This window comes from Perissodus microlepis, chromosome 23 (assembly GCF_051167445.1).
Source record: "Perissodus microlepis isolate ML-2025 ecotype Zambia chromosome 23, ASM5116744v1, whole genome shotgun sequence".
In the NCBI taxonomy this organism is placed as follows: domain Eukaryota; kingdom Metazoa; phylum Chordata; class Actinopteri; order Cichliformes; family Cichlidae; genus Perissodus; species Perissodus microlepis.
In genome coordinates, this window is record NC_140482.1 from 13,296,149 (window position 1) to 13,358,398 (window position 62,250).

A 62,250-nucleotide genomic window follows, 5' to 3' on the forward strand; every position below is an offset into this window, starting at 1 on the left:
TCTTCTTCTTCGGGGTTTAACGGCAGCTGGCATCCTTGTACATGCAGTGCTGCCATCTTCTGTTTCAGTCCGTTATTACACTCTTAAATCCTACTACTCATTCCTGCGTCTTTTGGGATCTTACAAAGCTTCAAACGATGCGTCGACTTTTAAATCAGTCATCGACGATTTTAATAGTCGACGTAATCGTGACTAGTCGACTAATCGTGGCAGCCCTACTGTGTATGTGACTGTTCTGTATGTTTATGTGGTAAATTGCAACACTGAACGCAGACCATACATGATGCTGTGTGCAGAAGGAGATGAGAAAAGATGTGAAAGGTGAAAATGGGATTACCATTCCATTTTATACTAATGCATTCTATTTGATACTGTACCAGTTCATACAGCACTATGACATTCCATTCTACATTATATCATTCCATATTATGGCATACCATTTTATAGTATGACATTCCACACTATGTTATACCATTCCATTCTACATCTCATTCTTTATAATTACATTTCAGTTTATACTATACAATTCTATTGTAAACTGTTACATTCCATTTGATACGATACAATTTTATATATGTTTATAGGTACTGACACCCACAGTGCCCTAGGCAATTTTTCTGCAAAGTTTAAAATAGCTTAAAAAAGGTATTGGGAAACTCATTGAGAAAAAGATTGCAAACATATAAATATATATACAAATTATACAATCACCATAGTTTTGATGTTCACAGCCCGATACAAAAATGACTCAATGAATGATTATTATAATTATAAAAAAAAATAAAGAAATTATTGTTTATTTTCCTATCAACATAATTTCACTTCATGTCATCCTCTGTTTGACCATACCCTTTGTTTAAGCCATTGTTACTTTGTAAATCAAAGTTACATAGTTTAAGACTAATATGTTACCAGCAAAACATTGAGAGTTTTATTGACAATTAAATATAAGGGAACATTTAAGTTGTGACAAACATACCCTGCTGTACTATCATACATCCATATTTCATTTCACACTATAGACAGTGCAGAGCGAGACCAAGGAAGCATTTCGCTTCAGTTTGAACTATTCTGTTCTGTCCTTAAACCATCATACCAATGACAAATGTAACTGATATCAATAAATGTAATAGGTGTATCATTGCTGGGCAGGAAAAAAATTACAGAGCAACAACCACCACAGTTTAAACAGACAGCACTAGGGCTCAGTGCCTATTTGTACTGCTGTTCTGTTGTCATCATCAGTGACATTCGCACATATAAAAGAGTCATAATTTGATTAGCTGTCCTGATTAAATAACAAATATTTATCCTAAAAATTACACTGGGTTATCAAAACTTTGACCAGAACTTTGAAATACTTGTTAGCATTTCTTAACATTTCCTTAACTTCTTCAGCATAGGTTTTATTCTGCTGTTATAACACTTGAGCCCACAGCAGCCTGTCATTGTCACATGGCAATGAGGTAGAAAGAGTGTGCATGTGCATGAGAGAGAGAGAGAGAGAGAGACCCAGGGTTACTATTATTAATATCAACCCTACAGTCTAATATTTCTTTCAAAGGAGGAACTGTGCTTGTTCTTTCTGCCACTTGATGGTGCTCTAATGCTGCTAAACAGGGATGTCAATCACAGCCCAGGGGGCTATAACCAACTTTTCAATGTATCTAATTCTGCCCACTGGGTTGTTTTGAAAATTGTAACTTCTGAAAAAACAGGGCGTACATTTAAGACTTTTAACTGTATTTTAATTAATTTTACACTCATTTTAATGACAAAGATATCAACCATGTCCAATCATATTACTATAAAGTAAGTCACTAAAAATAACCTATTGCATGACAGAAAAGATGTTTCTCATTGTTTGCATTACATTAAGTAATAGAATTCTTAAAAGTTACAGTTTTTAAACTGTTTTCTGCTTATTTGCAGCATTTCAACAGATTTTTTCCCCCTGCCAGTACTTTCTGTAATTTTCTGACTTTATTTCTTAAACTCTAAGTCCAAAGAGCTGTGCCAATGGGTTTCTTTGATGTTCTACACCCTTATTTGTTCATGTTGTTGAAAAACTGAGGCATACTGTTGAAACCACACATCATCATCCCTTCTATCTGTGTTCCTCATCTTGCCTTTTCAGATCCTTCCAATTAAAGACTTCCTTCTCCTGGAGATCCTCATGCAACCTCTCTTCATACCGTGTGGAGTGATGACTTGTGTGTCAGTCCCAGCCCCCATACCCTATAAAACTACAGAATGTGGATCGGAGAATGGTGTGTCTTTGAGTGATGCTTGGTCAGAGGCTGAGCAGGAGAAGCAGAAACTAAATTCTGCAGAACTGCCAGCACTGGTGCACCTGTCCTAGACCGACACTCCCACTTTTTGAGAGACAGAACTTGTACTTGTCCCAATCCAGACCTTTAAGTCAGAGGGAAAATGGGCAACATGGCAACAGAGATCACTGCTTTTTTCCTGACCATCTCTGGGTGGATCTTGGTGTCATCTACTCTGCCGACAGACTACTGGAAGGTATCTTCTGTGGACGGTACGGTCATTACCACAGCTACCTTCTGGTCCAACTTGTGGAAAACATGTGTGACAGATTCCACTGGTGTGTCAAATTGCAAGGACTTTCCTTCAATGCTGGCTTTGGATGGTGAGTTCATAATATAATGTTGTGTTGCAGTCACAGGGGACGACATTTCTTACATCAGTAAACAGACACAGTTAAATAAATAACCACAAATCTGTGAGCACACATCTGACAGATGTACTTCTTAGATAAATGACCTCATTTGTGAAAAAAGAATGTATTTGAAACTTGATATTTCCTTTTCTACCTCAGCCTTGAGGCCACAAATGGCCACTACATTTAAAGCTACTAGAGAAGCTGAGCTAAACTTATTAAGCCCTCCTTATATGTCCAATCAACACAATCTGAGAAAGCCATACAGTCACAGAGAGGTCACTTGATACTTTATATCAGTTTTTCAAAGTTAAGAAAGCAATACTTCTGGCCGTCTTAGTGTCCTTTAGACTGTTGTTTTAAAGCAGCAATTCTTTCCTAGGGGTTGGAGAGATCTTTTACCATCTATACATTTAAAAAGCCCAAAGTAACTAAAACACTTTACAACTTAAATGTACAAAAAGATGTTTTTTTTTCTACAAGAACAAGATGTTAACACAACACTAAATGATAACATTTAAAGTGCAGTCAACTTGTAAGTGAGAAGTCGATATTTACACATCAATCAAACATCATGATTGCATTTTTCTCTACCTGATGAAACATTAAGCTAGCAATAATTAGTTTTACTTACATTTTATTTTTGATCATTTTCTTAGTTTTTGCCACAATCTGAGACACTTTTCACATACGAGTCATTTGCAACACTCATGCATTTATGCCCATTATTAGCATTATTATTTCTGCATGTGCTCCAACCTTGATACAAGTCTTAAGTATAGACGTAACCTTTAAACTAATCTATAAGCACAAACAATATTTGTTAACAAACTAACCATTCACTCACAGACCACTCTGCAAAAAGTAAGCAAATGAACCAAGCTGGAAAGCATTTAAAAGCATTCCTTCCTTTTTATCTGTTAAAAACAGGACAAACTGTCTTCAAATAGAGGACATTCAAGACTCTTATTAATAGTGGACAACTTGCAAACCATGTGTAACCCTGGAAGAGATCTTTTTTTAAAAAGGCAAAACAGTTGTAATTAAGATTTTTTTTTTTTACATTGTATAAGATGACAAAAGAAAAGATTACACAGGCATTCATAATTTTGGTTCTCGCATTGCAAAGTTATGACATCACATTAATGTGATTGGTCAGTTGCAGTGTTAATCGTAGATCAACTTTATTATGAAAATCAGTGCAGAAATCCAATTTATTCCAAGTGATTTATTTGCAACTTCATCTCAAATTTCCCTCACACAAGAATACATCAAACTGTTCAATATGAACAAAACAATTCTTTTTTTTTTCACATTTGTAAGTCTGTTTATTGTTACGATTCATGGGCAACAAAAAAGTAGGGAACCAACTAATGTATAACTCTCTTCTCTGTTTCATTTTTTAAGCGTACATCCAGGTGTGTCGGGGTTTGATGATCGCTGCTGTGTGTCTGGGTTTCTTTGGTGCCATTCTTGCCTTGGTAGGAATGAAGTGCACAAAAATAGGAGGCTCAAAGACCACCAAAGCTCGGTTGACTGTCCTGTCAGGCTTCCACTTTATTCTTAGTGGTAAAAACCATCCCATTCTATGTATGTCTGGATTTAATGGAGAATAATGTGTGGATTGAATTCTTCTTGAGCTAAGAACATTACCTTAGTTCCTTTTAATTTGAAGTAGTAATCTGCTTATTTCTTTCCACAGGCCTCTGCTGCATGACGGCATGCTCCATATATGCTCGCAGGATCACAGCTGACTTCTTTGACCCCCTATTTGTTGCCCAGAAGTAAAAGGATTCCTTTCACATGGATCAAAGACACAATCAGATGAAAGGAAGTCCAGTCAGAAATATCTTGGTTTTTTCATTTTCTTTTCTTTTTTCCCTGCAGGTTTGAGCTGGGAGCCGCTCTCTTCATTGGCTGGGCTGGATCTGTGTTGTGCATCTTAGGAGGACTTATCTTCTGCCTCAGCCTGTCTGAAGGCTTCAATATCAGGCAAGTGGCTTGGTTTTGCAGATATACAGAATGCGAACAATGTGATTCCACATGAACAGCAAGGTCATAGTGGATCTGATGTGGATGCACTCTAAACTGCATGATTGATTTACTAACTCAATTGGGCAATTTAAGTAATTACTTTAACTGCAATAGACAGGCAAATCCAGTCAAAAACATCCAGTAATCTCTCAGCAACTTGCCGCATAATTGCTGAACCTACAACGTAAGTTGTATGATTGTACGTTATGTTGATTAGCTACTCCAGCTGAATGTTTCCTTTGTTACAGTTGCATAAGAAGGACCTTTTAGAAGTTAAAGTCACCTTGACTGAGGGGAGCTATTGAGAAGTGTTGCATGAGATGGGCAAAGAAAAACAGACTTTTTTTCTTTCGTTCCTTTTTCTTTTAAACATCCTAGTTCTTCCCCCCCACCCCACCCCCCCTTTTTGGTAACAATCAGGCTGATTAGAATGTTCTCACTGTATGAATACGGTGAATAGCAGCAATGGCACCTAGTATTGATTGGCAGTCAGTTTATAATCGTAGTGATTATAAACCAAAAAAATGTGCTACTGGTACCACGTGAAACTTTGTCTGTGCATGTTTTAATCAGACAACCTAGAGGCCTCTAAGAATGGCAAGTTTGGTTTCAAAGATCGGTTTAAAATTTTCCAAATTTCCATTAAATTCATGGTTCCCAGTGGAGGAATCCTAATGACTTCTCTGATCAACCAATTTTTAAAATAATTTATTCCATAATGGAGCTGAATTTGTAGCTTTGAGAAAAAATATCTTAACCACTTTGATGAAATCCTATAGATTTTCCCCTGGGCTACACAATTCAATTCAATTCAGTTTTATTTGTACGGCACCAAATCACAACAACATTCACCTCAAGGCGTTTTATATTGTAAGGTAGACCTTACAATAATACATACAGAGAAAAAAAACATAAATCATATGACCCCCTATGAGCAAGCACTTTGGCAACAGTGGGAAGGAAAAACTCCTTTTTAACAGGAAGAAACATCCAGCAGAACCAGGCTCAGGGAGGGGCGGGGCCATCTGCTGCGACCGGTTGGGGTGAGAGAAGGAAGACATCTGTTACAAGTCTAAAGATGTGATGTTCGTGTGGTTTGTAGTTAAAAGTGCTTTGATGTGAATTTTGTAAGATTAAGTCCCTTTGGTTATCCTTGAACTCTTTTGAAATGCATGAAAAACTCAATATGGTTGTAGAACTTCTTAAATGTAACAAGAAAGTTGAAAGGTGTAAGAAAAAAAATGTTTTGCTTGAAACAGAGCTTTGTAGCCTTTACTATGTAAATTTCCTGTTTTGACTTTTGCAGAGCTGAATACTCCTACAGTGGAGCTGCATCTTTTCCAACAACATGCAACAAGACCAGTAAGCCAGCCCAGAGGCCAAACAAGGAAACACAGGAGCCATTGAGGCAGTTTGGAAGAAATGCATATGTGTGAAACTGGACTCTTGTTACACGAGTTGATTTGAGAATTTGACAACATTTCATCATTTAAAACCAAGGACAGCATCCTCCAAAATGAACTAATCTGCATCTGTAGGAAGATAAAAAGTGAGCTAATCTGGGATATAGTTTACATATTTGATTTAGTGTTCAGATTTAAATATGGCTGCCTCATTTCTGTCATAAACTCATTTATGAAACATAAGCATTGAGAGTAGGACATTTAATTTGACATAACATGACATTCAAAGTCTTTAATCACCTTTAACAAACTGGCTTTTTCACCATCTTATGGATTGTTAAAACATGTCAAAAATTGATAGTGAAACCTTTTGTTTTCTTACATTTTCTTAAATGTTTTAAAACTAACCATTGGCATACTATGACTGATCCATAAATTAAGTAAATGAATTAACTGCTCCAGCTCACAACGATACAAATGTCTTCTTGTTAAAAATGAGCATTTTGGTACTTTTTCCTAAAAGCCTGCATAACTTATAGTAGTTTTATTTTTGTATGATTTACCATCTCTACACCCAAATAATAGGTGGAAGAAGTGCCTTTCTAATTTTCCTAGTCTAGACTAGTTTGACCTCCAAGGCTAACTAGGTCACATCTGACCCCGGAGATGCTTATGTAGATGTGGACGCCCAACCGGAGGTTTCCCCTCTTATCAGCCATCCATCTCCACCTAGGAATATAGGAACCCTGGGCTATGTTACGCAAAACCTCTTGGCCCAGAGGGTAGATACTTGAACCAGCTGACAGAGCGTAGATGTCATGTGCTTTCCACTGCTTTGCATCTGCGAAAAAAGAGTCAGGTGTCCAGGGCTCAGCAGAAGGGTGGCTTTGTGTGGTTGTATGTCTCCTGTGTTAAAATGATAAATACATTTTAGCTTGAACTCTCTTGAAATTCTTAAAAAAAAAAAGTTGACAAATATCAACAGCTTGCAATGGCTTTTGTCTAAACTAAAATCATTACAACTACACATTTCAAAAGAAACTGTCTGTGACTGAGAATCATTCAGTCGTCTAAGTTATGGTAGTCTTCAGAACTTGAAAAGAAGTAACTGAATAGCTCATTTAAAAATAAATTTCATCCAATGACAAACTTAATGAATTCTAACATCAACTTTCTTTCAAACATTTCTAGACTAATCTTCTAATGTTGCTCCATTTTCATCCTTCATATAAATTAAATACATATTTAATTTTACATATTTAAACCAACACAAAACCAAAAAGAGTTTGTGAGCATGCCAGTAGCTTTTTGACACTAAGCTGAGGAACAGTGCTACCTTTCAAAGATTTAGACTTTTCACCCACTTTATAAGGTACACAATATGCTTGTTAAGTCAACCAATCATATGGGAGCAACCTAATGCTCAAACATCAGAATGGGGAAAAATTGTGTTTTAGGTGGCTTTGAACATGGCATTGTTGTTTGGCATGTCTAGCACCAACAGCAGTCTGAGTATTTCAAGAATTTCTCGTGTACTGGGATTTACCAACAAAACCATTTCTAGGATTTACAGTGAATGGTCTGAAAAAGAGAAAAGATACAGTGAGGAGCAGTTCTCTGGGGAAAAAAAGGCCTTGTTAATGCCAGATATCAGAAAAAAACTGATAGGAAGGAATCTAGTATTTGGAAGGTCAGCACATGGATATAGATTTATATTGGGAGGTTCTACTTGAATTGTTAGTTTTGCACCATTTCAATAAACAGCAGCAAACAGTATAGGGTAGCTGTGATCTCAGTGTTAATGTTAATGTCTGCTTTAGTATACTAGCTTTTGTCAGAAACATCTAAAACACACAATGCTAATTTTATGTGGATTATAAACCAGTGGACTGGCAGAATTAATATAGTTTGGTATGTTTTTCTTTTTTTAAGTTATTTTTTTCATTTTTTCTGTACAGTCTAAATATCCTGCAGGTTTTAAGAAACAAAGTAACATATATTTCTGTATATGTCTGAAAGCCCATATAAAGAAAAGAGGACATTTGAGAGAGTTTGGCTAGTGAATTGTAAAAGTTGAAGGCTCAGGCGTTAGGCCTATTAAGTACCTACAAGGGGAGGGGCCTCTTTAGGGTTGATGGCTGTGAATCTAATTTAAAGCTAATTTAAACCATCTTTCATAAAGATATTAAGACTGCCCAGCCTCCAAAATATCAGTATATTTCTCTAACACACTAACAATAACTTTAATATAAGCTGGGTGAACTTTGGAACAAAAAAAAAAGAGCTCTTTCATCTGAACTAAAAGAACATTCATCACTCCCAGGAACTCTCATTACCTCAGATTTAAGTCTAATTAGAGCAGCACAAAGACGCTATGCTGTAATTATGCAGCCCGCCGCACAGTGAGGTCCTGGCAAAATTACTAATAACTAGCAGCTTAAATGCCGGAGGCAAAATTGAGAAGAATGCTTCAAGCAGCTTTATTACATATTTCAAGAAGACTTGTGAAGGTCACTCTTTTAGTTTAAATATCAAGCAATGTGATCTCATACGTTGCTTGTTATAATTTTTATACATAAAGTCTGATTTTATTATTTCAAAAATCAGCAGGCCAGAATAGCATCAGTTTAAGGGACAGTTTATCAATTTTTTGACTTATTGGTAGGGACTATCTGAGATAGACTGGAGATCTGCGCCTCTCCCTATAACAGCTGGCACAGGCTCCAGCAGCCAACCAACCCAGAATTAGGTAAGTGGAAGAAAACAGACGGATGGAAGTGTTGTGGTAGTGGCTTGTGTGACTCAGTGTGTTTTTGAGGTTGATTCGAAGTGATTCTTGTTTTTTTTTTTTTTTAGTGTTTATATTGTTGTTATATATTTTTCTCCTTTAGTATATTCAGTCCCTAGTTTCTTTAGTGTTTCATTCCTGTTCCATCAACTCTCCTTTATTAATACCATTTATGTGGGACCCCATATGGAAAAGAAATAGAAAAAACTTATAAAAGACTTGCATCAGATGTGGCCTACTTCATATAGTGAATCATATAAGGCTTATATGATTTACTCATGAAAGTGGTCACTTTCATATATTGTTTTAGTAAGTATCCAAAGCATACAAGTGTCATTTATATAATTTTTATATATATCTGTTTTCACTCTTGTATGTTTTTCATACAAGTTTCACACAAGACTTTATAAGATTTATATATATCTTTTCCATATGGGACAGGCCATGTGTCTGTGGTTTCCCCACATATATGAGGAAGAATTTCATGAATCTGAATTTAAGGCAAATTGGCAAAAATAACTCCCTGTCTGTTGCATAAATTTAATTCAGTTTCATTTCAATGTTATTTATATAGTTGCATATCACATTAACAGTTGTCTCAAGACACGTCATCCCATAAACTCTCATGTCCTTTATAGAAATGAGGCTGAATCCAATCTCAATGAGAAATATTTTTCTTTTAAATGTCTGCAACCGAGAAGCTTCGTAAAAGCACATCAATATTGTATATTTACATTACCCCTACACATCCACAACTTGGTAAAGAAGCACATCATCATTCTAGAGTTCCCATTATGAGGTAATTGCATGAAGTTAAGAATTGGAAAATCTGGAAATTAAGAGGTCCGGAACTCAGCTTGTGCTGTAACTCATAGCATCTCAGTCTAACACACTATAGTTGGAAAGCGGAATTATATGTGCAAAACATCGAAATGGTAACTAGTTAAGCACTTATAATAAAATATAGATGCCAGACATTGGTATGTACTAAATGCACAGAGAGTAAAGGCACACTGTCTCATTATGGCTGGCAATGGAGAAATATTAAAACATGACATGTCAAAAAACAAAGAGAAAAATTCTGCTAGACATAAATCCATTTGTACTTGGTTTTTAGCCAGAGTCAAACAAAATTGGGAACCTTTGTTACCATTTTGTGAATCTAAATGGGGATCAGTTTAAAATAGTTGTTTGCTAAGATTTAATTTTGCAGCATTTCTGCCTGTATCACATAGCACAGTATAGAGTGTGGAAAGAGTGAGGGTGGATGAGTGCAGCTTTTGGTATATTGGTCACCGACTGTGGTACCGAATTATGACATATTATTGAAAAAAATATCAAGCTAGACCTTTACATCCTTAGTCTGGCAACCCTTCCTTAAATTGTACCTTTTGACCCCAGCAGTTGTGGAAGATGCAGAAGAAGTAAAGAAATATTCTAAAATCTCTCTTTTAATTAGGTAATCATTCCTGTTCATTATTTTAAGGTTTTGTGATGTTTTTAAATTCCATGCTTTTTAGCTATATTATGGAGGGAACTTAAAAGGCCTGATATAAAAACAAATCTCAGTATTAATTATGAATTAGAAAAGAAAACGCCTCATGCTATAAATAGATCCTTCTTCTTTTAAGCTGTCTGAAAACAGTGGATATGATGTCTCCGGTAATTTGAGATACATGCTAAGGTAAGCAGTCTCAGGTCCATGAGCACCTGCATTACTGCTTTATCCCACACAGACATGCAAAAAGAAATATCTGGGAAAACAACACCACACACACTCTTTTTTTTAAACATGATATTCACTTCTCTCTGAGAAGAGCATTTGTTTGAGTTTGGAGACCGAGGACTGCTTGAATCACCAACTACCATCTTAAAAATTAAAAAAGAAACTCAACAAACTGGTGGTTTGCAGTTGGGTGAAAAAGGATTCAAGCTTAAATAAACAAAAGCTTCTGGGTCAGAAATCTAGAAAGGAAACAACAACAATCCATACAATGAAAATTCGAGTGGTTCAGATCTGGGGGTTCCTGATGACGGTACTGGGTTGGATCTTTGTGGCCTGCACTATGGCAATGGAGGGCTGGAAGATTGCCTCCGTTGGGGGCATGGGAGGTTCGGCTGTCATCAAGGTAGCCTGGCACTGGACTAGTCTGTGGAGATCTTGTTTTACAGACTCAACTGCTGTCACCAACTGTAAGGATTTCCCTGTACTCTGGTCTGTGGAAGGTATGTCAACATATTCAGTATTCAAGCTGTATTTATTCTCATTTGCAAATCAAGAATGTTTATATAAACCTTTGTCTGTCCTTTATTGTCACTCTAGACTATGTCCAAATAGTGAGAGCCCTGTTGATGTCGGCTCTTTCTGTAGGCATGCTGGGGTTTGTACTTAGTCTGCTGGGTATGGAGTGCACCTACATTGGAGGAAAAGTGCAATCAAAATACAAGAAGATCTACATTGGTGGATGTTGCCACATCATCAGTGGTAAATGTCTAACTTTAATTACTATAAAATCATTGGGTGTGAATACCATATTATCACTCTTTTAGAACGGATGGCTTGTATTTCATTTCGTTGTGTACTTAAGTTCTATTCATTGTCTGCTCATGGATTTTGCTGGTTAATCTGTGTCAAGACTGGATAAAGGCAACTTACTGTTGACATTCAGCACAGTAACTTAATATCCTTTTTGAAGCGTTTACCACTGAACCATAAAATAATTGCCAGAATATTCAAGTTTTTACCTCTGCCAGGCAGTTATGATTTTGGTAGGATGCATGAGATTCCTTCTGTCTGTAAATATGATAACTTGAACAATTCTGAATGAATTCTGATGAAACGTTGTAGGGATGTAGAGTGGGGTCATCATCAAACAATCCATTAAAACATGGCCCAAATCGACCAAGGTCTTAAAGGTCAATTAATGAGTTATTGGTTGAAAACTAACAAATGGTCTTATAATTTTGCAGCTATGACTCTTAGATTACATTTCACATCTGCCTTTCTTTCAAGCTGACCCCAAAATGTATTATATATCTTATGCATACAAACACATGTTGCATATGCAATATGCATAGCAGCCAACGTAACTTTTGACTCTTTTTTTTTTTTTTTTTTTTACTTGATTTGCATTCAGGAGTGCTGTCCACATCTGGGTATGGTGTCTATGCACAGTATGTCTATGCAATACATATTGACCCTGGTCCCACTGGACTCCAGTAAGTAACCATGGTTACACAGAATAAATGTTACCCTACATTGAATAAAACTGAAATTTTTAAATTATGATCTCAGCATCTCTCTGGTTTGCAACCAACAGGTTTAACCTTGGCACCCCAATATTTCTTGGCTGGGTGGGTTCAGCCTTTCACATCACTGGTGGTGCCTTCTATCTATGGTCAGTGTGCACACCGCTCTGTGGTGGAGAGAAAAAGTAAGTGCTTGGACAGTATAGAAGATAAATGTAGCTTCCAGGTGGGGAAAAATGAGGCCAATGCTTTCTATCTGAAGGCCACTAAATGGCTGCAAAAATGGTGGTTGCAAAAAGAAGTCCTGTATAAGTCTATGGGAAAACGGCTTTCCATGCTAACCTCTGTTAACATTACCTGCTATTTTGCAACTTTGTCAAAATTGAGGATCATTTGTGTTATGAATCCACACACTTAATGGCAAACAACTTGTTACACAGTCAGACCCGTCTAGGGATGGGAATTGATAAGATTTTCACGATTCCGATTCCATATTCGATTCTGTTTAACGGTTCGATTCTTTATCGATTCTCTTATCTATTCTTTTTAAAAAAGGAGAACACTAAGGTCGATTAGCTTAGAACTGTGTTATATATCTTCTCTTTGAACAAGATAGAAATTTAGGAGTAACATGGCCTTACAAACCCAACAGTGAGATCTTTAGAGATCCACAGCCTACGGCTCTTCGATGGGGTGTCACAGGATCCCCAGGAAAAAAAATTGTAAATGTAAAATAATAAAATAAATATTCTTCTGTAGCAATAACAAAGTATAACATGAATTATTCTGTAGCAATTACACAAGAATATCCAGTAATGTCCCTGCCTACAATTAAACACATTCACTTTCCGAAAATCGGGGGCATCTGCTGTGGCAAATGGGTGCAAGCCGTTGACCACAAACTTAGTCACTGCTCGGTGACATTCGTCTATCCTGGCCTGAAAGGAGAAGCTACCGGTAGACTGCAGCGAGAACTGCCAGCATCTGAGCCAGCCAGACTCTGTCTGTCTCTCTCATCATGGTCACCTAAATGCAGCGCACAGTAATGGCAGGTTTTGTAATAATCAACTAACAGTTATCTAACATAACTGTTAGTTGATTATTTACCTGCCGCATTAACGGGAGAGGACGTGCAAACGTTACCGCTGCTGCTGGGTTGAGATTCACGAGTCTGGAGCGGAATTAAAAACATGACATTCATTTAAGGTCATCGCTTGTTTTGTGAGCAAATGCTTTTGCATCTTCGTAGTGTTTCCTCCCTTAAATGAAATATCTACTTTGCAAGTATTGCAAGTTGCCCTGTTGTCATCCATTCTCGTAAAGTATAACCAAACTTTTGAGTGTTTGAGCCGCTTAGGCGCCGTGTTTCCTGCCAAGTCATGCGGGGTGACTGAAATCGATAAGGGAATCGTTTGCAAAAATGCCAAACAATTACAAGGAATTGAATCAGTGGGAACCGGTTCTCAACAAGACCCGGGTTTCGATACCCATCCCTAGACCCGCCCCTCTTTGTAAAATCTGGTATTTGGTAAGGGTAGTTCAATAAGGAGAGATCATTTGAAAGATTGAACACGACAAATGACAAATTTGGCGGTTTGTCTCCAATGGCCCGTCTTGGCGGAACAGAAAGGGAGAATGAAAATGAGATTTAAACTACACAGCATGAGTGCTGATTGGCCTGGAGAAAGCCAGGAGAGTGTTACTGGACTAGGCCAGTGATGACAAACACCTTGACAACATGGTAAAGTTGGAGTGATAAAGCTTTAATTTAGCCAGCAGAACCTGGGAGCAGACAGATGAGAGACCATAGATTGTCCTTAAAGAACTTATGCAGAAGCTTATTTCAATAAAGAGAGATTATTTGACAGAATGAACGTAATTTATTGATGAACAGAAATTAGATAGGGGTATTACATGATTAGACTACAATGGTCCGTCTTGGCAGAACAGAACCCCAGCTGTGAAAGGGGATAGAGCAGGATCCCAAAAGAAAAAAAGATCTTACTGCAGCAGAGTTCTGGCCCGTGGGAAAGGAAACCTATGCATGTAAGGAGTAATGCATGACATGGCAAGGCATAGGAAGCATAAGCACAGAGAAGAAGAACAACAACAGACCACCCAAAATACCAGCATGAGTTCTGGGCCTAGCAGTGGCCCTCCAATGGCAGGCCATGTTTGCCATTTGATTGGAAGGGAAAACTGAGGGATATCAAAGGCCAGAGGGAGGTTGAGCTTGGGTTAAGGCCCTGGGCTGCAGATAGCCGACAGAACAGAGAACCTGCAAAGACTGACAATGCAAGCGGTAAGAACAGCGTTGGCACAGGGCTTCTGATAGTTGACAGAATAGAAAGGCTACAAAGGCTGAAAGTTGCAGCACAGGAGAGAAGAGCCTACAATAATGCTCGGGGCCGCTGATGGCCCACAGAGAGAAAAAAGGCTACAAAAGGCTGAGAGTTGCAAGGAACAGTGGAGAGAAGACGCTGCATTAAGGCTTGTGCTGCTGTAGGCCAGTAAAGAGCACACAGAACATAATGAGGCTCAGAGTTAGGAGTGGGAGTAAGAGTAAGACTTTTATACCACCACCAGCTATATGCCGACTTGACATGAATTTAGACTTGGTGACTTAGAAAAGTAAGGCAGAAGATGTGCAAACGATTTGGAGATGAGTGGAAGGAAAGCTGTTTCGAATGATAAGGACTTACCTTACAACATTAAGCCTCCTAGGCAACTTTGATGTGTTTGGCGCTACACGACTGAGGGTGGAAAGAAAGGCTTGTAAGGCTGATAGAGCAGCACCTACCAACCTATTTAGTGAAGATCTTTGAAATGAAACATTAGAGATAGAGCTATTACCAATTCTAAATGCAGGACTTTTCCAAGATGTTAATGGAAAGAGTTACTGTATAGAGGCCAAGGAGATGCTGCTAAAATGGCAGATAATACAGTATTGCCAATTTGACCTTATAAGAACCATGCTTGAATCATTCCTGTGGAGGACAGGAAACATCAGAAACTCAGAAGGACTACTCCCACTAATTATTACCAATGCTGGTACCCCCAAAACCTGAATAGTTGTGCTAAATGTTTAGAGCACTGAAAATAGAAGAATAATGAAGACAGAAAAAGGACATGCCATTGAAAATAATGAGCAGGTATGCCAAAACCTCTGAGGCCGAAGCCTAAATGACCAAAAGTAGTAGAACTGCCATGAAGAGCCAGGATGAATAATCGAAAGTAAATGTGCATGACTTGAAAGAAGGGAAAAACAACTTGACAAAAGAGATTGTGATGGCCAGCAGGGGAGGCAGCTGATATCTAATGGATGAGGAGCACGGAAATTTGAGGAGCATTTGATTGTTTAGGACTTAAGCTTCTGGCTAATGACGTCTGCCACAAACTTAATGATTCTTATTTGAGTATTTGTTGAGATATTTTAGATCAGAACAAAATGGTGGAATGAAAAATCAATCAACAAACCAACAGCATATGGCAGGAAATTTGGAGGAGCAGTTATGTTTGGAAAATGGGAAAAACATCAACAGTTTGGCTAACCTATCAACTAATACTACAGCACTGTGTGATTTTTTTTTTTTTTACTACGTTTTGCTTAGTGGAACATGTAACTGTCATGTTTGACAATAATGTGCATCTCCTTCCTTAGGGTGATTGTCAAGGGATTGCCAGACCCATTGCAAAACAAGTCCACCACATCTCTGTCCACAGTGTCGGAGATCACATCCAAGACCAAACTGTCCTCTATTTCTGAGCTATTATCAAGGTCTGAGGGCTCAGATTTATCTAGCATTGTCTCAAGATCCAGACGCACGACCAAGTCAGGGCGTTCCACCCAGTCAGAAAGGTCTGAAAGGTTTGAGCTGAAGACAGATTTAGGATCAAGATCAGGATCTGGGTCACAGTCTGGCCTCTCTTCAAGGTCTAGCCTATCAAGTCTGTCAGAAGTGAGGAGTGGCAGGAACAGCCATAGAAGCAGGGCACAAACCTCCATGTCAGGCACTTTAGGGAGTGAGATTGCACCATATGTCAAAAACTCTTATATTTGAACAAATATGAATTATTAGGTATAAAAAAACTTCAGAGCATGTGATGACCAAGCAGTCAGATGCTTCAAGATTTTAATATGTGGTATAAATTGCATTCAGTTTTCTGTTTTGTATTAATTAAAGTGTCTGACAAATGTTTTATTGGATTTTTTTCTCTCAGATTTGTAAGGTTGTTGTTTCCACACATCAATTTCTAAAAAAGATGGAAGACTTTAGGCAACATTTGAGACAGCAAATAAAACCCCACCAGTCTAATCAGGTCTAGCTGACTGTAAACAAAAAGACTCGAAGAAGACTTGAGCTAAAGCAAAAGACTTGTGTCTTTTAATATCTTATCATTGCTGGTGTATTGCATATATTTACCAAATGAAAGGGATGTGGAGGAGACCGGGTCAGATCCTGGGGCTGCTGCTTAGCATACTAGGCTGGATTTTGGTGGGTTGCACACTTGCTATGGCCCACTGGAGGTAGGCTGCTTCACATTAGAGGAAATGAAATCACATTAATTGTTCTATTTATCTATAGCTAGAGACTTCTGATGGACAGAAAATAAAAAGTGCAGACTGTTAGTTAATAAATAGTGGATATGTGGTGGGATTAAATAAGCTTATGCTTCTTCCTTCTCCTTTTTGAACATGTAAGTTAGAATTATTATTGCTTTGTTTTCCTTTTGTTTTGCTTTGTTTGTCTTTTTCCCTCTTTTGTTGTTGTCATACTATTTTAACATGTTCAAAATAAAGATTCAGTACAATACAATACTTCTATCTCTGTCAATTGAGCATTGCACCTTGTGGAAAATCTTGAAAACAAAGTGTTTAGTGTTAGAATATCCAGACACTACAACTGCTATATAGAAACCCAAGCAAAAATCACAGGCATTCGAGCATAAAAAAGGCTGCAAACTCAAGAAATGAAACAGTGCTGTGTCTACACACAAGGGACAACTTTGCAAAAAGCCCATTTTAAATGGTATCTTTAGGCACTTTGTTATTAGGCAGTCTATGGCAAAAACACTTAATTTGTTTCCATGTATTTAGCTGAAAACCTGTGAAAGAAAAAACTTCTGATATTTCTGTGTCTGTTGCTTTAAATGTCATAGCCTTTTGTTTAATCTAATACTTATGAGTACCCTGAGTAAACACAATATGCTGGAATGGCCCTTTAAGAAAGAAGAAAATGAGGCGACCAAAGGAGAAAGAACGAAAAGTAAGCCCGCACTCTGACCCTGGTGTGCTATTTTGGGATAATATGTTATAATGAGGTCTTTAAGATATGGTGGCCTGACCATTCTGGACTTTGTCTCAGCACACCGTCAGGGAGCTTCTGCTGAGCAGTTTCTTCATTGGTTTGGCTGGCATAGTGATTGCATTTTTTGGATTGGAGTGCAGACACATTGGGGGAAACCAGAGAAGTATAAATGGGATCTGATAAACAGCATCTACTTTCCATGTGGTCAGCTGTGAGTATCATTTATTTGCATGTAGAAAGCCTGAGCTGCTATTCAATTCAATTCAATTCAATTCAATTTATACAGCGCCAAATCACAACAACAGTCATCTCAAGGTGCTTCATATTGTAAGGTAGACCCATAGGATGACCCCCTATGAGCAAGCACTTTGGCAACAGTGGGAAGGAAAAACTCCCTTTTAACAAGAAGAAAGCTCCAGCAGAACCAGGCTCAGGGAGGTCCGCCGTGACCGTTTGGGGTGAGAGAAGGAAGACAGGATAAAAGACGCAATTTCAGAAGCTTCTCGGAACACCCACTTACTGGTTTGTTGTGTGTGTTTTTCCCCGTGTGTCATCAACTCTCCCTCATGCAGGTGTGTCAGGCATGGCTGCTTACTGTTTATACATAAACAATGTGGTCGAGTTGTTTTTACATAGACAAGCAGATCCATCGAAACTGAGGTAATGTGGTTTTTAAATCCCTCTCGTGAATTCTCACTCTAACTGGCTGTATAATTCACTGTGTAACTCCACACATAGTTAACTATCCAAAAAGGTTGGTTTACTTAAATGTAAACCATATAAACTACTGTGCTTTGTTACCACTACTAGAATCAATGGGGGGAAAAAAACATTTAAAGTGTGAGGAAAATTCTTGATCCTCTCCCTCCATCAGACTGAAAGAGGAAGATAGAGAGATGTTTTGAGGAACTCATAACATTATGAGCAAGGAAAAGCTTAGATTCAGAAGCATCATGCAAAAGCATCTCAACATTACTGAAGCAATGTAGGATGATCTTGTCAGTGAATGAAACAAAAGGCAGCCAACATTCAAAGAGCGTTGGAATGTCCTTGACGAAGCTTGGAGATCTATTCCAAAAGACTATTTACAGAAATGACAAGACAGCTTGGATAAGACAGTTATGGCCGAATGCAGAATGCAATGACGGCAAATCGCATAAATGCATCTTTTATTTACAACAGCACAACATGAAACACTCAGACATAAAGTTAGGCAATGGTTCACCAAAATGCAGAAAACTATCTCTATAAATTTTGGAGGATTTGTTTTTATTATTTTCCCCAATTTGAAGTTGCAAAAGACTGCATCATCTACATGACAAAATATCTTCAAAACATTGTGAGAATCTGCAGAACTCTGCATAAGGGACAAGGCCAAACATCGATATAGCATGCCTGTGAACTTTGGGCCCTCAAACTGCATCAAAAACATGCCTGAATCTGTTTGGGAATTCTTTTATGTACTCAGAAACAACTTCATCCACAAACACAGGTTAAAGGTCTACCATTGCAAATAAGCCCCATATGAACATGATCCAGAAACCATGCTGTCTTCTGTTATTACACAATAACAGATATGAAACAATGAAAAACAAATACGTTTAACAATTCTGAAATCTGGGATCACCATGACACTTGAAAATTATGAAATACCCCCCCCCCCCCCAAAAAAAAAAAAAAAATCAAAAAAAAAAATCACACAAACATTTAATGTTTAGTCATGAAAAACATGACTTTTACACATTTGACATCTGAGCTGGGAACCTAAACAAAGTAGAGGCACACCCTGATGAAAAGGTTAAAACCAATGGCAGGCGTAATGCTGTTCCTGGTGGCAACATCGAAGGTGCTTACTGGACAAAACTATCTAAAAGATAAGATGAGCTCAAAGCATCCACACTGCTAGCCTGACACTTACACATCAGCAATGACACAAAGGGGGAGGCCCATTCACATTTCCTGCAGTGAGACCTTACTTTTTCAACTGTTACGAATTTTGGACCAGAATTCACCATGAAGTACAGGACGGTGGTGATGTACGTGGAGATTGGCTGCTTCGTGTCCTGCTTATGTGGCTGGATTCTGGTCTCTTCAACTCTTCCCACAGAGTACTGGACTTTCTCAGAGGTGGGCACCGTAGTGCTGACCACCTCCAACTACTACTCCAACCTGTGGATGGACTGCATCTCAGACACCACAGGGGTGTCTGACTGCAAATACTACCCCTCCATGCTGGCCCTGCCTGGTAGGATACGCTGAGATATTCAAAACTTTACAGTCTCTCTTTTTAATTTCTACTCAGCTGTTCCTTTAGCTCATTGCTATGTTTTTCTATGTTGAAGATACAATTTGAAGCAGAGAAATCATACAAATTTCTTTAGGTTATCTTAATAAAATGCACAACTGTTATGTTAACATAAACTGTATTTGTTTTCTTTCAGTGTTCTTGCACGCCTGCAGAGCACTGGCGGTCTGTGCTGTCATCACAGGCTTCTTCGGTGGCGTCCTCACACTCATAGGGATGAAATGTACTAAAATAGGCGGGACAGAGATTGTCAATTCAAGGGTGACATTTTCTGGTGCTATCACCTACCTGGCTTCAGGTAAACAATCCTTCAGTACATATATGTTGGTTGATCAGTTTTCAAAATAGCCAAAAAGAGGTTTTAAAATACAGCCTCTTTTCTGGTAGGGGGCTGCGGCATGATCACCTACTCGTGGTGGGCTAACAGAGTCATAACTGAATTTAAGAATCCAAATTTCAGGTCACAGAAGTGAGTAATTTTCAAGTGGTATTCATATTATAGTAGCTGATTTTTAAAAATAGATGTTAACTTTAAAAATGCATGCAATGAAACACATCTGCATTCACTTCAGGTTTGAACTTGGAGCGGCAATTTTTGTTGGCTGGGGAGGATCCCTTCTTCTTATTTGTGCAGGGGCAGTGCTGGCCTATTTGTCTGGGAAAGAAATCCTACCATCATGGTGAGTAAAATAAATAAGTCCCTAAAGGTTGTAAAGTGATAACCTTTCTCTATTCGTGGCTGCCTGTATAGCAAGCCAGAACTAGCAACCAATAACAGCTTGGATTACCTCACCTTGTGTCTCCTGTTTTTCTAGCATCAGTTCCACCCAAAGGCCACAGAGACCAGTTTCCTACACCACTGCCCGTACCAGACGTACATACATGATGCCGCCCCCATCCTCCAGAGTGACATTAGTGCCCCCACTGTATAACAAAGGCATGGATGGCCGAACAACCAGAGCAACAAATAAGACAGATCAAACCTTGGGCAGAGACAGCTTCGTCTGAGCAAGAGGGAACCAAGAGTGAAGAGAACAGAAAACGTATGATTACCCATACAATATGAAGCTGTAGCATAAAGGAGACATTGCTCTTACTGGTTGGTGTTGTAAATTACATTTGAGTCCACAAGATGGAAGAGGTGTATTTTGTATAAAAATTGGCCAACCTCCTCAAAATTCCATGTCTCCAATCATCTTTGTACAAGTTCAGTTGCTAATATAAGTTATAAAATGTTTAACAATTGGCCTTTAATGTATTACTGGTGCATTTCCTTACTTATAATATTCTGCACCAATTTTTCTGTTTGCAAGTTTTTTAATGCTTAAAATCTCTGCAATAAAGTTGTGTCCCTGAATTGCCTGTGCCACCAGTGACTCTTATGTAAATCCCTCTGAATGGGTCCCCTCATTGGGGACTTAATGAGGGGACCAATTCATCTTCATCTTTTTCTTGATATTTCAGAATGGCTAACTGATGTGTTAAAGCATAACATGTCCAACCTGTTACTCTTATTTACCATACAAACTGAACATTTTTGTAATTTTGATCAAGTGGTTGATAAGCATTTTAAAACTTCTTTTTGAGTTCTTCATGTTCATGCCTGGTTTGTGTTGTGGAAAAATAATTTGAGCCCCTCCCTGAGCCTGGTTTTGCCAGAGGGTTGTGAGAATCTGCCGGAGGTTTCTACCTCCAGCAGAAAGGGAGTTTTTTCTTTCCACTGTTGCCAAAGTGCTTGGTCATAGGGGATGTTGGGATTTCTGTATACTATTGTAGGGTCTTTACCTTACAATATAAGGTAAGGTATATTATAAGAAAGCCCTCTGTAAAGCTAGAACATCTTACTATTCATCACTGATTGAAGAAAATAAGAGCAACCCTAGGTTTCTCTTCAGCACTGTAGCCAGGCTGACAAAAAGTCAGAGTACTGTTGAGCCAACCATCCCTTTAACATTAACTAGTAATGATTTCATGAACTTCTTCACAAATAAAATTTTAATCATTAGAGAAATTATTACTTAATTAATTACTTCCTCCAAATAATCAACGTGTCTTTTAGACCCCATTCCTACAAAACTGCTCAAAGAAGTCCTGCCATTCATTAATGCTTCATTCATAAATATGATCAACCTATCTCTAATAATTGGCTATGTACCACAGGCCTTCAAGCTGGCAGTAGTTAAACCTTTACTCAAAAAGCCATCTCTAGACCCAGCTGTCTTAGCTAATTATAGGCCAATCTCCAACCGTCCTTTCATATCAGAAATCCTTGAAAGAGTAGTTGTCAAACAGTTAACAGATCATCTGCAGAGGAATGGCTTATCTGAAGAGTTTCAGTCAGGTTTCAGAGTTCATCACAGCACAGAAACAGCTTTAGTGAAGGTTACAAATGATCTTCTTATGGCCTCTGACAGTGGACTCATCTCTGTGCTTGTCCTGCTAGACCTCAGTGCAGCATTCGATACTGTTGACCATAATATCCTATTAGAGCGATTAGAACATGCTGTAGGTATTACAGGTACTGTGCTGCAGTGGTTTGTATCATATCTATCTAATAGACTCCAATTTTTGCATGAGTCAAAAATGCAAGGTCAAAGGTCAACTATGGCGTTCCACAGGGTTCAGTGCTAGGACCAATTCTGTTTACATTATACATGTTTCCCTTAGGCAGTATCATTAGAAGACATAGCATACATTTTCACTGCTATGCAGATGACACCCAGCTCTATCTATCTATGAAGCCAGATAACACACACCAATTAATTAAACTGCAGGAATGTCTTAAAGACATAAAGACCTGGATGGCCGCTAACTTTCTGCTCCTTAATTCAGATAAAACTGAGGTTATGTTACTCGGCCCTGAAAATCTTAGAAATATGGTATCTAACCAGATTCTTACTCTGGATGGCATTACCTTGGCCTCCAGTAATACTGTGAGGAACCTTGGAGTCATTTTTGACCAAGACAACAACTTGTGCAAATTCTCTAAAATTAGAAATATCCTGTCTCAGAGTGACACTGAAAAACTAGTTCATGCATTTATTACCTCCAGGCTGGACTACTGTAATTCATTATTATCAGAAATTCCTAAAAACTCCCTGAAAAGCCTTCAGCTAATCCAAAATGCTGCAGCAAGACTACTGGCAGGGACCAGAAAGAGAGAGCATATTTCTCCTGTTTTGGCTTCCCTTCATTGGCTCCCTGTTGAATTCAAAATCCTGCTCCTCACATACAAGGTCTTAAATAATCAGGCCCCATCTTATCTTAATGACCTTGTAGTACCATATCACCCCATTAGAGCACTTCACTCTCACACTGCAGGCCTACTTGTTGTTTCTAGAGTATTTAAAAGTAGAATGGGAGGCAGAGCCTTCAGTTTTCAGGCCCCTCTTATGTGGAACTTTCTTAAAACTTTCCTTTTTGGTAAAGAATATAGTTAGGGCTGGACCAGGTGACCCTGGATCCTCCCTTAGTTATGCTGCAATAGACGTAGGCTGCCGGGGGATTCCCATGATGCATTGAGTATTTCCTTTCCAGTCACCTTTCTCACTCACTATGTGTTAATAGACTTCTCTGCATTGAATTGTACCTGCTATTAATCTCTGTCGCTCTTCCACAGCATGTCTTTATCCTGTCTTCCTTCTCTCACTCCAACCGGTCGCAGCAGATGGCCCTGCCCCTCCCTGAACCTCTGCTGGAGGTTTCTTCCTGTTAAAAGGGAGTTTTTCCTTCCCACTGTCGCCAAAGTCACACACACACACACACACACACACACACACATATATATGTATGTATATATATATATATATATATATATATATATATATATATATGCACACATCTGTTGTTTGTGAAGCTTGCACACAAGACTTTGACGCACATGTGCTGTACCAGTGCCATCCACTACCATTCAGATAGTCTTCTCCTCTAGCATCTTGACAGTCATAGTATCCTGTTTTGAACACATAGGTTGAACACCTAAGAATAGCCCTTTCATTCTGTCACAGGAGAGCATTCATCTGCCAGGGTTTGCCCACATTACTGAGAAGTTTAGCACAGGGAGTCAGCGTGCTCATTAATAGACACTGAGGAGTGGAGGCCTGATGTAGGAGAACTTTGGCCGGACCCTGCAGAGTCAAACCGAGTCGTGTCATGAGTGCAGCTGGCCCTCCTTGCCGACCCAGATGTACAGACTCTACTAGAGTCAGGAGATGGGTTCAGAGCCATTCAGCAACAATGGTTGACGGGGAATACCTTGCAGGTCACAATAGGTCTTCAGTGCATCAACTGGATGTGAGTGTTTGGAGAGTTCAGTGGCAGTGAATTCTCTCTGGAATCACTGACCCAGAACTGTTTCCCAGGGTCTGTGGTGGAGGCTATTGAGAAGAAAAACTGACCATCCCAACACCATTCTAATGTCTCTGATTTCTTAGCAGGAGAGCCATAGCCCAATAACATGGTGGTAGTTGCTGTTGCTGCTCTCTGCTTGGTATCAGCTTTGCATCCTTCCCTTGATGGACACATTGTTGAGGATGATGGAAATACACATCATGATCTTGAATACAGACTTTGTACTCGAGCCACTCTGCAAAATCTGGTAAGGTCGGCATTGGTGACTGAAGAGGATTGATGAACCACTTAAACTGCGCTCGAAGAATGGCAGTTTGGACAGCAGTCTGGTGACATGCAACCCACACTCCAGTTCTAGTCTCCCCTCTTTCCCAAGCTGTTCCAACATTCCGACTAAAGCTTTTAATTTTAGAGGAAAAAGCTGGAAACCCTCAGCTGTCGCCACTCCAGACAGGAGGCTCAGACAGCACATCAGTGATCTGCTGCAGGGCTAGTTTGTGAATTTGACCATACGGCTCTACAGGTTCTGGCTGTTGCTGTATGAATCTGCAATCAGGAGAGCATCTTCCAGCTTGAGCTGATCATGATAAAGGTGGGATCAATTTTGCTACTAACTCTCCACAAGACAGTTAATAGCTAACTTTAGTAGCTTTAGTAGTTTTTTAAATGTTTATTTTATCCCCAGTTTTTGCTTAAATGAGAAAGCTTCTACTTTTTTCTGACACTTTCATTCATGACATTACTTTTTGACTGTATGTGTTGTTAAAGCAGGCATATAATGCATGCTTATGAAAAAAAGAGAGAAAGAGCATCACTATATCCACAACACAATTATTTTGTCACCTCTACACGTCTTCAGATATCTTGCCTTTCAATATGTTACTTGTTTTTCTTTTGCATTGATTGATCACCCGATACACATGAAACATACACAAAAATCTTACTTTAATAAAGAGATTTTAAAAAATTATTTCCAGTCTGTTGAAAACAATGTAGGTACAAAGTATTCTGTACCTACGTCGCACATTGTACATTACATTGTACCATTTGCACTCACCCTCCTGGTCGCTCAGGTAAGCCAATCATCTGCTCTTAGATGTGCCAGGACACAGCGTAAGCTCAGAGAGACAGAGCTTTTGCTGTGACAGCGCCTAAGTTGTGGAATTTGCTGCCATTGTCTATTTTTAAGTCACTTCTTAAAATCCGTTTTGAATTATTTCTTATTATTCATTTATTTATTTTTGTATTTTTCTTCTGTCCTTAATGATAAGCACTTTATTCATCACTCGCTAAATACAAAGCATTTTATAAATAAAAATGACATACTTTAATTGGAAATCAACGAAAGTGCATTTAATCGGTAATGCTCTTCATTGAGAACGAGTGCCACATACAGTGATCAATTTCTCATATTTCTTAAAAAGTCCTTACTGTAGTACTGAGCCTGTACTTCTGCTGAGATGCCAGAAGATGGTGCTCAAGATTAAATAAACGAATAAAAAGACAATGTTTTCTGTATACTTGGTAGATGTTGCAATCCTACAGATCAGCAGATAACCTCAAAATGTTGTTGAAAAAAAGAACAAGATCATTACAAAAAGCTGAAATGTAAACTTTCAGTGTGTATGACAAGAACCAGGGGCGATTTTAGCCCATTTTTGGGGGTGCCCAATATGAATCAAAGCACCCCCAAAGATTTCTTACTTTTTTGGCAATATTTGCTGTTTGTGTGACACACTACTAAAAATATAAAAAGCATACAGTACTGTACTTGTTTGAGACGTAACATTTTAACAACAAAAGTATAGATAACCCCCCCCCCCCCCAAATGGTTTGTTCCAACTCTCCCCTGCTCTGGCTCTAGCAGAGCGATGGTGGCTGAGACGCAGCTGAGCTTAGGTGTAAGTGCCTGGCTTAAAACAGGACACATTAGCTGCATTTAACCTTCAGTTACTCTTTATATAGTTGGTAGGAGTCAGACCATGTTTCTTTTTAGCTGAAAAACATTACACCAGGTAACCTGCAGTGTTGAAAACGTGTTTTCCAACGATGTTTGCTACCCTACAATCCGTCCTGCTCTGTAGTAAATTCAGCGACATTTCGCAGTCCTGTTGCTAACATTGAAATGTATGCAGACTATTTAAAATCTAAAACTTTAAATTCTCCGTAGCCTGCTGTTGTTACCACTGTCCTGTTTGAAATGGATACTAGCTAACTAACTAACTAGCTAACTGACTGAATGCCCATTAACCTTATAACTCCTGGTGTATGTGTGTGTGTGTGTGTACAGAGACAGCCAGGTTCATAAAGGAGCCACATTCGGGTAAAAGTGTAAAATCAAATGATCCGTCAATCAAAAATAATGTTGGATCAGTGTTTCAATATTTATATCTTTTATTAGATGTTCATGTGGTTTGGTTATTTGCCTTATGGTTGAAAGTACACTGAGAGAGGACTTTTTGTTAGTGATCTTAATAGTATTTTTTTATATTAATTTAATTTTTCATCTAATTGAATACAATCTATTTGTGTATGATTGTCAGTCCAAAGAGGGAGAGAGGAAAGAGGGGAATGTGAGGAGAAAGTACAAGGTCAGGAAGAACCAGGTAAGAAAACAGACAGGGAACAGTGACAGGCACAACAGAAACTGTTAAACTGACAAAGAGAAAAAACCTGATTTTACTCACACAATCTGGAAGTTGTGTCCTCCCTATATTAAAGCTGCTATACAGAATCTGCAAAACAAACTGTGTTGAAACATTTTTGACCCTCTTTAACAACATTCCAACATAACATTATCATTGATTGGGGAGATTAAAATTAATGATATATTTTTATGTGGTTCAGCCACAACTCTACTAAAACCTCAGCCAGTAATAGGTAGGCCAACATTTGGAGCGTCCAGTTGTCTGTATGACTGCCGCAGTACGTACATCACATTTGCACACTATCAGAAAGAGCCAAACAGCCCTGGTGGAGTGAGGAGCTGTAAAGAGAAGCAGAGTGCTCTGTTTATATTCTAAAAATGTTTTAAGCTTGTTTCAAAGATTCTGTACAGCAGCTTTAAATGTTTTCCAAAAGCACACATACACTTATCAGTGTTTCTCAAACTTTTTACAGTGTGTACCACCTGATAAAAATGTCAAGCTCTCCTAAGGACCACTATGAAAGCATGAAACTCATAAATCTTACAACATAAAATTAGTATTATTAAATTAGTAAAATTAGTATCTGCAGTAAAGATTTTTTCATACATTGTATACATTCTACCACAGGCAAAGTTGCCTCCATTTCTATAGTTTTTTATTAACATTTTGTAATAATTTATTTGTAATAATTTATTCTGTTTTGGGAGTGTTTTTTATTTATCTGTATTATATTATACATACACATTAAAAGTAAATCTCTGTCCAAAAATGCACTCAGTTTACTTTTTACTCACTATGAGCATCATTCATTATTCTCCCCCAGTAATTAAGGTTAGGATATGTATTTTTTTATTCCAATCCATTCTTCTTTTGCAGCATTTAAATAACCTTTATCAGATTTGATGATTTTGTTACAGACTTTTCAAAAAAGTGTTTTGTTTTTCTTTCACAAATGTGGGAATTAAATTGTGTTAAAATGTACAAAACAGTGATGTCATGTTTTGTGACGAGGACCCAGGCACAGAGAGACTTGATGAATTTAAGAATCTTATGATTTAATAAAGAAATTTGCAGACTTGCACAGAGATGGTAAAATTATGATGACTAATAACGGAGATGAAGACAACAGACAATGAGGACAGGGAGGAACAGGGGTTTAAATGCACCAAAGTGACAGTCAGAGAGAACTCGGGACAACATTTAAGGATGCAGGGACTGACAGAGACAGGTTTATCTTGCCTGGCTGGGCAGCTCTCTGGGTGCTCAGCACCCCCAAAGCTCTGATTCTAGAATCGCCCCTGACAAGAACTCAGTTTATCTCATAAGATCAGTTTCAAGGGAATCTACTGAGTTTGTTTTATGCTCCTTACGTGTTTAATTCTTGGAGTCTTTTAATGCAGTTTTGCATGTTCTCTCTCTAATTTTCACATTTCTTGAAAGTAAATCTTTGATTGAATATAAGGAAAGGCATATTGGGTCTACTTTAACTTTCATCTGACGCCAGGCTCAGATAGCTTGCCTTGAAGACTGTGAACTGGTGCTATATAAAATAAATGAAATAATATTATTATAGCTAAATAATATTGTTTACCCCCAAAATTACAGCAAAAATTGACCCAAAATTTTCCACAAATCCTGCCATTTTTAACAATTTCAAGCATTTAAAGTATATTCTAGTTTTTATCTTATTGAATTAAAAATATAGACTGTAACATAATGATGTCAGTTAATTATTAGGCTGTTTTAGACAAGACTGCATTGAAACTGGTTTGCAGATATCTCATATTTTGCACATTCTGTATATTTAGCAGTTGAATTAATGCTGAAATGTTGTCACATGAAGTTTTATGTTCAAAATCCACAGAATAGGCATCTCAAAAAATTGTTTCCTGTGACATGTTAAGGCTTCCTATTGTACAGCTCATTGTTTTATTTCATTCATTGGACATATTTCATTGTGTTTATTGACATTAAGAATACTTCCATTAAAGCAAAACTTGGAAGCATGCAAAAAACTACTTGCTTGAAATCATTTCATAAGAAAAATCTATGATTGCTTGTATAAATATTTTATTTACAAAGTCACATACATTATAAAATGGGATATACAAAATCGTACCCACTCTACATACAGTACCAAAATCAGTATCTCATTTAAAGTTTGGATTGTATATGAGTAAAAAACGAAATAAGAAAAACAGAAGACAATCTATTAAAAGATAAACAGTAAAAAAGACTAAGGCAAGAAGAGAGTTTCGAGGTCTATGGTATTGATTAGATGGCCACCTTTTCTATGCCAACCTCTGAATCCTAGCTACCTTTGTGAAATATTGCTTTCCTCTATTTACAGCTTTTATAATATGGCTTTTTATGATTGATTGTAGTTGTCAGAGGAGGTGGCTGAGGTTTCTTTGTGTGATCAGCTGATGTCCTCAGAGTCACTGATGTCACTCAGGGAGCACAGGCTGCTCTTTAGCGTGCTTCCTGTTCCAGCTTCAGTTAGACCTGAGAGCCACACGACAACACACAGACAGCATGAGACAGAAACTTCATACTCCAAATGTCAACATGTCCTCCTATGAAGACCACGAGAGGCAGTAAAACATTCATCTGCATTAAAGTGGCACTGACCTGATTTAGGACCCTTCTCTGTGGAGGTTCCCCAGACACTGGTGCTTCGTGATTCCAGGCTTTTCCTCATTGGTCCTGAATCCTGGGCTGGTTTTGACACATCCCGTCGGTCCTCTAAGGAGGAGACCATCCACTCGCTGCTCTCCTCTAGATCTGTGTACTGCCAGCAAGTACATTATGGTTTCAGCATTATGGATCATTTTTAATTTTGCGATGACAGCTTACATTTTTATTTATGCAGTATCAAATCAAAGCAATCCACTGAGATCACATCATCTTACACTGAGTTCCTGAACCTCATCCGCCCTCTCTGGTAAGATGCTAACGCCACCTGGTGGTTTCTTGACTGCTCTCTCAGCAAACTGCTTCTCCATTTTTCTCGCCAGGTCACTGATTTTGTTTTCTGTAAAAAAGACATAACACACAATTTACACTTTAAGGCATTGGAACAATACCTTGGAATCTTACATAACAGGCAAACTATAATAGCATAAACCACATTCTGTGAATGGTCTTTAATCAACAACCACTGATCAAAATCCAGATAGTACCATTCACAGGGAGTTGAGGAACGGCTATAACCACAGCATTGCAACATGAAAATGGAAAGAGCATCTCTAAATGGAGGAGGGGGCCTAAGGGTGAACATGTATGTTGTATAATGTCATTTTACACAGATCCTTCAAAACATCAAACCTAACTAACCTTTCCCGTGGTTTTTCTTCTCCACATTGCCGTTCTGGTCTTTGTAATTCTGGAGGTCAGTCTCCTGCTGCTCACTGACTTCTGACCAATCATCTTCCTCTTCATCGCTCTTTAGTTTTGTGACCGCAGTCTTGGTTACACCACCCACTAAGAGTTTGGAGTACTGGATGCTGGAGATAGGCGACTGCCTGACAATAGCCTGCCTGTCCTGGACAGGACTGGCTTTGTCAGCTCTAGTTTGGATTTGGGTTGCTTGGTTAAATCTGGGTTGTGGTGATTTCCCCTGCTGGTGTTTTAGGGGCTGTTCCTCATCCTCTTCTGTGACATCATCCTCCGATTCCTCCTCTGAACTGAAGGGAGGAGTCCTTAAGAATGACACAAATAACAGTTTTTTTGCTGCACATAACTAAGTTGACAGTGATCAGAACAGTGTTGCATTTAGTTTCTGTTTCAAATAACCGAGAAGTCAAAGTGTTAACTTTTTAAGAACTTCAATGATAATAAAGCCAGGGGTCTCAAACTTAAATGAGCTGTGGGCCAATGCTGGCACTGTCACTTCATTGGAGGGCCACTTTAGTGTTCAAGTAGTACAACACCCCCCCCTGCCCCCCCCAAACATCAAACAAAAAAACACCCACAAATATTTCCAAAAATGTAGTGTTTTGTTTCAAACATTGTATAACAGGTCAAAACTGCAAACGTGATCGCAATTTATTTCTCTCACTCTTAACTAACTGAAGCCTTTCACTGAACTACCAAATAAACACACTACTCCTCTCTTTCTGGCCGGACACGTGGCAGCACTTCAGCTACCATTTTGTTTGTATTTAACAAAATAAAAGTGTACTTCAAGGGCCAAACTGCTTTATATTTATTCATGTCAAAATATGGGCCGCAAGTTTGAGACCCCTGAAAAAAGCCGTAGTTCCTAGTTGATGTTCAAAATGATACAACTTAAGCAGTCTATGACAAGTCAGCATGAGGCTGACAATGATACAGTGTTCTTAATGGTATTTCAGACTTTGCAATTTCCTGGAAAATGATTACAAAATTGTTGATGTGTCACACTGCACTTGGAAGCACTTTCCTTACAAAAAATACCCCGGTCAGAGATGTGTTCCTTGCTGGGGGTGTTGGATGATCAGACCACATCAGCCGTGATATACAAGCCCCACCCCATCTGACAAAAGTGAACATCCTACACTCTTTCACTGTTTGTATGTGTATCCAGCACTGAGTCTTATACAGGTTTACCTGCCACATCCTGACAGTACAACACCTGTTTTGTGCCCAATCATTTCAAAAATGTTATTACAAAAAAAATCAAGAAAGAAAAAAAAGAGAAAAAAGTGGGAATTTCCAGAAACAACCAAATGGAACTGAAATAGAACATTTGTATTTTCCAAAGTGTTGGTCGTGATACTAAACTATTATTATGATTCTACACAGAGAAGAAAAGGAGACAAAAAATACTGAAGTAAGGTTACAAAAGACCTCAGCACCTGTGTGTCACAGCCTGTACTGACCCAGCCCAGCTGCTTCATGTGTGCTAGCATAGCATACTAGCCTCACAGCAAACGGATAGCACTCTATACTAAAGTCCAACCTACCCATTACCTGGCTGCAGGCACTGGGGCTTAACAGCACACTGTTACCATGAAAACCAGGACACACACAAACACACAACTCTGATTATGGCGACCTCTACCTTTTTGTTGCGGATGTCTTGCTGCTATGGTAACCATCTGCTATTTTATCACGTTAACATTCCTACTGGAGGTGCAAATGCAAACAGAAAAGAAAAGCAGAACTCAGCAAAGCTCACTACATATAGTCGTATTCTAAACAAATATTAAAAATATAAAATTCCCTGCAGCCTTGCTTTACCACGGGTTCATTTATGCCTATAACCATGTTCACAACCAAGCACTGAGACATACTTAAACACTTTGATTTTTTTCAGTAAATGGCAAAAGTTTTAAACCTTAACTTTGCTCCACTGAACTGATGATGAACAGACCAGTAATATAAGTAACAGCGTGCTATATTTAAATGGTTCAAACCTGTGTGAGTTTTTTTTCAATGGCTCATCAAAGATGACTTTAGAACATTTATCACAGCTATGATTAAACCATGTAAATACTGAGTGGACATTTATGGACAAACTATTCTTTTACAAAGACTGATAAATGAACTTTTTGTCATACTTGATAGCAAAGCTCTTTAAGGCTGTCTTGGAGTTGGGTGTAGAGGTCTTGAGTTGGGCGGTGGCCTTGGTCCTTGGTGCTGGCTGAGGGGTCTTAGGCTGTCTGATTGCAGAAGCAGACGCCCCCTGGCTGGCTCTGGAGGGCAGGCTGCTGGAGCGAGGGCGGATCTGCAACACTGAATGAAGAGAAAAACGAGTCAAGTAAACACAATTAGCAGCTCAGTCACTGACAGTGTGTCAGAACTTAAATCAGCTTATGTGGCAGCAAACAAGCTATAACAGATTACACCTACCTTGTGGAAAGCACATGCAGTCATTGTCAAATGAAATAAAATAAAATTCAACTTTACCCACATGCGATGAAAAATTCTGATTGTAAAAGGAGCAGCAAATCTAACAGCAGCTCAAACAGCAATATAATTGACAAAAGCACAGTGTATTATTTCTTGTTGGTTAAGAAGATGATCTCATGCACTAAGAGGCTTTTGGATGATTAAGAACTGGAAAGCACCTTGAACAGGGTGTCTGGATCTAGGCTGAGAGTATGCAGCAGGATTGCTGGTGCTTTGAGCACCCAGCTTCTGCTCCACAATGCTCTTTATCTCTTCCCGGTGGTTCCAGTAGCCAGACATCGACTTTGCAACACTCTCCCGCTTTGAATCCAGCTTGGACAGAATCGCAGTGAGCTCCTTGTTCTTTAGACCACTCTGATCCTTTTAGAAGAGGTAGAGGGAATAACATTAGCATTACAGATTAGCATAATGGTACATATTCTTCCTTGTATTGCTGATTAGGAATGTGCAACATACAGGCTTGACCCCCAAGTTCTCCAGCTTCTTGATCAGAGCCTGTTCAAGCTCTGCTTGTATCTCTCTCTTTATGTTGGAGTTCCTTTTCAAAGCGCTCGTGTTCACCCTTGGCTTCTTCTCTGGAGCCGGCTCAGGCTTCTTCTCCACCACCTTTCTGTCTGACTGGCTGCTCGAGTCTGTAAAGGACATCTCAGTGAGTCAGTCGAGCTGTTCAGGACATTCATGGTCCAATTACAGACAGCAAAGGGGAAATAAGAGAATACAATGAGCATGCATTTGGCAGTTTTCACAGGAAGCTCCAAACCACAGGTGGAGTTGGGTAGATGTGACTGCAGAGGAGGAGAATGTCTCTAAGTTTATTTGTCAACAACAAGGCAACAAGATGATGAATGGACATGATGATGACAGCATCACAGAATATACACAGGCCAAGAGTTGGCTTTCCAAAATGCTTTAGTGTACTAAGGTCATCTTAACGTCCTTTGTGTCAGTACAGAATAAGATGATCTCAGTCCGAATGCACTCATGGAAAACGGTCACTCAGAGGAGACTGATTTATCCATGCAGCAGCATGCAATCAGCTGGATCTGCTGGTTTTAATGTCTTTAGTGTATTTTACCTTTCTCCTCTTCTGACACCTCCTGAATAGGATCCAGCTTAAGAACAGAGACTGGCTCCTCTAATTGGACAGCATGAGGTCCAGGTAAGTCAGAAGGTCAGATAAAATGAATACTGAGTATGAGCAGTAGAAAAACAACACAAAACGCTAAATCTTTTGTGCACAAAAGCACATGCACAGCCTCACTGGGAGTGACAAATGTTGCTTCTGATGGCCCGCTTCTATTAACTTACCGACTACAACTCTTCTTTGTTTAGGCTCCAAAGCCGGAGGACTGACAGTGACTGAAAAACAGAAACAAAGATGAAAAGTGTGGCATTAAGATCAGAAATGTTATTTCCTTGTTATAGCATTACAGTATAAACTATATATAGACTATAGTTATAGTCAGAGTTATACCACTGCTTCCACTATATCAATGTAATTTCATATGCGATACAAACTTTTCCAGATACCATCATGCAGATGAGATGCATAAATAACTACTTTAGCTTTTGGTGTTTCAGAGTAATATATATGAAAGTTTGATTTTAAAAATTAGACCGCTTCATTTCTGCTCATGGTGGTTCTGTGCTGAACAGGTCCTCTGTACAACTGACAAGATGAAGTGATGATCGAGTGTTACTCAAGTCTGATGCGTTTTTACCACAGACAGATTAACTTGTGCCACAATGTCTGGAAGAATAAGTCCAAATTGAAATTGTCTGACAGAAAATGAATGCAAACAAACCACAGAAAAGTGTCATCATTTCTGTAAGAGCAGCACAGTTGGCATATTAGGACACAATGACTCCTTATAGCCCTTTGTCTGTTTTTTCTAACACAGCATAAGAGTTGATTATTTATTATTTTGGACGTGTAGTTTAATTTATTGCTGGTTTATTTACTTATTTTTTTTGTGATGCCAGTAAAATGATTTATAATCTACATACTGCTGACCAAAAGGTGATTTACTGTAAACCTATATAAAGGCCTAGCACCAATGTTCCCTAATTTTTCATGTATCTGAGAAAACACACAAGCTCCCTGAGCGGTCCCTTGGACCACTGTGAGCAACAGCAGACGTGTGCACTGTGGTCACACCAGCATCGAATCCATTCAAGTTACATGGTTTATTAAAATAATCAAATTACAGCATTTACATTTATGTTAGACTACTTTTAATTAAGTGCTTTAGTCCACTTACAATGAAAATTAAAAAAAAATCTTGTTCATGACCTGTGTAGTATGTTAACACTATTGGAAGTAAAAATAACTTGAATTCCAATTTTGAAAACACAACTTTCTTTCTTTCTTTTTTTTTTTTTTTATAAAGCTCTGACTTGTATTATGAGTCTGTGTTCTGGGAGAGAGTCCTGTAACTGTTTGTCTGCAAATTACAGTATACAGTGGCTTGCAAAAGTATTCGGTCCCCTTGAACTTTCCCACATTTTGTCACATCTCACATCTCAAAACACCGCCGTCACTCCTAAAACTTCCATGTTGCCATATCATTTTTTGATTGGTTGACATGGTACATTTTTCCACCAATAGGAAAGGGTGGGGTTTTTTTTTTGGTTTTGCTTTTGCTCACAGGCGGAGAGTGCTTTCCTTATAAAACAGTTTTTACCATTTCTTCCTGCAGTAAATATAAACAACGATAGTATTCAGGAAAAAAAACCAAACATTGCATATATTTTTATCATAACTCTGGTTTTACGTGGCCTATCAACACAATTTAAAAACTGGTATAAAGTCCACACTTTTTCCATCAATTGTTCCGTCTGTCCTGCTCACATCTCCAGTGGTTGTACACATTGTCATTAACGTGGCTTCACTCCACATCATCCACGCTGCTTTGCTAGCTAAAACACCGGTGTCGGCACATAAGGACGCTGTCATAGCCTGTCAACAACGTTGATTAGCTGCGTATATACGAATGTGAATCGCATTATTGGCTGGAGCAGCCAGTCACTGACTGACTCACACTGCAAAACAGAATGAATTGTTAACGTATTTATTTTAATTTAAATTCAGGTCAGATTTTTGTTTTGTTTTTTGTGCGCAATGCAGATTTTCTGTGCACCGAGACCGTGCCAGCCGTGCGCGATTACGTACGCGCACAGCTTAGAACCCTAGCACCACTCTAAATACAGGCATCTATTACTGAATAGACAATTCTATGCTTCAAACACAGGTGGCTGTTCCAGCAAAAACAGATGTGATGTAGAAAGGCAGTGGAGTGGTTGCACATTGCTAATGCAAGCACACACAAGCTACAGGAGAATGCCACCTACAGCTGTGACTGTGGTATTATTAAAAGGAATCCATACCTGGTACTTCAGCTACTTTTGTAGGTGGATTTGAGGAAATGGTCTTTATCTGGGGGAGAAAACAAATGTCACTTACACTCACATGATCCAGTATCTTCAAGGTTTTCCTGGTTTATAATCTAAAAACTGAACTACTCCAGGAAAAGCACAAGTAGCTTCCAGCCAAATGTACACCATCTCATGTCGATACAAGCCCATGTAGCAAATACAGGATATCCTTAACAAGCACCGGACCCTCGCCTTACTTCCTCTCTCAATATAATTGTGCAGTGAGGCGATTACTGTGCCACTGTGATTGTGTGAGCTAACCTGCTCCCTCTGAGCCTTGATGGTTTGCTCCTTTTCCTGCAGCCTCTTCCTCATCTCCTGCTGCTGCCTCTGGCTTTGCTCCTGGTACTCCGATAAAGAAGACTGCATTTTGCTCAGCTCATTCAGCAGCTGAAAGACAACGGGAAGAGGATGAATTTTCCGGCTGGTTCATTTCAAAAGAAGCTTGTTTAATACTGCATATGCTTTAATCAGGATGAACATTAAAGCATACCTGATTCTTTTCAGACTCGTGTTGAACCTTCATTTCTTGCAGTCTGGATTCCCACTTCTTATCCTATAAGAGTCATTTTTAGCAATTTAAGTGGCATTAAAAATAAAATCGCTTTGGGTTTTGCAACAATCTCAAGACTGACCTGTTTCTTCAGCTGGTGTTCCATCTTTTGGATGGCTTGGATCTGCGTCTCTTTGTACATGTCCACATCTCTCTCTGGCTGTGAGTGCACAGGGCTGACTGACCTTTCATGCTTGGCTGTCTGATTCTGATTTACTTCCTATGAATGGAAACAGATAAGAAAGATTATAGGAATGATTAAAAGACACCCTGAAGATCAAATCAGTGGTATACCAAAAAATACTGATTTCATACATTGAGAGCCTGAATATTTCGGTTGTAAAGAAATTCCATCTCTCTGCGCATGCCGTCCCTGCTGTCTTCTATCTTTCTGTCCATGCGCGCCATCTCCTCAGCCTTAAAACGGTCCAATTCTCTCAACAGGTCTTTGTGCATCGATTGTTGTTCTTTTTCCTAGAATCACAACCGTTAACATGAGCTTCATTAGTGACCACAAAGCTCTCAAAAACAGCTTTCGCACTGTGATCCATATCTTACAATAAAATAGCAGCATTTTGTGATGACAGTGTTACAAAGTGAGATCAGTGGATAAGCTAGGAATATAGACAGTATGGAAAATTGCCGTTTAAAAAAAAGAGCTATTTCTGAAGTGATTCTGACTTGAATTTATTTTCTGGCAATGCAGTAATACAGTGTAACAGGGGTATTGGGATCAGTAGTGTCATCATTTCAGTTGTTGTTGTTGATTAGGAAGAAAAAGGATGTCATGTGCTTTTCTGGACCACAGGAGGGCCACAGTGCTACAAGCTAATCCAAAAGTCTATTATCTATTATTATAGGATATAGTGTACAATCTAAAGCACCTTGAGTCGACTGTTGTTGTGATTTGGCGCTATATAAATAAAAATGAATTGAATTGAAGTCAAGCTCTATCATGCTGTAAGATTGTGTCAGTGCCCCAGAAAAGGGTTACCTTCACTTTAGCCAAGGCACCATTGATGCTAAAAAGTACACTGAGATCTTAAAACATCATGTAAAGGCTTCAAGACACTTTTTTCCATGAGTATCTCACAAAGCTGAGAACCCTTTTGGCATAACAACATTGCACATCTTACACCTGTAAAAAGCACCTTTTTCTTCTTTTTATTAAGAGTTTTCCAAATAGTAAATATTGTATTATTTTTATTGTTTTATTGTAACCCAGGCCAAAGATAATTTACAAATCACAGCTTTCAGTTTTATTTGATTAATGTTTTCTGATTAAAGTTCAGATGTTGCTTTGTGATCCTACCTGAGCTATTTTGGCTTCTAACACCTGCTGTTGCTGAACAATCTGTTCCTTCAGACTGCTGATCTCCAATTTGAGACTATTAATCTCAGATTTCTGCTCACTGTGGGAGTTCAGCTCTGAAAAGACAAGTGACAGTGACATACAGTGGCTTGCAAAAGTATTCGGCCCCCTTGAACTTTTCCACATTTTGTCACATTACTTCCACAAACATGAATCAATGTTATTGGAATTCCACGTGAAAGACCAATACAAAGTGGTGTACACGTGAGAAGTGGAACAAAAATCATACATGATTCCAAACATTTTTTACAAATAAATAACTGCAAAGTGGGTTGTGCGTAATTATTCAGCCCCCGCTGGTCTGAGCGCAGTCAGTTGTCCATAGACATTGCCTGATGAGTGCCAATGACTAAATAGAGTGCACCTGTGTGTAATCTAATGTCAGTACAAATACAGCTGCTCTGTGACGGCCTCAGAGGTTGTCTAAGAGAATATTGGGAGCAACAACACCATGAAGTCCAAAGAACACACCAGACAGGTCAGGGATGAAGTTATTGAGAAATTTAAAGCAGGCTTAGGCTACAAAAAGATTTCCCAAGCCTTGAACATCCCACGGAGCACTGTTCAAGCGATCAGTCAGAAATGGAAGGAGTATGGCACAACTGTAAACCTACCAAGACAAGGCTGTCCACCTAAACTCACAGGCCGAACAAGAGTGCTGATCAGAAATGCAGCCAAGAGGCCCATGGTGACTCTGGACGAGCTGCAGAGATCTACAGCTCAGGTGGGGGAATCTGTCCATAGGACAACTATTAGTCGTGCTCTGCACGAAGTTGGCCTTTATGGAAGAGTGGCAAGAAGAAAGCCATTGTTAACAGAAAACCATAAGAAGTCCCGTTTGCAGTTTGCCACAAGCCATGTGGGGGACACAGCAAATATGTGGAAGAAGGTGCTCTGGTCAGATGAGACCAAAATGGAACTTTTTGGCCAAAATGCAAAACGCTATGTGTGGCAGAAAACTAACACTGCACATCACTCTGAACACACCATCCCCACTGTCAAATATGGTGGTGGCAGCATCATGCTCTGGGGGTGCTTCTCTTCAGCAGGGACAGGGAAGCTGGTCAGAGTTGATGGGAAGATGGATGGAGCCAAATACAGGGCAATCTTGGAAGAAAACCTCTTGGAGTCTGCAAAGGACTTGAGACTGGGGCGGAGGTTCACCTTCCAGCAGAACAACGACCCTAAACATAAAGCCAGGGCAACAATGGAATGGTTTAAAACAAAACATATCCATGTGTTAGAATGGCCCAGTCAAAGTCCAGATCTAAATCCAATCGAGAATCTGTGGCAAGATCTGAAAACTGCTGTTCACAAACGCTGTCCATCTAATCTGACTGAGCTGGAGCTGTTTTGCAAAGAAGAATGGGCAAGGATTTCAGTCTCTAGATGTGCAAAGCTGGTAGAGACATACCCTAAAAGACTGGCAGCTGTAATTGCAGCAAAAGGTGGTTCTACAAAGTATTGACTCAGGGGGCTGAATAATTATGCACACCCCACTTTGCAGTTATTTATTTGTAAAAAATGTTTGGAATCATGTATGATGTGACAAAATGTGGAAAAGTCCAAGGGGGCCGAATACTTTTGCAGGCCACTGTAACTGCATGTAAGCATGTTATCAACATGCTTCATAATTTTTCTCCATGTCGTTCTTCAGATCAATCCTAACTTCACTTACTGCTCTCGTACTCATCAGGGTGCCTCCGCTGCATGTGATTCTGCAGAAAGGAGGCATTGAGGAACGATTTCTCACAATGCAGGCACTAAAAGCAAGAAAGAACACAAAAATGCATTAATTAAATTGGCTGCAGAAATAAATCACTACGTAATAACTCAAAATTTATAATAAAAATCTTTAATATCTCATCATAAACACACCAATGCTACTATTATTTTACCACACTGTGGTGGACAGTGCTCTCTTTTATGCTGCAGTGTATTAAGACTGCATAACACACGCTTACAGGCACCAACAGCTGGAGACCTGACAGCTTTGTAGTCAAGGTGCATATATAGTTGGTGTATTGTAATGTCAATTATCCGCGGACTAATCTGCTCAGTCAAAAAATAAACAAAAAAAACAGACAGGTGGAATGTCCAATGGGACCCAAGCAGACACTAGCGGACACTTTGTTTTTTTTTTCTCCTTAAAGAAGTTACAAAAGTAACAAATAAGGTAGCAGTTAAAGAACTGTATCAGTAAGAGTATTATCAGTACCCTTAATATTTAAAAATATCCATCTTTATGTGAGGTGATTCATTTTGCATAAATTGTAACTGAGGAATCTGTGATAACCGATCTTACAAAATGATACTAATTCCTAAGATTTCACAAATGTAGTGGAGCAAACCACCTGTCTGTGTGTTCATGAATGCAGCATGTGTTTGTTTCAGACAGAGCCCAGCAACATAAACATGCTCCAAATGGCAGCATCCTGAGTTTAGGCTCATGTTTCCAAACAGACACATAGCATGAGTGATGATCATGTTTCCCTGCGGCAGACATCGCCACACACCAGCTCTCACACACACACACACGCTACATTTAACACTGCCTCTGATTGTTCCTGGGACTAAATATTGCTACAGATATGTTGTCAAAACATATGTTAGCAAAAACTCAAATGCAGTCATGTGACTTGGAGGGGCTCATTCAAATTACTGGTTAGGAGTAACTCTGGAAATTAGGAGTCAAATTAAATTAGTCTTCAAAAACAGCAGTGTGGGTTCATGTTGTAGAAATATGGCACCAAAGTAGCAAAGGTCCTCAAAGGACACACGCACATGGCCTCGCTATCAATAATTGAACCAGCTCTGTTAGCTGAGCTTCTAGCGCACACCTAGCAACCACATGCTCTCATGACACACTATATCTGTTGCCTTGGGAACAGCCTAGCCAGGTCAGAGCTAGTTGTTCACCTGAAGGGGACAGGAAGATTTTTTTTATTTGTGTGATAAATAACCTACAGGGACAGCATTCACAGACATGCGATGAGATGGCAGATGGGTTTGCTTTCCTTTTAAGATAAAAAAAAATACACTAATTGCCACTAAATGACACCATCTGCTCAGCAGCTTTAAATCTGATTTTTCCTGCATGAAAACAAAGATTATTAGAACTTGACTGTGGTTAGGACATAACAACTGCTTTCAGAGCTGCAAATTTCCTTGGGCCATGCTAAAAGCTTTCCTTTTTTCCCTTGAAACCCTGTTGTGAAATGCACAAAGCCAAAGATGTGAATAGGTTTCAGGAACAATGACAGACTTGGGCCTTCGGAGAGGAAAAAAGAGGGTGGGGGTGGATGTCTGCTGCCACACATATATTAAATTCAAACAGCTCCAATAGCCCTCAAAGAGAAAGCGTTTAGCCTGTCAACGGTACCTTGTGGCTGCTGATGATTCGTGGGGCGAGCAGCGACTGCTGGGTGCGAATAACCTTCTTACGCTGCTTGAGCTCTGCAGTCAGCGCCTTCACCTTCTCCTCCTGCTTCTTCTGCTGAACCAGCAGCTGCTCACGCTCCCTGGCGATGGCCGACAGTCTCTCCTCCGCCGCACGCAGATTGAGGGAGAGAAAGTCCTGGCAGTGGAGGAGCCACTCCACCGTGAGCTGAGCAAGGCGCAAGAGCTTCAGCAGAGCTGGGTCCACGGGGGTCTGGCACCGCTGGCATCGCTCCCCCTCCAAGCTGCAGAAGGTCACCATGCTGATGTGCTCCTGAAGGGCATCCACATCCAGCTGGCTCACTACTAAGTCTACATCCACTGCATTGATCCGCCGCCAGTCCACGCTTTCTCTGCGTGAGCGGAACTTGAAAGGGAGAAAGGTGGAGGTGGTGCTGGACGGAGTCATGCCTGGTGCAGATGATGCTGTGTGGCCGTTTACAATGTTCTGGCTGAGAGGAGAATTCAGAAGAGAGGGGATCCCGGCTGACGAGTGGGTCCCCTGGGTGTCACTGGTGTATGGGTAGTAGACCCCCTCGTGAAATGGCTGAAAAAAAGAGAAGAGAAAGGGATGGCTTCACATTAGCATCAAATACAATCACTAGGAGAGAGAAAGAAAGACAGACATGAAGAAGCATCTGCTTCAGCGAGGTAACAGCAGAGCACAGATTCCACCACTTCCCGCTCAGCCTCCTTCTACCTATGTTGCTGCTGCTGTCCTCACACAGCCAATCACCCTTACCATCTTCGACTGGTTTTGCCTTTACTCGAAGAAACAGATCAAAGAGCCGATACTCCTCTCCGGTTCCGCCCCCGTTGCTAAAGCAGCACAAAGCGACAAGCAAGATTAGGCGTCCGCCCCGTTACCTTGGAGACAGCGGCGAGCGTCCCTGGAGAGAAACGTTATCAAAACGGCGACCAACAAAACGTGTCCACACAGTTCACAGTGCGCTGTAACCTGCATATCAGCTTATTCTGTACAACAAAGTCTCCTCACTCACCTCCATCTAAACGGTGTGAAACAGAATAAAAGGCGAGCTAACGTACCTGCGGAGGAGCACGAGGGAGGATCAGGAAAACGTTTTCCATGCTAACAGCAAATACCGTTAATCTGTCGGCATCACGTCTCTAAACAGTCATTTCAAGTTCGGGCAGGCTTTTGTTTTATCCCCCTGCTTGATCTCAAGTCAAACAACAGCAGACATGCTTGAGCTTGTCCTTCTTAACACTTCAAGTTACGGTTTAGAAAAAAAGAGAGACCACAATAGCTTTTCCGAAAAGTCAAGCCGCTAGCTAAAAAAAAAAGAACTCTGAAATCTCTTCATGCCTGCCTGTCTGGGTAACGGACATTTTTCTTAAGTCAATATTAAACCTTATTACACATCACTAACAACTGTGAATATTTAATCTTAAGTTTGACATTGGACAACCACATGAAAAATAACTTACCTGGAAGATTGTTATTTTAATTCGTGGCCTTTAAAAAAGTTTATTTTCGACGAGATCCCAGGCGATTTGAGGGTGACGTAGCTGCTGGTCTCCACATTCCTAAATGCCTGCTCCGAAAAGACAACAGTCAAGACAGACGTAATAAATACGACACTTCCTCGTTTGCTTTTAAAATAAAATGCCAATGCAGCAAAGTTTAAGCTAAATTTAAATCTTTTTATTTCATTTTACAGAAACGCAGTAGTACAATGTTCCCAAACATTAGCCATATGCTATATGTTTAACCTCAGCTTTTTTTTCTGACTGAGCCGTCATTTTCTTTTATTTTTATGAATTACATTTTTAATTTATAGCGATATTCAATTCAGGTTCATGTCTTATTTTACTGCGGAAACGCTAGTTCACTGATCCGAGTAGAAACACATCTGTCACTCTGAAAAGTCTATTTCGAGCTTTGATACCAAAGCTTTTCAAGAATTACTACGAACCTGTACTTTGGCGAAGTAAACACATCATTTCCGGTGTTAGCCGGCGTGAGTTTGACGCATCACGCAGTAAGAAATGGGGGAAGGGAGCAGCTGTTCAATTTGGGGCTGAATAGGGGTGTAGAATCTTCCCACTTCAGCGGAAGGAAATAACTTTAAACACATTTAAAAACACAAAAAGAGAACACGTTAGAAGAAATTGTGAGGCACCAGCATATCTACAGGGACGCAAAAGCACCATGTATAGATGCATGTGAAGATTTTGAAAACTTTCCGATCCTCTAACCTACAGCATGCCAGGCTTGCAGAAAGACTCCACCTTGTGGTTGTTTCATTTTGCCTTTTTTGTTTGCTTCTTTATTACATTATTTCGTCCTTTCTTTTCAGTTCCATAGAAGAAGAAGGAACAAAAATAAAAACACACGTTCAAGCGGATTTGAACTTCTCGTGATCGTTGTTTTTTATCTAGACTTCGTAGATGCGTTAATGTTGTTATTTCTCCATCACATGTGAGGTATTTACAGCTGACAGGTTATACAGCAACATATACCACGGTCCCTGGGTCTTTTGGTTTTGTGAGTTAATGATTTGTCTTTGTTTTTAAGGGATTTATGTTCTAAACATTTATAGACTTGTGTTATTGGTTTGATAATCCCCCCCCCCCCCCCCACACACACACACACCCACACACCTACCTTTCATTTGCATAGCATTTGTTATGTATAGTTTTGTTAGTTCCCAGTCATCATCTGTCTGGTCTTTCTGTGCCACGTCTCCTCAGTCAATCATGTCTTCATGTTTGTTGACCTTTTTGTCTGTGCCAAGTTTAAATGTCTCTGTGTTAATCTGAATGTTATTTTGTTTTTGCATTATGTTCAGTTTGACCTTCTCTGACTCATTATCCCTGATTTGTTTCTACTGTTTCCCACCTGTTTTATTTTACCCTCATTGTCTGCAGTGTATTTATTGTCTGAGTCATCCTCAAAAATGTGTTCCCTGCGGCTCTGTGTTCCTTCCTTGGTTAGTTAATTCCTGCCTCCTTCTTTACTCGTGTTTTTGTGTTATAGGGTTATAGGTATATACAAGGTATAAGGAGACTCTTCGGTATTAAAGCTGCTTCCTAAGTTTAAGTCTTGTCTCACGACTCCTGTATTTGGGTCCAGACTTTGCCTGCCACACAGCCATTCTTGAAATAGACTCCTATCCAAACAACATGTTTTTTCAGGGAAGACTTTAATGGTAAACATGTCTGTGTCGCAACTTTTATTTAAGACATGTTGCTTCCATCAAATTCAGTATGGCCTTCTTTCTCTTCTTTTTTTTTAAATGCTACATTTTCTCAGTTTAAACACCTGTTTTCTGTGTTGTACTGTGTTTGCAAATAACTGAATCCTGTTTTTATTTAGATTTTTACACAGCAGACCAGCTTTTTGGATTTGAGTTGTAATATTGTGATGTTTGGTAGAATCTGTACTTTTTATTGTTTCTACCTGCTGTATTATGGGAGAGAGCAGAGATGCTGAATAAAAAATTTGATGCTGAGTAAAAAATGCTCTAGCTATATGGAATTTTAAAGTGTATTATCAAAACTTATTCTTTAATAAACTGAACCTCTAACATCTTTCGATTACTGTAGGAGTCACACTATTTACCGCATCGTCTCGCCAGCAGAGGTCAGTAGAGAACTGATCTGTGCTTACGCAGGCGCTTTGGCTCTATTGTGGAGCAGCTGTGAAGGTTCCTCCCTCCTTCCCTCTTTGTCAGAGTAAATGTTGCCCACTGCTGCTGTGATGGAGAGCAGCTAGAGGAGGCGACACAGTCTGAGCATTAATAAGGAAGAACAACTCAGCAGGTCGGACCCGCACACACACACGTCCTTGCGCATGCAGGTTGCACTGCTTGTGTTCAAGAAAAAAACGCCAGTCATTCTTTCTATGTTTTTTTTAGACATAAGATTAAAGAATGCTTCATATTCAGGTTGGTGCTGGCAGTGGCACAGTTTACTTAAAGAGTGAAACAAAGTATGAAGTTGTAATGAGTGTGCTGTCAAGAAGCAATCTTCACGGACACATCGCAGCATGTTGAACTCTCCATCTGAGTCCCACTGTTGGAATAGGCTGCCTGTGTGCTGTGTGCCATTTCCCCAGTCAGTCCCCGGACAGCTTCAGTCGAGTCCTGATAAATAGAGATTTTAATTCCTCCGGACAGGGCCTGTGACTGTCAGGATAGCCTGAGGCGAGCAGGAGAGAGTTTCCTTGCAGGCTTTGCCCGGGTAAAGACACCAAGCTCTCACCAGTAGCATCACAATGAGGTGTCAGAGTTCAGCTGTAGGACAAGATGCTGATGCTTGCTCGTGGACCCAAATCCCAGCTAATCTCACTTTTCTGTTTCCCCCCTCACCATTTCAGATGCTCCCACATTCACTGTAGCCTCCAGGCCAGAGTTACAATGTTTACTTGAAAATAAAATCCACACTTTTTGATGAGAGTTTATCAGAGTGTGTGTGAGAGAGAGACACACATGCAGCGGCAGAGAAGTTGTGGTGTTGCATTAGTCATGCAGTAAAAAAGGAGCAGGGGTGTGTGGAGGAAGAGGAGCAGACCTCTTGAGATGAGTAAGCGCAGCCCTACACTCAATTTACTGCTTGATTTATGAGTTCATTTCCTGCATGAAGTTCTGTGGGGGTGAGGTGGTATATCTTTCCTACTATAGGTAGCAGTGGCTCCACTTCCAATTCCCCCATGAGACTCACTCTCACCACTGCAGGCCTTAGTGGGACTATAAATAATGGTTCCTGTAACAAGTGCACATTGAACACAGAAAGGAGAGGATGCCCAAACATCTTTATTCATGAAGGAGATTCTTATCTTCTGCTGCAGAGGACCAGATGGATTTAGACCACTCTGCATACCGAAACACTGCATGCACTTATGCTTACTGTATCTCTGCTCTCAGATAAGCATCTTGATATTCAGAATAATTGGACGATAAAAGGGCACCTTCTGTGTGTTTTTCTGTCTGTATTCAGGTGTGATTGTATGGAATTCATAAATCAGAAAGGCAGAGAAACTGTCTAAATACTTAGACTTTTATTCTTGAACAGGAAAGTACTCAAAGGACGAGGTTAGCAAAGAAAAAGCTGAATAGTCAAGGAGAGGAAGAATGTAGACAGGAGTACTGGGAGGCTAAGCATACGGCAAAGAGAGAGGTGGGAAAGGCAAAAGAAAGGGAGTGAGCCATATGAGAGGCTGGACACTAAGGAAGGAGAAAAGGATCGACTGGCTGGGCAGAGACATTGAGCTGGAATGGATGTGCAACAGGTTAAGGTGACTAAGAATAGTGATGGAAATGTACTAACAAGTGAAGAGTGTGTTGAGAAGATGGAAGGAGTATTCTGAGGAGCTGATGAATGTAGAAAATGAGGAAGAGGAGAATGGATTGAGGACAGTTATTGAAGCGGGAAGTGCAAAGGATTAGTAAGAATGATGTGAGGGCAGCTATGATAAGGATGACATACTTGTAGAAGTATGGAAATGTCTAGAAGAGATGGTGGTGGACTTTTTTTTTTTTTTTTTTTACATAATCTTGGCGAGTAAGAGGATGCCTGAAGAATCGGGAAGTGTACTGGCTCTGATTTCCAAGAACAAGAGTGATGTGCCAGTGAGCTCAACTACAGAGGGATCAAATTGATGAGCTATACCATGAAAAACCCAACATAACAAAATGAGTGAAAAGTGGAGAAAGACAATATCTGTTAACATGTTTAGGCCTACTTTGAAAGAGAGAGATTTGTGTTCTACCTGTTTGCAACAGTAAATAGGCAGTTCTTATATAGCGCTTTTCTTCTCTACCTTAGCACTTCAAAGTGCTTCATACAAAATGTCATTCAACCACCTTTTTCTGTGTTTAAGTGCTTTCTATCTAACATTCATGCACTAGTAAACCAGCAGCCTTCCGATTAGTGGATGACCTGCTCTACCTCCTGAGCTACAGCCTCCCACTGAGCAAATGAATGAAATTACCCTGTTTTTTAAAAATACATAAAAGATCTCATAGTACAATAGCCTTAAAACATGTAAAGAAACAAACAAACAAAACAACAATGGACCATTTTTTATTTAATTTTGACTCAAATACTGACAGCAATAATGAATAGAAACTGGAATGTTAACATTCATATTTATGCAAGTGTAGTTTTGGAGGACTGATGAGGTTATGGCAGGGCGAGACATCTGTCAGCTGTCTGTTCATCCACAATTCACAAGAATCACTCCTCATGTCACGTCTGCTTTGGAGTGGAGAGAGTGTGGACCCAAATGCAGAAAATGGAGATGGAGTGAGGAGATTAATAAAAGCCAGCCTTTATTTGGGGCTGTAGAAAACTAGAAACAAAAGCAGAAAGTGACAAAGACTAAATTAACAAAACCTAAACTTGGAAGCAGGAAACTGGGAACATGGGAGGCAACAAGGGAAGACAATCAAAGACAGAGGACTAACTACACAAAGGATAACGAGAGGATGGGAAACAGGAGGGATACACAGCTAAAACTAATCAGACACAATGAGACAGGGAGGAAGCAAAAGTAAACACACTGAACACTAGGCGAGTGACTATCAAAATAAAACAGGAAACATGAGACATTCACAAAGACACAGACTTTACACTGTGACATGAAGACATGACCGACTAGGGAACCAGAGACAAGACTAACGTGGAGCACAGGAAAGGCACAGTGACAGAAAACGAAAGACTACAAATGATAAATACAACACAAGCAGAAAATAATATAGAGAACCCAAACTATGAAAAACAACAAATCAAATAATATATCTTGAACCAGAATTACAGATACTGGTTCACAGACAGACCCAGCTGTGACACCTCATCCTGGGGTATTGGTCAGATTTGAGTGAAATTTACACACAATGATCAGTGTTGGGAAGGTTACTTTTAAAATGTATTCCACTACAGATTACAGAATACATGCCCCAAAATGTATTTTGTAACGTATTCTGTTAAGTTACTCAAAGAGAGTAACGTATTCTGAATACTTTGGATTACTCAATATATTATCATGCTTTTTTACAACTAATGAATGTACTATTGCTGTGTGATTTATTACTATTACTGAAGGCTACTCGCCATACCAATAGCAACTAGATTTTTAAATCTTAATATAAATGAGTAACAGTAGGGTGGACATTAGGTAAGGCTGCACTTTTTGCAGCGATCTCGTATAGAAAACTGATTCACACGTATATAAAACAGATCCGCGGCTCCGAACCGTAGTAAAGGGACCTCTGGCTAATAAGTCGGGTTCGTGTCGGGCTCGTAGCCGAAAACTAGTGAAAAGTGGAAACCAAAAATAGAGAAGGGCATACCTGAACATATGAAACAGGAAAATACCGCCGTGTAATCCCTTCATTTCAGCAAAGTAACTGTATTCTGAATACCACCATTTTAAATGGTAAGTGTAACAGAATACAGTTACTCATATTTTGTATTTTAAATACGTAACGGCGGTACATGTATTCCGTTACTCCCCAACACTGACAATGAGCACCAAATGGATGTTCACCCAAGGCCTCATGTGGCTCTTGAGTCACAGGTTTCTGCACTAAACAAAGCAAAAGGTGTGTTAAAAGGGTTATCCATGAGATGCCAGGAAGTGTCATATTGTCTGTTTACATACGTGCTACATACACAAAGAACATACCTAAAGTTTGAGTATTATGCTCATATTGTGACAGTCTTGGTTTTTTGACCCAGCACTTTTGTGTTTTTGGTATCATTCTTTCTGTTGACCCTGCCTCCTGTTTACTTACTTCGTTTGGTATTTTGATAGACATGTGTTCTTGTGTTTTGAGTTTCCTTCCCCATGTCTCAGTCTCAGATTTAGTTTAGCTGCGTGTAGTTTCCAAGGTGTTGTGTGTATTTATACCCTCGTTTTGTTTCAGGTCTTTGTTGCATCATACTGTTGTTTCTGAGCTCCTGGAATTATCCCTAGAGTTTCCTATGTTTATTCATGGACTTTGCTATTTTGCTTTTGGGTTTCAGTTACACCTTCAATAAAAGGTCTATTCTTATTCAGTCCCTGTCTGCTTATGAGTCTCCATTTGAGGTCTTCACTGATCATTAAACCTGGCAATTACATTCAAAAATAAAAAGTACAGACAGGACAGCAGAGCCAGGGAGTGACATATGCTAAGGGTCTAAAACAGATACTCACTCTGTATTAACGTGAGGTCACATTAACGTGCTTTAGCTAATACACAGTAGCTGAAGCTGTCCCAGCCGTCATAGGCTGTCATATCAGACAGATCACCGGCAGGCAGTTGCAGAGATTTTGAGCCGGAAAGGTGTCCAAATTGTGAAACCAAATTTCAACCACGGATTCCAGCCTGGTGGCAGAAACAAAGAAAAATTTATAGGAAACCCATCTAACTGCTTATGGTATAATTTTAAAGACGTATTACACTAAACAAACACGACAGATTTCACATTAAGAAGCTAAAGCAAAAATATTATCTAATGTGACTGAGAAAACAAATAATACACAAGTTTATATTTTCATTGAATAAAGCAGAAATTAGGAGAAATAAAAACCTGACCTGAGTTGATAAAAGTACTTGTCAAACATTAATACTCACGTGCCTTTTAGTCAATCAAACTGCAGCAGATGAGTCTACAGGAGGCAGGGACAGTATACGGTAAATGGACTGGTTTTTATATAGCCTTTTCTACTCCTCTGAGCACTCAAAGCGCAATACTATTTGCTTCATTCAGCCATTCATACAAGCACTTGTTTTCTATGCTTGCCCAATACCCAAGCATATATGCAGGCTGGAGCAACCAGGGATCAAACCAACCTTCCAATTAGTAGCTTACCTATGCTACCTCCTGAGCTACAGTCACAGTCTAAGAAAAACTGAATTTACCCCTGAAAAATAGGAATTTCTCTATAGCCCAAAAGCTAAAACTAATGTACAGTATTGCTTTTATGAGCTCTGGATTATTGGCTTATTGTCTGGCCTTTTGATGTTACCCTGTGTCTCACTTCAAGATCTTTATTTGTTCAAGTAACTATTGTCCCCATAGGAAGTAAATTCCTAAATAAAGCACTTTTCAAGTGAAATACCACAAACTAAGCAGTTTGAGGTTCTTTATTAATTCAGCAACAGCCAAGTGCAATAAGAATACTGGTTTTTAGTGGAGAATAGTCTCAGTAGTGCCACACTACGTAATGATTACATTTAAATGATCATAATGATGATAGGTTTTGTAACATATAACTGACAAACATGTGGTCTCTAGTGAAACATATGCATGTGACTGTATCCAGGAGGCAATACATACCAGAGGAGACCTTGTTTGAATGAAATCTGCAGAACAATCAATGGAAAAACACTGTTAGTTCCTTTTTGGCCTGCGCTATAGAGCAACACGGTCCTGCCAATACTGAATGCAATGACATTCATTTTCATGAAAAGGTACAGAGGAGCTTTTTTCCTTTTCAGACAATGTAAAACAAGAAACTGGCTATGCATAGCCTAAGGGCTGGAACCATGGGCAGAGCTAGCTTGCAGTTGATTTCAAAACTTTGGCATTGAGTCACAGGTTCTGCTTTCCCTTCCATATGTGTCCAACCCTAACCTCAACTCCACCCTTAACCAGACCTGTATTATGATGCATAGTTAGTTTACATTAAACATTACAAATTTAAAACAAGTTTACAGTTTAAACTGCCTAATCGATTAAATGTGACTCTACAGGATAGATGCATTTTGCAGCTTAAACATTGTCTTGTGTTTTATACTCACAGCTGTGGGTGCATGAAAGTACCAGCCTGCTCCCTTATACAGTGCAAGCTAGACAAATGGATGTGTCAGCTAAGCTCAGGGAGAGAGATCTTGCCACTGCCCAGGCAACTTGAAGCTGAGTGGCAATCTAGCCTGCAACTGCCCACCAGTTTTCATCTCAGACACTTTGTTGTCTATTTTCAACGAGGCAGCCGCAGGGGTCACCAGTGGTGAATCAGCCTTGTAGGAAGGGGAGATGAAAGAGTGCCACGGTGGGGAGGAGAGAGAGAGAAGCATCCCACCGTTTCCTTTTATTGTCCCCTATGAATGTTGCTGGGGTCATAAAAGCCCCCAGCACTAAAGAATTATATATAGCAGACAAATGACGAGGTTTGCACTGCTTTTTTTTCTTATCCTCCCACTGAGCGATAAGGCCTGGACTCTATAGGGCAAATCAGCCACAGCAGCAGGGAATCTTTGGAAGGGAGCACAGGTAATGGAGATCGAATATATATGGAGAGTGTAATGTATGATGAATGTGCTCATGATTGTACAACAAAACTCAGAATTTATTGTAACACAGTATACACTGCTTGAGCCTTGAGCCCTCATCATTATTATTTCATTATTGCACAGGCAACGAGTGGTGGGCGCTTTCCTCCAGAAGTCATTCAGAGGACTGAGGCAACCTGGGTTTAGCCAGACCACAGAATCTTGTTTCTCACAATTTTATAGGTAATTTTTCAAAAACTCCAAGTGGACAATTATGTCTTTTGTGCCTCGTATATCTGTCTCTGTCTAGTCGCTCTGCTGTGGAGCTCAGGTAGAGCTACATCTTGTTATTTCAAACTTCTTCCATTTAAGAATTATGAAGGTAGCAGTAATCTTCAACTGAGCTAATATTTTTATTTATTTTTTGTGGCCTTCCCTTGATTTTTTGCTCTGATTTGTATTACCACCTGTGAAAATTTAAACAGGTAGGACCGTCTGAAAAGATAGCCTTAATTTAGGTCAACTAGTGATTTATTCAAAGATCACATTTTTCTCCATGTGATGTTTCAGTTTTTTGTTTGTAATACACTTTAATACACTTTATTATACAGAAATGTATATGAGGATAAGGATGCAATATACAAATGTGGAAAATTAGAGTTCTCTGCATACTTGCTGAATACACACTTCAAAAAGAACAGCTGTGCGAGTCTTTTTGAGGACAACACACTTTTGATTGCTGATTTTCAAGGTGTGTTTTTCCACCTTGTCCTCAGGTTTGCCATTGTGAGTCATGAATGATGAGAAAAGCAGCAAAATGAAAGCTGCTATTAACAAGAAGGTAAATGGGAGACATTGTGTTTCTGTCTCAAAGTTGCTCAGGTGCAGCTTCAGAGAGCTAAAATAACATCGTGTTATAACATTAGCAGTTAAAGAGTCATCGCTTCCTCAACATTGTCCTCTTGATATCTTCCCGGGGGGATCTAATTATATCTTCCTCTTAGTATTAAGTTACAGAGCAATTAGTAGACAGCTTGTGCTCATGCTGTTTTTAGATATATATCTGTACGATGGCGAGGACTGTTTTAATTTGAGTTACACTGACTAGAATTTTAATCCTGCTCTTCCGAGCAGCCATGACTTTTGCTATACGAAAGAAATCTAGCACTCAAATTTAGTTAGGACCAAAAGTGGAAGACTCAGTCGTCCTTTGGGTAGCCCTATTAGAAACTAAATGTTACTTCTGACAGTTTGAACAAATGAGGGAGAGAGCAGGAAAGAGGAAAGCAGATAACTGTCGCTCCCTTTGAGCTATGGCAGCCATCCAGTATGGGCCTTCTTTGTATTCAGAGAGCACCTCGTTTTCGTGTCAGTGCGGGACAAGAGAAGCACTTAACGTGACATTTAGAGATGCTCAGAGATTCTCTCTGGAGACCAGAGGGAGGGAGAAAAGAACCAATGATGTTATCGCAGACATGTGTTTTAAATGCCAGGAGGGCTGCTTTGCCAAAGAGCTTTGGCCACAAAGATAAGAGAATAACCCGGCCTCTGGTCTTGCACCTCTTGCACCCATTCTAGGGCTCACGTTAAGCTTTGTCTGAAATGGTTTCATCTCTTTTTTTTTTTTTTTTATCAAATATGCTCTTGTAAAGCTTACAGAACAATCTTCTTAGATTGTACATTAGGGCTGTGGTTATCCTTAGAAGAAATCCTTGCATGCATGGTGCAATTTAAACAGTCGGCCACAGGATAGGACACACTTAGCTTTATGCGTGGGTGACTCGTGCTTTCTGGGATTCTGGATCTTAACCAGATGGCTGTAATACACATCTTAACTGTGGATCATAGCCATTTTTAAAGACTCATGAATAATGTTGAAAATCTCCCTTCCATTAATACTGCACTAAATATCTTATTGATGCGGGTTTATCCTGAAGGGACAACAAGACAGCATGAATATTTAACAGGTAAGGAAAGGTCAGTCTTTGGCATGGCATACTAAGATTGAACTAATCAATCATCGTTTGTGTGAAATCAAATTCATTTAAAGCACAACTGCTGCATGCTGTGGAGATTTGTAATTCCATGAAACAACCGTTTGAATGTTTTGAAATTCAAATGCGCAGTCCTCATCTATCTTACAAATATATCTTTCCTGGTGCAGTCTATGTAAGCATTTGTACTTGTGCACAAAACGCCTCGGTGTTTGATGCAAGGTCTGGCGACTGTGCCCTACCCTCCAATAAATCAGGCTCGGAGTTAGATGTATGAAGATAGAGCTGCATAGTGATGAAGCTGCTGCACAGGAGCAGCGTTTAGGAAACAAGGTTAGCCATTCATCATGGAAACATCACACACATACATCTTGGGAACTTTTCCACAGGCTCATTTTTCCCCATTCATGTCTGATATGGCAAATCGTTCTTGTTAGTTTTATGCTTCACCACAGCTTCACAATATTTAACAATTTTCTTAGAAATGGCGACAAATGTTACAATCAAGCAGTGTTATAACACAGCTTTGTCTTGGAAATCTATTCTTCTTTTATTAATCTCATCACCTCCCGTCATATTGAACCAAGTGGTTCAATCTGCCAAATGCTCTCTTGCATGCAGTTTTTTCTCCTCACTGTGCCACGTGGTTCTATTTAGTGTGTGTTTACTCATGGAGAAATCATCCATTTGTACATTACTTGCCATCTCAGGGCTCCTTGAAAATTTAAAGCTTTGATGTTTGGTTGTCTAATGCAGTTACCTAAGCAGCTTGTCATAACCGGCCTCCCGGAGATTTTCCCTGCACGCCTCTCTCCTATTTTGTGTCTGGATTGTGACAATAAAGTATCCGTTTGAAGCCCCTTCTTGCTGCATCTCGGGGAAGGTGTTTTCTGTAGATAATGACTTATTCCAATTCACACCTCAACCAAAGACTGCAGCACACATCTTTTCCTTTTTTCTTTTTTATGTTCATTCTTGGTAAAGGATTGAGAACCTGCAAATGTTGTGACAAGAATTCAATGACACACTGGTAGGAGCACACAGAGTAGATTTGGCCAAACATTAATTATCCCTTCCTAATGGTTAATATAACAAAGAACAGGTACTGGCATGGATGCAATATGGAAAAAGAAGCATAAACATGCCTGAAGATCTGGACAGTTTCCAGTGGATGTGTGCCTGGAATGTGTGATGAGTGAATTCATGCACCCTGCAGTCTTGAACAATGATCCTGTAAATTGGCTGTAAAGTAGTAAGCTGTTGACTGCCACAGTTTTCGGGCTCATGGCCCAGACAGTCACTGACTCAGCTCAAAGGCACAGTTAACTTGGCACAGACACACAGACCAGCTAGATAGACTGTTAACTTCCATAATCAGCCTGAACCTCATCAGAATTTTTATGCTAATATGATCTTTTGTTGGAATGCAAATTCTCCCTTAGAAGGAATAAAATGCCTAATTAATCTCAACTAAAATAAAACTTGTAAAGAAAACGGTGCCATGATTTTTTATTAGTTAGTTAATAAAAAATAAAGTAATAAATTATAAGGTAATTGATATTTTTGTACTAAAGTATGAATATTTTTATGAATATAAGTAACAGTATAAAATGTGAGAAAACAGTGTTTACTTTGGCAAGTTACAGAATTTCAAAGAAATCTAAACAAACTCATCTCTTTTTTTAAAAATCCCTCTTCTTCTTCTTCTTCTTCTTCTTCTTCTTCTTCTTTTTTTTTTTTTTTGCTTAAGATCAGAAAAAATACCACTCATGTGTGTGTGTGTGTGTGTGTGTGTGTGTGTGTGTGTGATGACCAGTTAGTTTGTAAGTGGGTTTTGCTGTCACCATCTTAGCTTTTTGAAAGGGAGTGCAGAGTTCGGGATCTGACTGAGGGACACTGAATGCTCGTACTATACACTATATTGCCAAAGGTATTCGCTCATCTGCCTTCCCACATATATGAACTTGAGTGAGATTCCAATCTTAATCCATAGGCCCACTTGCTGTGTCTATAACAGCTTCAACTTTTCTGGCAAGGCTTTCCATGAGGTTTAGCAGTGTGTTTATAGGAATTTTTGACCACTCTTCCTGAAGCGCACTTCTGAAGTCAGACACTGAAGTTGGATGAGAAAGCCTGGCTCACAGATTCTGCTCTAATTCATCTCTAAGGCGTTCTGTCAGGTAGACATCACTGCTCTGTGTAGGCCAGTCAAGTTCTTCCACTCCAAATTCGTCATCCATGTCTTTATGGACCTTGCTTTGTACACTGGTGGGCAGTCATGTCGGAACAGGAAGGGGCCATCCCCAAACCTTTCCCACAAAGTTGGGAGCATAAAATTGTCCAAATTGTCTTTGTATGCTGAAGTATTATGAGTCCTTTTTACTGGAATTAAGGGGCTGAGCTCAACTTCTGAAAATCATTTCCACACCATAGTCCCCCCTTCAACAAACTTTACATTTGGCACAATGCAGGCATACAAATACCGTCCTCCTGGTGATTACCAAGCCCAGACTCATCCATTGGATTACCAGATGGACTGTGAGTCCAGTGGCAGTTACACTACTGCATCCAACACTTTGCATTGTGCTTGGTGACTTAAAACAGCTGCTTGGTCATGGAAACCCTTTCCATGAAGTTCTCTAAACACTCCTCTTGAGCTGATCTGAAGGCCACATGATGTTTGTAGGTATGTGATTTGTTCTGCAGAAAATTGGTGACCTCTGTGAACTATATGCAGCTTAGCATTCACCCCTCCTCTGTGATTTTACATTGGGTACTATCTGTGGCTGAATTGCTATTGTTCGCAATTACTTCCACTTAGTTATAGTATCACTGACAGTTACTGTGGATTAATTGGAAATTAAGGACATTTCACAATTGGCCCGCTGTACCACACTGGATTTCACTGAGCTACTGAGAGTGACCCATTCTTTTATGAATGTTTGTAGAAGCTTTCTGCATGCTTACATGCTGGAGTTTTTATACCTGTGGCCATGGAAGTGATTGAAACACCTGATTTTATTTATGGGTTAGTAAATACTTTTGGCAGTATACTTTTCAAGTTACCTTTACAGCATACCCTGCTCCTGGGCACTAATTTTAATGTTTTTATTTTAAACCCCTTGTACTCCCACACGTGGGAAATTTCTTAGTCCTCTGCATTTAACACATTCACTCAGTGAAGCACTGGGCAGCTACCAATCCAGCACCCAGGGAGCAGTGTGAAGAGACGGTACCTTGCTCAAGGGTGCCCCAACGTATCTGTTCAGTGGATTCAAACGGCTAATGACAACCATCATTTCGAAAATAAACATTATATTGTTTTATATTGTATTCAGTTACTCTTGAAACTAGTGAATTGGGCCAAAGGTGCACATTAGAAATTAAAAGATGGACGTATCTACTGTGAAGTCATTAATTGGTTTCTGAAGCCCTGTGTAGGAGCCTCAAGATGAAGAGGCAATGCCATTGCTGTCTTCAGTTCAATTCAACCATCCATCCATTCTCTTTTGCTTATCCTTCCACTTATCAATTCAATTCAATTTTATTCATAGACCTCCCTCTTCCTAGCCACCTCTTCCAGCTTGTCTGGGGGAACACCATTGTGCTTCCAAGCCAGCCTTAAGATATAGTCTCTCCAGCGTGACCTGGGTCTGCCCTGGGGTTTCCTCTCAGTGGGACATGCCTGGAAAGACCACCCAGGAGGCATCCTTGTCAGATGCGCAAACAACTTCAACTGCCTCCTTTCGATGCGGAGGAGCAGCAGCTCTACTCAGAGCCCCTCCCAGATGGCATAAACCCTCACTCTTTCACTATGGGAGATGCCAGCCACCCTTTGGAGAAAAGTCTTTTCTGCCACTTGTATCTGCGAATGATTTGGAACATGATATATTAAATTTAAAAATGTATCTTATTACACTCTGAAATTGCAGTTTTTCAGATTTACAGCATAAAATGTTCACATATTTAAAAAGATGAAAGCCATAAACTACTGTCAAAACATTGTGGCTGCAGAACAATAACTGGTGAATTTCAAAGCAAGAAAAAGTGGCTCTGAAGTCCCTGTATCAACAAATATGTGCACACACACATGCCAGAGCACGCTGACCTAATTAAACTTTTTGATCAACTATTGCATGACCACTCCATGAGACATGAGCTTTCGTAGAGATGTAGGGTACATACTGACAAAGGCAGGAAGACGAAAACAACAAAACAACTGTCTATCAAATGTTCCATATAATTTCTTTTATTTTGCCTTGATCAAAACTACACTTCACACACATCAATAATCAAAATATACTTCTGGGTTCCACTTTGAAGACTGTCTTGCTCTTGTTTGAAAGTGTTTCTCAAGAACAACAGAATATTTATTTATTCCTTATTCAATATTTACCTGAAAGAAAAAAACAAGGAGTGGGGGGGTGGGTGACTAATGATGTATCAAAATTACGTGGCTCAACCTGCAGCTGGTGGTATGATGACAGGTGAGGTAGCACAGGACTTGATGGTACAATCCTTGAATAACCAGCATCGATTCCTGCCTGGTGTTTTGAACAAGAGAGGGGTAAACTGCTTTATTGGGGTTATCAGGTGACTAACCTCTGTCCTTAGTGTTGATTTTATGCCTGCGACACCTCCTGGGGGCTCTCAGTAGCACCACCTGTTGTCCCCCTCTGCTATCTGGTTGTTAAGTGATGACGTATGAACCCTCCTTCCAGATCCAAACTACTCTACGTTTATTAAGGCTCTTGTGTTTTTAACATGCTTTTAATGCTTTGTATCTTGCTCTATTTAATCTGACAAGCCCCCCCCCAAAAAAAATCAGTGATCACTGTCTGTCTATCTAGGTTTTTATTACTATTCATCAGCAGCACGTTTTAAAGCTCAACTTTTAAAACGTTACAATGTAACTACAGCCCAGCCCATGCAGCAGTATATTAATGACTAACCTCATATTGTGGATGGATTATCTCAGATGTTCTCCTGACTGAAGTTTGGTCCGTTTACAGCATCCTGCCATGGAATTGCATTTGTCCTTAACCATTGGGAACCCTCACGTTAACTTTTATTCAGTAGAAAAAAGCTTCCTCCAGCTTCACTGTGCTAATGTGTTTATGTTATGCTAACCATAGCTGTGTAGCTATTCATTACATAGCACAACATCATATACCAGCTAGCCCAACTTCAGTAATCCTACAAACGTCACTTGTGTTTAGTTTTCTGTCTTTATTTTTGTCTGAAGTGACAGCAGAGATGTACTTTTTAATTTTTCAGTAATCCCTCAGTCAGAACATGGTATATCAACTTTAGGTGAAACAGGCAAGCTAACTTCCTGCTAATTACTAACTCAGTTAAACTTCATAAATCATAATTCATGGATGCCTGGATGTTAAATTTAATTGTAGAACAACCACACTGATCACTTTATTAAAGATGAAATAATTTAGACAATTTGTAACTCTCAGTGATGACCCAGTGTAAGGAAGAGGTCTCCCTTACTACATTTATTTATATTATATTATCTGTATAGCACTTTAGAGCACACCTTTCACTTTATTAAAAGCACCTTATCAAGCACTTTATTTAGCATTGCACTTTAAGCATGGATTTGCACACAAGAAGTTTAAATATTTATTGACTATTTATTGGGAATTTTAAAATCAGTTGGTAGCCTTGTTTCAGATCCTGCACAGTTGCTCCTCATCAAGGAATGTGGTGGTTGTCTGTCAGGAGAGAAGAATGGTGATTGAGATTGTGATTAAGGTTTACCGGTAAGGAAAACTAATGCAAATGTGTGTGTGACATCTAGGAATAAAAGTGGTGCAAATAAGTGTTTGTAAGATAATGATTACTCACCTTTCTTGCCTGTGTCCTCTTCAAGGTGTTTGGGCAAATGTTTCCCAGGGGTCCAGACACCATTTAAAGGTTCCGGGAGAGACCATTGGTAAAGAGAGTGTGTTGAATCTTTTTGTGCTTGGGGCTTCTGGGTTTTTATAATATTGGGTTTGGTGTAAAATTAAAGTGTGAAATATTTATTAATATGAAAATGTTAAATGTATTTATGTATTTATTTATTCTAATTGATATATTGTATACTGTGGTGGAAGGTTGGGATTTAAGAATTTACCTGAGAGTGGAAGAATGGGTAAGTCTGTGACAGCTGAACATATTTAAGGCTGCCGGTTGTCATTGGAGAGGGGGGATTTGTGCTGTGAAGAAGCTTGATGAGTTAATTTGTTGTAAGGAGAGCTGTATAGCAAATAAATACTTTTGTTCCACTACACTTGCCTTGGTCCATCTCACTGTGTTTCCAGCCGCTAAGGGCCACCCTGTTACAAATGGTGTCAGAAGTGTGTCACTTATGCCACAGTGAGAAGATGATGACAAGAGGTGGAAGAAAGCCAGGCCAAGAGGAGCAGCCTGATGAAGGAGTTGAAGCTTCATCTGAGCTAGAGGCCATGGCAGCAACGAGCCCTGAGGACATATTGGAGGAGTTGACAGGGTTGGTGAAATCTCTTATGCGGTCTCAAGCAGCCAGAGAGCAAAAGTGAAGGATTTGTCACGTCAGGAGCAAAGGTGGAAAGGCATGCAGCATCAATTTCAGCAAATCCAGCTACAAGTTAACGCTGTAATTGATAAGCCTGGTCCACCAGAGGCGCCAGCGTCCCCTACAACATCTGAAGAACAAGAACATGGATTCAATGGTGAAGATATTCCAGTGGCCAGTGGGTCTAGGTCTTTAATTGAACCAAAACTTTTTCCTCTGTCAACAGAAGATGACATTGAACATTTTCTGACTACGTTTGAAAGAATGGCAAACGTGTGTCGATGGCCCAGAGATGAGTGGGCTATTCATCTGGTTCCCCTATTGACAGGTAAAGCCCGCACGGCCTACATTCTTATGGATTTAACAGACTGAGAATTATGATAAAGTGAAAGAGGCAATTCTGGCAAAATATGAGATCACTGCTGACACCTACAGACGCCGCTTCAGATCTCTGAAAGTTGAACCAGGTGAGACGCCACGTGAACTTTATGTAAGATTGAAAGACCTGTTTTCAAGATGGATTAAACCTGAAAAATCAACTGTAGAAGAAATATCTGAGCAGATAATTCTAGCGCAGTTTTTGAGAATGGTTAACCCAGAGCTGGAGATTTGGATACGTAAGCATGACACGAAGACGGCAAAGGAAGCAGCTAGCCTCGCAGAGGTTTTCACTTCAGCCAGAAAAGGCAGCAAGAGCACCTACTTCAGCCGGGAGACCCACTACGCCCAACCAAGTAAGTCCATTGGGGGTGAACAGGGTTCTGGTCAAGTTCAGGCTAGAAATCTTTCTAGTTCTAGGCAGCTCCCTTCCCATAGACCTCACAATGTGAGTTCAGGATATTAAATGTTATCACTGTCATAACTTTGGCTATACACAACAATTTTGCCCTGCCCTTTTGTGTGCAGTTCCAAGACCAGCCACAGAGCCGGTAGGAAAGAAAGCTTGTACTGTCCCTGTTTTAATTAATGGGCGTAAAGAGGAAGCTTTGCTTGACTCTGGGTGCTTCCAAACTCTTGTACATTCTAGCATAATTTCAGGAGAAAAGCTAAGTGGGGTTGGGGCTACAATAAGTTGTGTGCATGGAGATGAACACAGGTACCCCACTGCTGAGGTTTACCTGACAGTGGGAGGTTAAACCTATTTGTTAGTGGTAGCTGTGGTTCCCAGTTTGCCATATTCAGTGATACTTGGTAATGACATCCCCACTCTTTTTGATCTAATACATCAGTCAGATTATGACTCTCAAGTGAGTGCTGAGAAAGACATTCAAGGCTTAGGTGATGAATCTGGAAGCTCACTTCCTCTAGATATGACAGTTGAACCATTTAAACCCTGTCATGTAGTCACAAGAGCACAAAGTGCAAAGGAAATGATGCAAGAGCTACCCTTTTTTGAGGAGTCTCTGGAAACAGAGTCAGGGAAGATTAGGAAGTCTAGGGCTCAGAAAAGAAGAGAAAAGTTCAAAGGCTCAGGGGAAAAAGGTACAGCATTGTTTCCTAAGCCAAATAACCAGCTTGAGTTTGATGTTCCCTCAAATTTAGGTGCACTCCAAAGAAGCAACCCTACTCTAAAACCCTGGTTTGAGAAGGTAACAGAGGTAGAGGGGGCTAGTCAAGGTCAGGTAAGCTGTCTTGAAGACACTGTTTACTTGATTAAAGGAGGCATTTTGCACCAGAGAAAGGGGAAGTGCGAAGCTGTAGCACTCCCACAACAGTTCAGAAACAAAGGGCAGGTCATATGGCTTTTCACAAAACGCTGAATAGGATCAGCAGCCGTTTTGTTTGGCCAGGGATGTATGTCCAGGTTTCTGAGTTTTGCCGTTCCTGTGAAAAATGTCAGTTGACCTCAGGCAAGGGAGTAGCGCGAGCCCAGTTGCAACCACTGCCAATTATTGAAACACCATTTGAGAGGCTAGGCATGGATATCGTGGGCCCTTTAGAGAGGAGTTCCACAGGTCATCGCTACATATTAGTCATATGTGACTATGCAACACGGTTTCCTGAGGCCTTCCCACTCA

At 39.7% G+C, this 62,250-nt stretch overlaps 4 protein-coding genes across 8 annotated transcripts; 3 read left to right on the forward strand and 1 right to left on the reverse strand.

The window, feature by feature from the left end:
• Positions 1–2,396: 2,396 nt before the first annotated feature.
• Positions 2,397–7,336, forward strand: cldn10a (claudin 10a). The gene is made up of 5 exons (XM_084921629.1): positions 2,397–2,653; positions 4,091–4,252; positions 4,386–4,467; positions 4,571–4,670; positions 6,016–7,336. Exons 1-5 carry the CDS (start codon positions 2,434–2,436, stop codon positions 6,151–6,153), a joined length of 702 nt encoding a protein of 233 aa, XP_084777755.1. The 5' UTR covers positions 2,397–2,433; the 3' UTR covers positions 6,154–7,336.
• Positions 7,337–9,398: 2,062 nt separating this feature from the next.
• On the forward strand, positions 9,399–16,921 carry cldn10e (claudin 10e). The gene is made up of 5 exons (XM_084922525.1): positions 9,399–11,134; positions 11,232–11,393; positions 12,046–12,127; positions 12,229–12,342; positions 15,819–16,921. The coding sequence occupies exons 1-5, from the start codon at positions 10,903–10,905 to the stop codon at positions 16,216–16,218; spliced, it is 990 nt and encodes a 329-aa protein (XP_084778651.1). The 5' UTR covers positions 9,399–10,902; the 3' UTR covers positions 16,219–16,921.
• A 2,482-nt stretch (positions 16,922–19,403) lies between these two features.
• On the forward strand, positions 19,404–21,120 carry cldn10d (claudin 10d). The gene is made up of 5 exons (XM_084922526.1): positions 19,404–19,711; positions 19,908–20,069; positions 20,159–20,240; positions 20,344–20,451; positions 20,587–21,120. Exons 1-5 carry the CDS (start codon positions 19,480–19,482, stop codon positions 20,777–20,779), a joined length of 777 nt encoding a protein of 258 aa, XP_084778652.1. The 5' UTR covers positions 19,404–19,479; the 3' UTR covers positions 20,780–21,120.
• A 7,701-nt stretch (positions 21,121–28,821) lies between these two features.
• On the reverse strand, positions 28,822–43,042 carry dzip1 (DAZ interacting zinc finger protein 1). Of its 5 annotated transcripts, none has more exons than XM_084921735.1 (19): positions 42,912–43,040; positions 42,205–42,281; positions 41,407–42,009; positions 39,703–39,787; positions 37,965–38,080; positions 36,968–37,126; positions 36,735–36,872; positions 36,593–36,655; positions 36,361–36,489; positions 36,052–36,100; positions 33,973–34,023; positions 33,740–33,799; positions 33,121–33,296; positions 32,823–33,024; positions 32,313–32,487; positions 30,106–30,470; positions 29,682–29,803; positions 29,401–29,560; positions 28,822–29,274 (listed from the first exon to the last, which is right to left on the reverse strand). In XM_084921735.1, exons 2-19 carry the CDS (start codon positions 42,205–42,207, stop codon positions 29,189–29,191), a joined length of 2,742 nt encoding a protein of 913 aa, XP_084777861.1. In that variant the 5' UTR covers positions 42,208–42,281; positions 42,912–43,040; the 3' UTR covers positions 28,822–29,188. The 5 variants fall into 5 exon arrangements, with proteins under 5 accessions (XP_084777861.1, XP_084777862.1, XP_084777864.1 ...); XM_084921736.1 differs by having other exon boundaries at positions 42,205–42,352; positions 42,912–43,038; XM_084921738.1 differs by lacking the exon at positions 42,205–42,281 and having other exon boundaries at positions 42,912–43,042.
• Positions 43,043–62,250: the final 19,208 nt, after the last annotated feature.

Coding starts and splice junctions, on each gene's coding strand:
- cldn10a (XM_084921629.1), top strand. CDS start 2,434: ATGGGCAACATGGCAACAGAGATCACTGCTTTTTTCCTGACCATCTCT. Junction 4,468..4,570: donor CCCCTATTTGTTGCCCAGAA/GTAAAAGGATTC, acceptor TTTTCCCTGCAG/GTTTGAGCTGGGAGCCGCTC. Junction 4,671..6,015: donor GCCTGTCTGAAGGCTTCAAT/ATCAGGCAAGTG, acceptor TCCTGTTTTGAC/TTTTGCAGAGCTGAATACTC.
- cldn10e (XM_084922525.1), top strand. CDS start 10,903: ATGAAAATTCGAGTGGTTCAGATCTGGGGGTTCCTGATGACGGTACTG. Junction 11,394..12,045: donor ATGTTGCCACATCATCAGTG/GTAAATGTCTAA, acceptor ATTTGCATTCAG/GAGTGCTGTCCACATCTGGG. Junction 12,128..12,228: donor CCTGGTCCCACTGGACTCCA/GTAAGTAACCAT, acceptor TGCAACCAACAG/GTTTAACCTTGGCACCCCAA.
- cldn10d (XM_084922526.1), top strand. CDS start 19,480: ATGAAGTACAGGACGGTGGTGATGTACGTGGAGATTGGCTGCTTCGTG. Junction 20,070..20,158: donor TATCACCTACCTGGCTTCAG/GTAAACAATCCT, acceptor CTTTTCTGGTAG/GGGGCTGCGGCATGATCACC. Junction 20,241..20,343: donor CCAAATTTCAGGTCACAGAA/GTGAGTAATTTT, acceptor CATTCACTTCAG/GTTTGAACTTGGAGCGGCAA.
- dzip1 (XM_084921735.1), bottom strand. Junction 36,656..36,734: donor AACACCAGCTGAAGAAACAG/GTCAGTCTTGAG, acceptor TGACTCTTATAG/GATAAGAAGTGGGAATCCAG. Junction 30,471..32,312: donor TTAAAGAGCTTTGCTATCAA/GTATGACAAAAA, acceptor GTCATTCTTAAG/GACTCCTCCCTTCAGTTCAG.